Source organism: Quercus suber, unplaced genomic scaffold (assembly GCF_002906115.3).
Source record: "Quercus suber isolate HL8 unplaced genomic scaffold, Cork oak 2.0 scaffold_334, whole genome shotgun sequence".
In the NCBI taxonomy this organism is placed as follows: Eukaryota; Viridiplantae; Streptophyta; class Magnoliopsida; order Fagales; family Fagaceae; genus Quercus; species Quercus suber.
This window is the reverse complement of record NW_027069787.1, coordinates 347576-418517: the sequence shown is the minus strand read 5'-3', so window position 1 is coordinate 418517 and position 70942 is coordinate 347576. Positions and strand designations below refer to the sequence as shown.

Genomic DNA, 70942 nt, shown 5'->3' with positions numbered 1-70942 from the left:
GGCGGCTAAATCAAAAGCAAGTTGGGAGAAAGCATCTACGTTATGGCAGTTTGAGAAACAGGTAAAGGAATTTGAGGATACCCTACCGACGAGGACGTCGGCTTCTTCTGGTGGGGGTGGTTTGTTAGGAACTTTACACGTTGCTGATGATGGCATGAGGAATTGGAGTGCTTGGACAACATCAAGCCAGTCACATGGCTCAATGTTTTCTCAACACACCAATGGCTCCTCATGCCTATCTAGTGAAGCTCCTAACTGCTCATTGAGGGGGACAAACCCAGTCTCCCTGCTGGATTCATAATGAAGAGCATGATGAGGGGCAGCATGTGGAGGCACCTTGCTCCATATGATGCCCCAAGGTCATGGTGGAGAAGGACCATGGTGGGCAGTGACAGATTTTGATGTTGGGCAGCAGCAGGTGGTGCTAACCCTACGTGATGATGCATGGCATTAGTAGCTTGGTTGATGGTTGCTTTGTGTGTGGGCTTGGTGGTTTGAATGCAAGGCAGTGCTGGGCTGTTGTGATTATGATATGCTATGCAAGGCATTGGGCTGGTTGGTGCTGGCAGAATGCATGGACTTGAGTGAGTGGGCTGATGGCAGTAACTTGGTGTGCTGCATATGGACATGTGATGTGGGTTGTGATGCTGATGAAAAGGGCTTGGGCAGGGGGCCAAGCCTTCTAAAACGTGATGGAACAATTGGTTTGGGTTGCTGAAGCATGGGCAGAGGCCCTATGATGATGTGCTGATACATGGGCTGGCATGTGCAGAGTGTGCAGCAGCAGTTATTAGCAGTTATCAAACAGTTCCTAGCTTTCTAGATTATCAGACCTGCTGTGTAGGGGCTGGAAACGTGGAAAGCAAACCAAGACAGCATTAGGCAGAGGTGTCCTAAGTCAGACCACATGTGGCAGCAAGTCCTGGACAGGGGCAGTTACTTTGCAGTAACTGCTGTGACAGTTTATTCTGTATATTTATTTTAGGCTATTGGGGCTGTCAATAGCAAAGAGTGTATATTTTGCTTAGAGAATTTCGTGTGTATTCTCCAGACTTCCTTTGTACTTGATATTGAGTAATAAAGGTTAGGGTTGGTGCCCTGTAAATACTATGTATGCTGTGTATGTGAATTTCCTTAATAATTCTGTTCTAAGTGATTGCTGCAGTGTGTGTGTGTGTGGAGTGTTGGCTGAGACTAAGTCAGGGGCTTAGTGCCATCACAGGCAGAAAATTTAAAAGAAAAATTTGACCCTTGTGACACACAGTAACCTTCTAATAAGGCCCTAGTGGGACAAGTATCTGAGGAAAAAGCCTTGGCCGTCCAAGTGGAAGGCTATGATGCAATCTGGATTACTATATAAGAGAAAGGGATCCCTACAAGAAGGGGGGTCAAGAAAAATGAGAGAAAAGAGAGTGATAATATTGTAGTCCAAAAACAAGTATTAACCTACACCTCGGCCTAAAATCGAGGAGCATTGTCGAATTTATCATAGGCCTAAATTATCGTATTGTGCCTGACTTATGTATCAAATATTCATTCCAAGATCACTTTGTAGACTTGTTAGAAGGGTAAACAAGGTTGATTGGCATCCTATCTCTATAAATTAATTGTGCGAAGTTGAAATTTTCCTTATTCTATTTTGGCCCCACATGTTTCAATTTAGTCTGTAAAATTTTGAATGGTTCAATGTTATAATTGTCCCATTTTGCCAATTTTTGATGAACCATGTTAACGGATGCTTTTAGGACAATTATTAATGAATCATAATAGGAAAGTTTTGATACTACTTTCATGGGAAATAAAAAAGTTGTCAACAATATTTATTATTTTATCATTTTTCCAATAAAATGTTTTTAAAAATAGGTCATAAACCAATACCCTAAGAGCATTGGTTAATGTGAGGACAAGAAAATCGAGCACATTTATTGAATTGTGGGCCGTGCTCAATGACAAACAAACACTCGAGGATGGTTAAAGGGATTGTATAAGCCTAAATCAATGGGCTGGGGAGAGTATAGGAGAATGACGAAGCAATTGAGGTTGCCGAGGAGCTGAGCCAACTCAAGAGAGTTTTAGGGAGTTAACCATTTTGAAAAGATAAGTTTTAAGGAAGGTAATAGAGCTAAGCCAACAATAAAAGAAGAAATATCTGAGAAGAAGGCTATCACCACCACATTAAATGCACTGCACCAAATGGACTGGTCACATTTTTAGAGAAATGACATTTGAACAGTGCCATCCCAGCTCATAGCTCCTCACAAAGTTTCCAGGAGGTCCTGATGGGACAAGCATCCAAGGGATTTCCTAAAAACTCAACAAGTGGAGGGCTGCGATGTAGAAGTAATGGACTATATAAGGAAATGACCACCATAAAAATAGGGCATATAATCTGAGAAGGAATAAAAAAAGAAGAACACATTGTACATAGATAAGCTTGATTTAATATAAAAACATCTCATCCTTGGACTTGATTGAGGAGCGTTATTTCCATCAATTCATATTTTCAGTCTTATTGGCATAGATCCTATTAGCTATGACCCATACTTAATTTGCTAGGAAGTTTTCTTATAAGACCCATTCTCTAACAAATATATTGTTTTGGGCTTGTTGGACTATCTTTCACTATTCTTGATGGGCTGAAGTTCAAATAAAAGTCTTATTATTATTATTATTATTATTTTTATACAATATAGAAATTATACTAAACCCTAATTTAAGTGTATATGTGTATGAAGCTCATTCCTAGAGACTTGAACTCCAGCTCTTACCCCCCACGCCTCACAAACACTTATACTTGTGGAGTGACCATCGCATTAAGGGTGTGCAGTGGTTCAAATTAAAGTCCTTATAGTTAACATTTCCCATTTTTTAATAAATTGAGTGATTCGTCTTGTTGTCGCTTTAATTCTTATAAATACGAGATTAAATAATTTAAAATAAATTCAATTTTTATATTTTTGGTGGTTAAATTACTTTCTTAGCAAGTAGGAGTGAGGATAAAATTAAATTGTTTAATTTTTTTTTTAATAATCTAAATTAGTAAAATTGATAATTTAGGAATGAGATTAAACTTTAGAAAAATTTATCATTAATGGACGAAAGTCCAAAATTGTTATTACCTAAACGAATTAAAATTTATTGTTATTTATATTAAAAATAAGCTAGATACAGTTCTAAATTTGGTAATTCCTAAAAGTATATGGTTGAAAAGTGACACTATAGGTAAGATTTAATGTGCAAAAAGTGAAAAAAAAAAATGTTATCATCCAACACCAAACACTTAAGTGTATCCAAGGTGTGGATTCCAGTTAGCTTAACTAATAGTTAAATAAGATATTTGAGATTCAATCCCCGCTTATACTAAAAACCGATTGGTGTCTTGATCTGATGAGTTATCATTAGGAACAGACGTCGTAGGTTAAGTCTCTCTTAAAGAAAGAAAAAAGAAGTGTACCCAAGGTAAGATTTAATTATAGTGGGTTCAAATCACACCATATACGTATTAATATAGTGATATAGTCATTTACAAATAAAATGAACATAATAATCGAAAGCCACCATAGGTCAAAGTACTGTTCACATGCCTGTTCATGCCATTTTAGAATTCAAAAGCTCCAACCAATACTCGCATTTGTTCACTTCAAAGTTCAAACTCACAAAAGTAAGAGTGTCTCTCTGTCTCTGTCTCTGTCTCTGTGTGTGTCAGTGTGTGAGAGAAAAAGATTAGAGATGTGCACGTTAGAGAAAAGAGATAGGATTTTCATCCTAACGATAACAAGTTCCGATGAACACAAGCTAAACCCAACGCTCATCAACGCAATCCAATCGGCTCTACACCTATTCCATGCCGAGTCAGCCTCCTCTTCAGCTCTCATCACCACTGCCCAAGGCAAGTTCTTCTCCAACGGCTACGATCTCGCCTGGGCTAGCACCTCAAAAGCTCAAAGGGAACTCATGAACTCCAAGCTACAATCCCTCATAACCAACCTCATTTCTCTCCCAATTCATACCGTCACCGTCGTCTCCGGCCATGCCTCTGCTGCCAGCTTCATCCTCACCCTCAGCCTTGACTACATCCTCATGCAAAGTGATCGAGGCTTCCTCTACATGAGCGAGCTCGATATCAAGCTCGTGATCACTCCTTGGTTTATAGCTCTCGTTGAGTGCAAGATTGGCTCGCTTGTGGCTAGCCGTCATATTGATGGTAGCTAAGATCACAGCTAAGCAAGCCACCGAATTGGGGATCATTGACTCGGTTCACGATAGCATTGATGAGACCATTGACTCTACTGTGAGATTAGGCTAAGAATTAGTGAGAAAGGGATGGGATGGACACGTGTACGGTCAGAATCACATGCGATTGTTTGCTAAAGTCTTGGATGAGATTGCTCTTGACATCATTGAGAGTACTCGCACTCAAAGCATTCGTAGCCGGCCTTGTATATCCTATATGTTGATATATTTTACCATCAAACCCTTAAAATGATGCTTCAATCGAACTGCCAAATTGTGTCAATTGTAAAAATTTTTACAATGTTGCTACGATACATCCTATTTATAGGATGGTACTGTAGTACGATTGTAAAAATTATAATAATATTTTAATTGAAAATATCAACTCACTCTCTGCACAATCTCTCATCCCCTCTGTTTGTCTGTCTCTTGCCATGGCACATCTCACCAAGCGGTCCAAGCCTCTCTTTTTCTCTCCTATACCTCTGCCAAGCACTCTTTCTCACCCCCTGGGTTAGTTGGGTCAATTTTCTCAGTTTCATCATGGTGGTCCCTCCCTCTGAACCCAAACCCAACTCTCCACTTTCTCTTTTGATCTCACCCAACTCATTGAGTCGAAGCTCCATGGCCAGAGCTTCGAGCTCCATGGCTAGAGTTTAGAGATTCACAAAATGTTTGGGTTTGTTTTGGCCATGCAAAGGCCATGGTAGCTGAATTTGTGGTGGTTAGGTTTTTTTATCATTGAATTTTTATGGTTGCTATATATATATATATATATATATATATTTTTTTTTTGGGGTTTATTGTTAAGATTTTTTTGCTAGCTTTTTGTTTAGGATTTATTGATGAGATTTTATTGCGATGGTGGCAAAATTTTTCTGGCGTGATTTGTGGGTTTGGCATGTGGGTAGTGGTTGGGTTGATGGTATGGATGGTGGCTGAATTTGATCTCTGTTCTTTCTTTCTTTGTGAGTATGGTTGAATTGGCATTGGAGAGAAAAATAAAAAATCAAGGCTTTTTTCAAGTTTCAGCAAGACATGTATTGTTGGGTGGTTGTTCTAGGTTTGTGTTAGTGGTGGGTGGACGAGAAAGAGAGAAAAACAGAAAGATGAAGAGTAGAGATAAAGAGAGAAGAGAGAAGAGAGAGATTTTTTTATATTATTTTTATATATGGTAGGTAAAAATAAAAGTTGAGATGCTGGGTGTATTGTAAAATAGTATTGTATAATTGATAAAGTAGTTTTTTGAAATGGTAAAATAGGATAAGATGACATTTCTGGATAGAAATGCTCGTGGACACGATCGCGGATGTAACTCATGTAAGCAAAACCCGTGTCGTTTTGTTTGTTAGTTATAAAACAGGAGTAAGTTAGTAAGTATGCTGTCGTTCTGTGGTGCATGTATAATTTAACGACAAGTACTTGATTTAAAAAAAAAAAAAAAAAAAAAAAAAAAAAGGGCATTGATGATGACGTATCAAAAGGTTGTGTAATAAATTCCAGATTTTTAGTTCAATTAAGATTAAAATTCAATGGCTTTTGGATTTTTTTGACAAATGTATGTATGTTGTTTGAAAACGAAATTACTTGCCTTTTTTCCAATAATGCGACTGATCATGTTTGTTAATGGAAATTTGATGGTCTTCTTGGATTCCTAGTGGTACTGTTTTTGTTTTTGTTTTTTTTAATATTTTAAAACATTGCATGTTTTTAAACACTCTTAAGTCAAAAGTGACTGTTCATGCTTTTTCCCAATTAAATTCCGTGGTTACGGCTTCAAGAAGTGTTAGTCAAAAAGAGATGAAAATGAAGACAAAAGGGTCACACATTTAATGTAACTAGCGGACACATTTACACACACAACAACTCAAATAAATGGATAAGAACGAGGAAGCAAGATTTTTTTTTTTTTTTTTTTTGAGGAAAAACGAGGAACCAAGATGAGAAGAAACAAGTTGCTAAATGCCTTTGAAATAAAGGCATAGATGGTTATATGCAATTTTGTTTCATGTTTTTGGTTTAGTAATTCGTGTAATTTTTTATAGTTTATATGCTAAATGTTAGAATACATTTTTTTTTAAAAAGCTCTTTACTGGGTTATATTTAGGCCCAACACTAATATCATTTTTTTACAGACCAATAACCATTTACTGTATCAGTAGTTTGTAAAATATCTTGTAAAATAGTTTGTATCTATAGCATTTTCCTTCATTGAGAATATGTCTACCAATTTTGAATTATAACTATTTATATTTGCTCTATTCTAGAAATAACATATCTATTAAATCATTTATGATACTTGTCTTATGGAAAATGACAATGAGTATTACAAAGTAGGTTCATGAATTATATGCAAGAGATTAAGTTTATTTATAATGTTATTAGTTGTTTCAATTTAGTTCGTAAATTTTTGAATGGTTAAGTGCTATAATTGCCCTATTTTGCCATTTTTTTAATAAATTGAGTGATTCATCTTGCCCTTGCTTTAATCCTTATAAATATGAGATTAAATAATTCCAAAGAAATGCAATTTATACATTTTTGGTAGTTAAATTACTTTCTTAGCAAGTGGGAGTGAGGATATAATTAAATTGCTAAATTTTTTTATAATTTGAATTAGTAAAATTGATAATTTAGGGATGAGATTAAACTTTAGAAAAATTTATCAGTAACGGAAAAAAGTACAAAATTGTTATTGCCTAAAAGAATTAAAATATATTGTTTTCTATATAAAAAATAAGCCAAATACAGTTCTAAATTTGGTAATTCCCAAAAGTCCATAGTTGAAAAGTGACACTACAAGTTATAGAATAGCTTTAATGTGCAAAAAGTAAAGAAAGAAAGAAAAAAAAAAAAAAAAAAAAAACGTTATCATCCAACATCAAACACTTCGTGTATCCTCACTACAAGTTATAGAATAGCTTTAATGTGCAAAAAGTAAAGAAAGAAAGAAAAAAAAAAAAAAAAAAAAAACGTTATCATCCAACATCAAACACTTCGTGTATCCAAGGTAAGATTTAATTATAGTGGGTTCAAATCTCACCATATACACATAGTCATTTACAAATAAAGAGAACATATTGAATAATTTGTTATTTAAAATACACAACCTAAAACTCTAACATGCCTTCTAAAAAAAAACAACTCTAATATGCCGTAATAGTTTTATAGTTTAATTGGTACATTATGACATTTTCTAAAAAATTATAATGTACCTCATTAAGGAAGAAACAACCAATATTATTCTTTGTTAAAATCAACAATGAAAACTACTTGGCTAAGTTATTAAGAATTGAGAATTATTCTTTCTTTTCTCATTGACTAAGTTATTAAGAATTTATAGCAGATGTCAAAATTTTGGGATTAAAATATAGTTATTGTCATGGTTTTAAAAACTAAACCGAATCGGTTGGTTCAGTCGAAAATCAAACCCTCAAATTGATTTGATAAAAATTGGTGATTCAATTGATAAAAATTAGAAATGAAACTCTTTTTGGTCTTTATTTTTAAAGCTATGGTTATTGTTATAATAGAAATTTATTATCCAATTCCTAATATATATATATATATATGAGAAATGATATATCTACAACATTTTTACAACAAATCTTAAGTGGTAGATTGTTACTGGTTGTTATTGTTGGAGCAAAAAAGTAATCTTAATGTTAAGTTCAAATTTGAACCAATAATAACTAACCACTTATAATTTATTGTAAAAATATTATAAATGTAGCACCTGTATATGTATTTGTTTGGGTTTGGATGTAAGAAGAACCACTAGGGTGAATCCCCTTTGTCTCCCCTCACAAGGCCACAATCAACGGGCCCTCCAACGTTACATGTTCAAACTGCAATATTGTGATTCCTTCCGAGCTAGTATTAAATTCAAACCCAATAAGTACCTTTAAAATCCCACATCAGTCACACTCTCCTCCTACTCAGCCCTAGATAGGAATAATTTTTCTTCTTCTTTTTCTTTATTATTTAGGTTCCCAAATTGACCTTTTAAATAATCTTCAATGCCTCAATCTAAAAAAGTGACAAATTCTAGCGCATGCCAGCTAATATCCCTCATAAAACTACGGCTATACGTACAGCTAATACTCTCCCGAAATTTAAGAACTCTCTCTCTCTCTCTCTCTCTCTCTCTCTTTTGAGACTTTCTTTCTTTCAGTTTCACTTTCACACCAACGAACAGTTTGTTTATTCAATTTTCTCTTATAGTTTCAAATGTAGAGAGAAAAAAAAAATAAACAAAGGAACAAAGAAATAACACTGTAAAGAGGGAAACTAGAACCGGCTTTTTTTTTTTTTTTTTGGGTTTGTTTTTGGTTTGAAGGGGGAGCGATTTTATTAAGCTCACCGCGAGATTCACTGAGATTTCCGTGCCTCTCCTCGAAATCCATGTCGTCGACCTACAGCCCCTCGCGGAGCCCCGCCGGAAGCTCGCGACTCCAGCTCGGCGGTCCCGGTGGAGTCTCGCGGCTGAGATCCTCGTCGCTCAAGAAGCCGCCCGAGCCGCTGCGCCGCGCCGTCGCCGATTGCCTCTCTTCTTCTTCGTCGTCTTCTCTGTCCTCGTCGTCTTCGCTGTCTTTGGCTTCGTCGTCGTCTTTCTCTTTCTCTTTCGCTTCCTCTGCCGCCACGTCGCACCATGCGGGTCCCTCCGCTGTCGTCGTCTCCGAAGCTTCCAGAACTCTCAAGGTTCGTTAAATCTTTTGGATTCCGAGTATCGATTTGTGAATTATTTATTTATTTTTTAATTCGAGATTTGTTCCCTGCTTGGTTGCTGAGCAATAAAAGAAATGGAAATAAAGAAGTTTAGGTCTCGTCTATTTGTTGGTTTTGTTTGTTTTCTAAATGTGGACTCCCCAGACCTCATGGATCTCCTTCTTTTGTAAAATTGTATTAATTTGATGTGGACTTGTTATAAAACAAAGTAATGTTCACTGATTGAAAGCATTGGTTATATGTTTGGGACTTGGAGATTAAACTGAATTCAGTAAATTTTTCATAGCATAAATTTATATAATTGGTATTGGCCTGAAAATGTTGCCAAATGTGGGTCTTGAGTACTGTGAAGAGTTGAATTTAATGCTTAGTTTTGTCCGAACATAACTCTTTTGTAGATGTTATTAGTTTGACGCAGAATGGTTATAAAACACAGATATATTCTTAATATGGTTGGGGGGTTAAACTGAACTCAATAGACTTTTCACAGAATAAAATTATATCATTTGTCTTGGCCCGAAGCAGGATTGATAAGCTGAGAACTATGGGTGTAGCTCATTGACCTAAAACCCATTTGATTGAGAATTCAATGTTGAATTTATCAATGGCAGGACTATCTGGCAAATCCTGCAACAACTGACCTGGCTTACAGTGTGATTCTAGACCATACAATTGCAGAGAGGGAGCGCAGGTATGTTGTAGCGATTTCGTTATTGTTGTGTATTTCATTATACTCATTCCAGTTACACAGTTTGCTTAGTATTCTACATGTCTTTAAGGGCTTCCTTAATGTGAATGTTAGTCAATACAAAAAGTTATTAACTTATTGGTCATGATGATGTGTTACAGCTGTACAGGGGTCAGTGGTGCCATCTTTATATGGATTCAGTTGTTTCTTTGCTGTAGACAACAACATGCAACTGAATATACCTGGAATTGAACTTGAGAATCATGTGATGATAAATGGCTTGATATAAGAAAAATGAGTCTGATCATCGTGTTTCTTGCTATATAGCTTGTTGATATAGTAACAGATTTTTACCAAATGGTTCAGGGTATTCAACATGAATGGCATGGTATCCTGGTCTGGTGCCATATTTACATGATTGAGATGTTTCTAACACATAGTACCTTAGTTAACTTAGTGTAATTGGAATTGAATTAGAAAACAATGTGATGTCTTCTCATAGAAAGATTCTCAGAAGTACTGGCTTACACATGTTTCTATAAGATTTTGTAATATTAAAGTAGATATGAGCTGAATATGTTACATGTTTTTATGGAAATGGACAAAAATATACATACGTTAATGGCAGCCTTGAACTTACGTTAAGGAGCTGTCCTGCATCAAAACTTAGTGTTTTACTTTTAGTATTTCAGGCATAACATTTGAGTGTGACAGGATTGTACATGCTGGAAGGCTCACTAGCATGATAACAAATGGGCGAGTAAAAAATGGCATCAAACCTTAGGGCTTTCTTGCAAGAAAAAAATAGTAAGAACATACGCCCACAAAAAAAAAGGGTGGGAGATTGCTAGGGTTGATAGGGTGGCGTTAGAGCTCCATTTTTTTATATATGTGTTCTTTTTGTTTTTTTTTTTTGGNGGTTTTGTTTGTTTTCTAAATGTGGACAGCTCAGCTATAAAATGAACCAAATTAGTGAGCATTAAAAGCTTATTACTGAATTTATCTTCTTACATTTTGTTAGTTAACCAGAGGAATTTAATTTTATTGCTGGAACTGTCATTCTTCATTACGTGTAATAAAGTTGCTCTTTGGATTTTTTTTTGTTTTTGTTTTTATTTTTTTAAATTTTCGTGAAATTATTTTTGGAAATTGAGGTTAGAATCTTGCTGGCGTTTATTAAAAATGTTGCCATTTTTGGCGCTTGACTACCGTGGAGAGTTGAATTTAATGCTTAGGTTTGTTTGGATATATTTTTTTTGTATTTTGTATTTTTTATTTTTGATAAGTAAAATGAGGAAGTGCAGAAGTATTACTTTATTATTTATTTATTAGTATTATTTTTGCTAATGAGAGTTTCTAGGAGTAATTATAAGACCACACACTTTGGTGCGTCCTTTTCCACAACTATCCAATGTGACAGACTGTGATTGACTGCCTGTTACTTTCATATGAACCCACTATTTTTTTTTTCTTCACTACTCACAGACGGCCATATTAGAGTTGTGGTGCAAAAGGGTGTGGTCCTATATGTCTCTTCAAGCACGACTTTTGCCCTTCTAAGACCACAAACTTTAGTGCGCCCTTTTCCACAACTATCCAATGTATCAGATTGTGATTGACTGCCTATTACTTTCACATGAACCCACTACTTTTTTTCTCTACTACTCACAGACTGCCACGTTAGAGTTGTGGCACAAAAGGGTGTGTTCCTATATGTCTCTTCAAGCATGACTTTTGCCCTAGGTGTGGAAATTACAAGGAAAAATTCCTTGGGGGTGCCTCAAGGTACTAGTTAGAGGTTTTGAACCCCAGACCTCATGGATCTCCTTCTTTTGTAAAATTGTATTAATTTGATGTGGACTTGTTATAAAACAAAGTAATGTTCACTGATTGAAAGCATTGGTTATATGTTTGGGACTTGGAGATTAAACTGAATTCAGTAAATTTTTCATAGCATAAATTTATATAATTGGTATTGGCCTGAAAATGTTGCCAAATGTGGGTCTTGAGTACTGTGAAGAGTTGAATTTAATGCTTAGTTTTGTCCGAACATAACTCTTTTGTAGATGTTATTAGTTTGACGCAGAATGGTTATAAAACACAGATATTTCTTAATATGGTTGGGGGGTTAAACTGAACTCAATAGACTTTTCACAGAATAAAATTATATCATTTGTCTTGGCCCGAAGCAGGATTGATAAGCTGAGAACTATGGGTGTAGCTCATTGACCTAAAACCCATTTGATTGAGAATTCAATGTTGAATTTATCAATGGCAGGACTATCTGGCAAATCCTGCAACAACTGACCTGGCTTACAGTGTGATTCTAGACCATACAATTGCAGAGAGGGAGCGCAGGTATGTTGTAGCGATTTCGTTATTGTTGTGTATTTCATTATACTCATTCCAGTTACACAGTTTGCTTAGTATTCTACATGTCTTTAAGGGCTTCCTTAATGTGAATGTTAGTCAATACAAAAAGTTATTAACTTATTGGTCATGATGATGTGTTACAGCTGTACAGGGGTCAGTGGTGCCATCTTTATATGGATTCAGTTGTTTCTTTGCTGTAGACAACAACATGCAACTGAATATACCTGGAATTGAACTTGAGAATCATGTGATGATAAATGGCTTGATATAAGAAAAATGAGTCTGATCATCGTGTTTCTTGCTATATAGCTTGTTGATATAGTAACAGATTTTTACCAAATGGTTCAGGGTATTCAACATGAATGGCATGGTATCCTGGTCTGGTGCCATATTTACATGATTGAGATGTTTCTAACACATAGTACCTTAGTTAACTTAGTGTAATTGGAATTGAATTAGAAAACAATGTGATGTCTTCTCATAGAAAGATTCTCAGAAGTACTGGCTTACACATGTTTCTATAAGATTTTGTAATATTAAAGTAGATATGAGCTGAATATGTTACATGTTTTTATGGAAATGGACAAAAATATACATACGTTAATGGCAGCCTTGAACTTACGTTAAGGAGCTGTCCTGCATCAAAACTTAGTGTTTTACTTTTAGTATTTCAGGCATAACATTTGAGTGTGACAGGATTGTACATGCTGGAAGGCTCACTAGCATGATAACAAATGGGCGAGTAAGGGGGGGGGGGTGGGGTGTTGAGGGGCTTTACAACTTAGAAAACAGAGAAATCTCTAGCTCAAATGGCACTTGCACACCCCAGAAGAGTGGGGTGGATGGTGAGGTTGTGAATTCATGACCATGTATGTGCAATTTACCAATAAAAAATAGAGAAATATGGAACGGTTGTTGTTTGAGTTGAAAAATCAGTGGTGAAGCAGAGCACTTTTAGAGAAGCAGAAAATTAGAATAACAGCAGATGCAAAAGGGGAGGAAGATAACATGCCTAACAATCCCAAACGCTTAAAACTCTGTCAATAAAAGGTGGATAATTGTTGAAAAATGTTGAAAAATATACAGAATTTTATGGATTTCAACTCTTAAATTCTTCCTTATCTTAATAGAATTAGAACGTTAAATTTATAGACTATTTAATCACCACATACACAGTTGCTTAATACTAAGAAAAAAAAAATTAATACTTTTTATTGACTCTTAGATACTTGGTTATGAAGATACCTCTAAATGAATTACAAGTAGGACATTGTGCGTGATTTCCTGGAAATTGCATTCTGCCTCTGCCCACCAAAACTGACTTATAACTCTCAATTTTTTTTTCTCAAATAAGAAACTGCTTTGACTATAACCTCATAGTGTCATGATCTTCAAAACTTTAAAACTTGTCTACATCTAATGTCACTTGTGGACTGCACACATAAACTGTAAATTCCTAAATTGAAAGTTTGGCACAAAACCAAAGCAAAAAGCACCATTTCCTATTCTCTTTATGGTGCATATTTCACGTTATTGAGTCCCAGTATTACTGCACTTTAGTATATGTACTGGGTTTAACTAGGATTGAAGCTTCAGATGCCCCCCATCTATCCCAAACTGAGGGTAGGAGCATTGCTTGCCTTTATTAGGGCTATATTGTAAAATGAAAAATATAGTATATTGGCTTTACGAAAGTGAACACTCATTCTACAACAGACAAAAGGGCTGAGACATCCACTCTTAGCTGGATGAGTATGAATTATCTTGTGCATGTGCATGCTCACCCTAGAAAATTTATGTCTATGCAGCGTTTTTGGTATATATATTATAGTTATGTTTTGTTCCATGTGAAAAACTTGCTATTTGTATCTTTTTTCTATTTCTCGCTTTTGCTTTGAGCAAAGTATATTGGGTAATGTTTGTTACTACATTGACTCTTCTGAACTATATGAATTTTTTTGTTTTTCTGCACAGCCCAGCTGTAGTCGCAAGGTGTGTGGCACTTTTGAAACGGTACCTTTTGAGGTATGTTCTTTATTTAGTCTGGTTTTCAATTATAGCCAATACTTGGTGCAACAGTGCGTGGACCATCCTTGATGTTCTGGCAATGCTATTTTGTTAAAGTCACCTTTTCTTTTTTGGTGAATTGTTAAGTTGCCTTTCAAATATGCTTCTCTGCACAAAAAAAAAAAGAAAAGAAAAAAATCTTTGATGGACTTGGTTGATTCATTGATGTGGATTTTAGAAAACTCTCTTTGCCCTGCCTGAAATCTTTAAGTTGGTGGGTGCTTACTGCTATGGCAGCAACCCCTATGTTTATGGAATAAGCAAGTGGTTTCTGTCTTTCTGCTGGAATACATGTTGATTGAGAAGCCATCTCTGTTAGCCTGTACCTTTTGATTTTAGGAGTTTACAGGTCCTTCATCTCTCTACAGATACAAACCAAGTGTGGACACATTACAGCAGATAGATCGATTTTGTGTGAACACAATTGCTGAGTGTGATACTAGTCCAAACCAAAAGGTGTCACCATTGTCACGGCCATTAGATCAACAAGCGGGTGCATCAGCAGCATCTACAAATATCTCTCCTTTGCCTGTATCTAGTTTTGCTTCTGGGGCACTTGTTAAGTCATTAAATTATGTACGTTCCCTTGTGGCTCAACATATGCCAAAACGGTCTTTCCAACCAGCTGCCTTTGCTGGAGCTACATCAAGACAATCACTTCCAACATTGTCATCTTTGTTGAGTAGATCCTTCAATTCACAATTAAGCCCTGCAAATGCTGGAGAAACTTCAGAGAAGAAAGATGCTTCTACTGTATCTGTTTCAAACTTACCAATCATTGAAAAAGTTGATGAATTAGTAGATCATGAATTTATTGCACATGATGTTCTGGAATGGCGCTGGCTTGGGGAATATCAGTCATCATCTTTGCCATTTGAAAGGTAATTGATGTTTTCATGTGTGTTTAGTTTAATTTGTCTATTTTAAGTTCCTTCTTTTTGCTCAAATAAGTGACTAGAGTAATTGACATGTTTTGTATACAGTGAACGAGCCATGAATCCCCAAGACATAAGAACACGTAATTTTCTAGAAGTTGGTGCTGCAGCATTACTTGTAGGAGACATGGAAGCTAAAATGAAGGGCCAGCCTTGGAAATATTTTGGAACTTCTGATATGCCTTTTCTTGATAAACTATTGCAGCCTTTACCAGTGACAACAATTACCAATTCTGCGAATGCTAGGCTGCACTTGCGAGCAATAACAGCATCTAAACGCACTAAACAAGGCCCTCATCAAATTTGGCATGTTCTCTCTCTCTCAAAAAATTGCTTTGACTTGTTTGGTACTCTGAATTATTGTTATTCTTTTAAGCCTATTGCTCATAAATCTGTTGTACATCATTAATTAGTGTCCATGGATTTAATTGTGTTCTATAATGTGTTCGATCAACTAGTTAGGCCCTTGTCAAATTTGGCATGTCCTCTCTCTCATGATTGCTTTGACATGTTTGGAGTAATTTGTTTTTCCAATCATTGTTATTCTTTCCCGTCCTTTGATTGTAATTCCAGTCCACTTTGTAGAATTAATGTATCTGAATTTTTTTGGGTCCTACTATATATTTTACAGGACCTGGTTACCCGTGTCTAAATAATGTTGATGGTGTGAGTGCATTAACATCATGAGACTTGAGAGTGGTTTTTGTGACATATTAGTAAGGTGAGGGGATGTTAAAAAAAGAAGTTCAATGAGGTTTGAACCTGATTCTGGCCGTATGATTTTTACTAACTTATCCTAAAATGGGTTGTAGTATTGAGCATAGAACATTGTTAAACAAGATAGAGTGAAGTTTTCAATTTTGATCTTGTCTTTTAAGATTAAATACGTGCTTATTGAAATTATACACACACTGAGACACAGATTTATATGTGTGTGTATGTGCGCGTGTGCGTGTGCCAAGAGCCTTGTAGCTTGGTGGCATTACCTGCTCTCCTTCATGCGGAGAACCACGGTTCAAATCCCCCCATCCCCCATTGTTGTAGTTATTGAATTATAAAAAATGAAAATTTGAAGGTGTTTTCTTTTATTATGCACGTTGTTGGAATTGAACCTGTGGTAGTTGTGGAAGCGAAGCTGTCTTGTGGAGGCTTATTGAACAAATTTACAGATGGTTTTGGACCTACATAAACCAAATCTTCACATAAATTAAAAACAGAACTGTAGTTTAGTAAAAGAATTAGATCATATGACTACAATTTTGAGTATTGCACTTCCTACTTTTTTTTTTTTTTTTTTTTTGATAAGTAATCAGAGAACTATTGTTAATGAGTAAATAAGGAAGAGTACAAGTTGTTCATGATGATGAACAACAAGAAAAAGATAAAACAAACCGCAAAACAAAAAAGAGGGCAATCATGAAACTAATCTAAGGGAAAACATAAACTTAGAGAGAGAAGAAAAATCAGTAAAACCCCAACAACGAGACCACTCAAAAAGACTACGCTGGCATAAAACCTTTAACTCATCCAACATCTTCTCATTGTCCTCAAAGGAGCGACGATTTCGTTCCAACCAAACAATCCACATTAAGCACCTTGGAATCAAATTCCAAATGTTTGAATTATGCTTCCCAAGCCACTAATACACTTCCTACTTTTTCAGGGAGGATTCTCCTGTGAGCACATTCCGTCCAAGGGCTAAACCGCTCTTCCAATATCGTCACTACAGGTACAGTGGTCTTGTTGGTGATGCACTCAGCAATTTCAATAATACCTAAAGTATTTTTTCTTTTTTATTTATTTTGATTTATTTTTTAAATTCTCAAAGTAGCACTATTTTTTCTCAATAAATTGTCAAAGTTGTTAATTTTATCCTTAGTGCTTTTGAACTGGTTGTTTTCCTTGTATCTGCACCAGGATGATCTAGTTGTAAAATGATGTGTTCTGTTATATATATAAAATGAAATTATATGTTTTTGAATGTGAAGCTCTGGCCAACACTATATGACTTCTTTTGTCCACTATCACTTTAAGCTTGGTTATGTTATTTTTCATATAAAAGTTAACATTACGGTTGATGGGTGAGTTAGCATATTTGTTGATGCTGTTTAGTTGTCTGAATTTGTCATGAGTCACTGCTTGCTGCTTATGTGTATCTGAACAGGAAATTTAGATTATTAGTTTTTATAAATTGTTATTTTTTGTTACTTATCAAAAAAAAAAAAAAATGTTACTTTTTTTTGTTTTGCTCCTCTCTTATCAAACGTTTTGTTGTTGACCAGTGAACAACAACCTTTGCGATTGAATCCTGCTGAGGTATGCGACGTTATTGCTGCAGTTTGCTCAGAGACATCTTCAACAAATCTAATGACACTATCTTCTAAATTAAGTAATAACAGTCGAAAGCCGTCCATGGATGTGGCTGTGAGCGTCCTTGTAAAACTTGTCATTGACATGTATGTTCCAATGCATTGGTTGGCTGGTATTGTTCAATATGTTCTTGATGTTTGACCTGTGCATGTACATGTGTGTGCTATGCCTGGATAATTGATGGATTGATCCTGTATCCTGCTGTGTACTTATGAAATTTGGTTGACCATCATCATTTTTTTGCATTTTTTGGAGAGTGACCCTTTGTGAAGCTTATTTCTTGATGATAATTTTGTTTTGCAGAGAATGTACAACTTCGAATATTTATAGACTGAATTTTGTCCATGAATGAATGTTGAATTATTTAATTGTGAATATTTGCATGTTTTCACCCTTGATTGAAAGCCTCTGACATTCTAGAAATTAGAGAGATCTGATAATTATGTAAAATGTTCTGTAGATATAAAAGGCAATACTATGCAAATATCTCAACTCAAATTTGTAGCCATGAACTTTTCTTATTGTGTGTTTTGTCTTGGTTGTATGATCTAGGTGGCCAAGTACTCAAACATAATTCTTATTGAGTCAAGAATTACTTCCAAAAAATAGGCTTTGTTTTTTGTTAATTATCTGTCCCAAATGACACTTCCTCTTTCCCTTAATAATGGGATGGAGGGTGAGGGCGTGGGTTCAAGATCCATTAAGCGCTTGTGAGTGTATGTGTGTGTGTGTGTATATGCCTGCATGTACATACAACAATGTGGGTTTCAGTATCTTTGAAGGTTTAGTCAACTTTTCCACTGCTGGCCTATTGACGTAGTCCATTGGTTCATGTAGTTTGTTTTGTTTTCTTTGTCGAATGGTATTACAGATTGATCATGGTAAAAGGTTATCGATTTTTTTTGCAGGTATGTTTTAGATTCTGGGACCGCTGCTCCTCTAACTCTATCTATGCTTGAGGTGACCCATCAACTATATTACTTTCAATGATGCCTTCTTGTTCATTTTGATTGTGTTTTTTTAGTAAAATATAATTTAAATTATGTTCCAGGAAATGCTTAGTTCTACAAAGCCGGCTTGCAGGGCTCGTGCTTTTGATTTAATTCTGAATCTTGGTGTCCATGCTCATTTATTAGAGCCAATTATAACTGACGATGCTTCCACAATAGAAGAAGAATATTCTCCAGAGTCTTATTTTGATAATGAAGCTCAACTGACAATCCATGGGAAAGGAAAGGAAGATTCTGTTAAGAAGATGGGCACTTTCTCAGCTATTGATAATTTTGAGTCCTGGATTTTAAACATTTTATATGAGATACTACTTCTTCTTGTTCAGGTATAATTGGTCTGTCATCATATAAGGTGCTCTGCAAGGTTGGACCTAAAGAAATTTTCCTTTTCACATAACATCATTAAAGCAACTTTTATTTGCACTAATTTATCTTGAGTTTTCTTACTTTAAGGAATTGAACATTCTTTGGATGTAACAATTTGAGGAGCAGATGACTTTAATTGTACTATGTGATCATCTCATTTTCTCTTCAGTAGTGCAACATGACATGCATCATGCAATTCAATGTAGAAGTTATTTTAGTTTAGCAAATTATTGGATTTGATTTTCAAGCTGTGAGGAGCTTTGTAATTGGGTAGTATTATGCTTTAGAAACTTGTAAGAGATTAGTAACTTGTTTCAAAACAGTTCTAACCTCCCATTTTGTGTAATTTTTGTTGTTGTTTGGCGAAGCTACACTTTTATTGGTTTTGTTCTTTTGGTTCATAAATTTGATTAAATATATTTCTAATCTATAGAATTGGGATGTTAAGAACTATTGGAGGTCATTGTGTCTTGAAATTTTGTTGCATTAGTTAATCACCAGTGGGATTACAAGTATACAAATGGTTAATTAATGATAATGTGCATTTACAAGTTTTGCATTTTAAGAAGACAGATTGTGAGGAGTTGTTGATTAAGATTTGGGTTGTACAACTAGAGTAGATAAGAAACTTTAAAGATAAATAAGCATGCCAAATAGGAATTGGTGGGAAAAATGAGAGCAATTTGGTTTGGGGAACAAAGAAAACGAAGATATTTTCTTCTAATTTAATATTAGAAGATGTTTGAACCATGATGTCGTCCTTATCTGCTCTTTGCTATATTTAATAAGAAGTGTTTCATGTTCTTTTGAGTTTTTTACTATCTCATACCCTTGATGTTACTTCACAGACAGAAGAGGATGAAGAATCTGTCTGGGCATCTGCTCTAAGCTGTTTTCTTTATTTCGTTTGTGATAGAGGCAAAATCCGGAGAAAACGACTAAATGGTCTTGACATAAGGGTGAGTTGGTTTTTACTTCCTAGTTTTGCTCATGCAATACTTTCAGGGAGATTATATTTTGCATCTTCACTGCTCTAACCATGAGATTCTCTTAATAGAGTGTTTGTTCTGGGTGGGATAACACAAGATATTTTGCTTTTGCTCTTGATGTATGTTGCAACTGGTGCTTCATTCTTTTGGTAGTAGATAATTTTACCTTCTTATTCCATATTGATTTGACAGATCTTTATTAAAGCCACTTGTCTCCCTGAGGAAGTGCATTGTTCTTTTTAAACAAAGAGCTATGTGTTAGTTGTAGGAATAAATCACATATTCAACTGTTTACTCCTTTTACAATGCCTTGAGGGTTCCATGTTCCATGCTCTTCCCATAGAACAGTATATGGTGCTGCCCCAAGGAGGGTCTTTCTTTGCATGGATGGCAACATAGAGGAAGATCCTCACTTTTGATAATCTCATTAAGAGAGGCGACGTGCTAGTAGGGTGGTGTTATATGAGCCTGTGTACTAGGGAGACGGTAGATCATCTTTTGTTACACTGCACTTTTGCATTTGATTTGCGGAGTTTCACTTTTAGATCTGTCGTGAGTCAGTGGGTACTACCAGAAAGGTTATTAAACTCTTGTTTTGATGAAGGAATTGGGTCAGTAAGCATTCCTCAGATATTTAGAACATAGTCCCGTTATATTTGATGTGGACATTGTGAAGGAAGAAAATCGTCATACGTTTGAGGATATGGAAAGTTCAGGGGCTCAAGTGGTGGTAGCATTGTTCACTAGATCTTTGTTTGAAGTTTTACTATTGTTGATTTTTTAGATTGCCTTTTTGTACATAATACTCTTTTTTCTGCTTTGGAGGTGTTGTTGGTTTAGCCTGAATTACCTTGAATCAGCAAAGAGTACTAGACAAAAATTGTACAAACACCACTTATTTGGCTTACTAAATTCTTGGATTGAAAATTGCACCTGTTACACTAGCTGCTCTTAGGAAAGAAAGTCAATTTGTTGAACAATGGTATTTTAAAAAGCTGCTCGGTTTGTGGAGTATGTGACTTGATTTTTATGCTTTTGTGCTGCAGTCTCCACCTAGCCATTCAACTTTTCTGTTCTGTTAACTATAAAAATTGGGCCTTATGTCAATAATTTTGAGTCTTAAGGTTTGATATAATTTTCTCTCTGTTGTCAGGTTGTCAAAGCATTTGTGGAAACTAGCAGGAAGAATTCGTGGGCAGAAGTAGTACATTGCAAGCTTATTTCCATGTTAACAAATATGTTTTATCAAGTTCCTGATGAACCCAATGAGACCGATTCAAGTACTCCAAATTTTCTCATAGACCAGGTTGATCTGATTGGGGGAATTGAGTTTATTTTTCTTGAGGTATGCACCTCATTTGTTATTATTTTGGATCAGTTAGTAAGATAAGAATGATAGGCATTCTGTTAGGCAGATAGAGAAAAAAATAACTTGGTCCTCTGGCATATGACACCATACCCTCAGTAATCAGCATATTGGGGACAATAACATGTATGTCCAACTTTATAACAGTGGAGCATTTTGCTATTTATCCTAGTAACTAGCATGTGTGTCACATTTGAAGGATATGTGCCAACTCTATAAACTTAGGGAGACTACTAAAATGTTGATGTTCTTTGTTTTTATTTATTTATTTTTTTGATAAGGTGATGTTCTGAATGTTTAAAGTTTAAACAATCCTTACAGAAGAGTAATGGCTTGAAGAAATTGTAGGGTCCTAAATGATAGCCCCAAGAATACTTGCATACTCTGAAGGTTTTGTACTTAAAGAAGATTGATGGCTGCAAGAAATTTTAAATTTTTATAATTCTTAGTTGATATTGTTTCTTATGTTGATTTAAGGAAATAATTTAATTAACATTCTGAATTTTTTATGGTGACAATTCAATGTGTCATTTATTATTGGATACTCTTTAATTTTTGTTTCCTCTTTCTTAAAGTATGAGTTGTAAAATGCAACAATCAGTCAAAGGTTCTCATCTTTTTTCCACAATCTAAGTAGGAGTTTATGTAATATTATTTTCTTTCCTTTTTCTACCAGAACTCAATTGAGCAAGTATTAATTTACTCAATATCTTTTGCAATGCAGTATTCTCTCGCAAACTCTAGGGAAGAAAGGAGAAATCTGTATTTGGTACTTTTTGACTATGTTTTGAATCAAATAAATGAAACGTGCATAGCTACAGGAGTCAATGAATATAGTGATGATGAGATTCAACCTCTTGCTGCCCTGCTCACCCTTACAGATGCACCTGAAGCATTTTATATTTCTGTTAAACTTGGGGTGGAAGGCATTGGGGAGATTTTGAGAAGATCAATTTCTTCAAAACTGTCCAGATATCCCAACAGTGAACGACTAAATATGGTAATGTCTCGGAAGTTTGTGAAGTAGGTTGGTCTTTATATGGGGGTGTTGTGGGGTTCTTTTTGGAATTCTTGAAAGATCTTTTTTTCCAAGAGTTCGAAGTAATTGTTTGACAAGTATTATTTCTACTAATCACACATGAATCAATACGCATTTATAAATTTGAATTTACTCCTTATAAACACACATACACAAAGTAATTGGCGTGTATGCACTAGATACGGCTAGAATCTGAGCTTCCAGTCAACTAGACCAAAGCCAAATGTGAGGAGGTTGCAATCTGTTCTCTCTAGTCCGCTCGGCCTCTAATGAGTTCAAAACTTGACTTGGTCAGGTTATCCAAGCTATTGAGGCTTTAAGAATTGCTCAGCTTTGATCAGTCCTATAATCTCATTTCAGTGTTGGGTTTGTCTTTTCTGTCTGTTTGTAATCTTTTGAGTAGTGATATTTGAACCTAAGGCCCTATACCCGTCAATTTCTCTTTTGGTTTTGTCTTTTGATGGACTTCTGCATTGGTAATCATTTTCTGTGCTTGCTGATATTCACTAGCTTTATATGGACATCATATGTTCAGAATTATTTTCTTTATGTGGGAATTTATATTTCATCACCATTTTTTTTCACTTAAAGTTGCTGCTGTCTGACATTCTTGCTGTTATTGCAGCTCTTGGATATTGTCATTGAGAAACTTGATACAATAGTAAGTTCATTCACTCATTTGGACAATGAGTTCTCCCATATGATACAGATAACGAAAACATATAAGTTTTTGGAAAGCATCGAAGAAGTGGTTCCAAGAAATGGTGTCAGCATGAAAGCTTCATGGGCCACATTACATTCCCTTCTTCATTCAGAAAGAGTTGCATACCGCCGGAATGGTTACGTATGGTTAGGTGATCTGCTTAGTGCAGAAATAAGTGAGAAAAGGGATGCAAGTATCTGGTCCAATATTAAAAACTTAAAGCAGAAAATTTCCCTTGCTGGTGATGCCAATTCTTCAGCTACTTCAGATATTCCTTTGTCCATTTGCCTTTTGTGCGGGCTTTTAAAGTCAAGGCACAACTACATAAGATGGGGCTTCTTATTTGTTCTGGAGAGGCTTCTCATGCGATGCAAATTTTTGTTAGATGAGAACGAAATGCAGCACTCAAGCAGCACTGATCCTGGGCATGTAGACAACAATGGTCGTCTTGACAAAGCCAATGCAGTGATAGATATAATGAGCAGTGCTTTGTTATTGGTGATAAATGAAACAGACCGCATCAATATTTTGAAGGTAATTACTTGAAAAACATGCACAACTTTTGACTATATATTATGTCTGATCCCGACATTATAGATACACTAGCTTGTAAGCTGTAACCCATCTGATACATAAGATTTTTATTTATATAAAATTTATAAATAAATAATAATGTGGTTTATATAAACGTAGTATTTGTTGTGCACTTTATTAATAACTAATATGTTTAGCGATCAAAGAGATAATTGGTTCATTGAAAGAGCCAAGTGAAACAATTGTTCATGAGGATATATCTCATAGAATATTAATGATTTGACATTAATTAATTAATAGTTAGTTGGTTAGATAGGAACATTAGTAAAGTTTTTTTTTTTTTTTTTTTTTAATAAATAAGATCTTTAAAGGAAAAACTACACTTGGCTGAAATCTATGCCTTAGCACAGCCATATTTTAGATGATTCTAGGGTTTTAAGATCTTAAATTTCTCTATGTTTCAGCTTTTGTATATTAATATAGGTAGAGTATAAAAGAAGGATGGATATGAACTACCTTTTTTTTTTTTTTTTTGAGAAGTTTTAACATATGTTGTCCGTTCCTGATGATAGCTTTTTGTCATCAGACCAAGACACCAATCAGTTTTTGGTATAGGAGGAAATTGAATTCCAGATCTTTTATTCCACTAGTTGAACTAACTGGAACCCACACATGGATATGAACTACCTAGGATATAAATTATTTTTGTTGGATGACCATACATTTGATACTCCCTAGTTCCTTTGTCCCAAAATTATAGTTTTTTTTCTATTTTTTTTAGAGTGCGCAATATTTAAGGAGATTGCATTAAATACATTATCAAGTTTCATTTTTCTGTTTTCTTGTCCTAAATTGTACATCTCATTTGAAAATCATTTGTTTTTGCTTTGGACTTTTTTAGTACAACAACAACAACAACAACAACAAGCCTTAATCCCAAATATTCTCTAGAATTTTTCAATAGTGGACAATAATTTTGGAACATCCCGAAATGGAAATGGGACTATTATTTTGGGATGGAGGGAGTATATATTTTGTATATGTTTGGATGTGTAAAGAATAAAATGGTGATACACAGCTTTTACAGTATATTGACATATAACTTTGTATGGACCAAGAATTATTTGTCTCTTTGCCCTTAGGTAATAAAAATTGTTCTAATACCATGATAATCTAATACCTGTTCCAAAAGTCTATATTTTGTATATGTTTGGATGTTTAAAGAATAAAATGGTGATACACAACTTTTATAGAAAATTGACAAATAACTTCGTAGGGGTCAAGAATTATTTGTCTCTTTGCTCTTAGGTGGAAAAAATTGTTCTAATACCATTATGATCTAATACCTGTTCCAAAAGTCTAAGTTGACAGGAAATTTTGAATTTAAATCACTTAACCATTATTACTAACTGTAGAAAAGAATTTGGTTACTTTGGATTTTGACTAATATATTTGTTTCTAATAAATCAAAATTTAGTAGATGAAACAAGCTGGCCTACATCTGATTTATTTGAACTACATAGGGGGATTTGCTTTCGGTTTATCTGGATTATATCAAGCTTTTTATATGTACTTTTATAGTTTAGTGAAATATTTTTGTTTCATGTTTTTTAATGGGCATCTCATTGTTTTTTGTCAGATGTGTGATATACTATTCTCTCAGTTGTGCCTGAAAGTCCCCCGCGCAACTGCAATGCCATATGTAGATGATGGGCACCAAAATGATAAAAGGAAAGAAACTGATAGCAGATTCAGCAATCCACTAGACAATGAGACAGCCTCAATGGCAGCACTTCTTCTTCGTGGAAATGCCATTGTGCCCATGCAGTTAGTGGCTACTGTTCCTGCTGCATTATTCTATTGGCCACTGATTCAGCTTGCCGGTGCGGCAACAGACAATATTGCATTAGGTGTTGCTGTAGGTAGCAAAGGAAGAGGAAACCTCCCTGGTGCTACATCGGATATTCGGGCTGCCCTTCTGTTACTTCTAATCGGTAAATGCACAGATCCTGTTGCATTCGAAGCAGTTGGTGGGGAAGATTTTTTCAGGTGATTACATTTCTTTGCAGCCTATAATGTGTTACTCACTTACCCTATTCTTGAAATGCATTCAAAATTCAATGCAGTTTTGTTTTTGACAGGGAACTTTTAGATGATACAGATTCAAGGGTAGCATATTATTCTTCAGCTTTTCTTTTGAAGGTAAGAGTGCTTTTATTTTAATCTTTTTTTTCCCCCACCAATGACCATGCACTGTTTATGCCCCTGGGTTCAATTTGTGGCCAACTCATTTTAAGTTTGGAATTTTGCAGCGAATGATGACAGAAAAGCCTGAAAAGTACCAACACATGCTTCAGAATCTTGTGGTTAGAGCTCAGCAGGTATGGCCTTATTCAGTGAACTTAAATGTGTAATTTTGAACCTTGGCTGCTTGAAAATACAATGGTACAGTATTCATTTTCATTAGTTATACATAAATATGTCAAACCTGCCTAGTTATGATTGGAGTCCATAATTTGAATTTGTAGGGGGGGTCTAGTTTAGGCATTTTTCAAAGAGAAGCGTCGAAGTTTAGTTCATAGTGTCTTGTTATCATATTTTCTTTCTACAAGAAAATGAGAACATTTATGGTTAGAAAAATTAATTATCTCGGCCATCATTGTAATTAACTGATTACTTCCTGGAATAATGTTTTCTGAATTAACTCATGTACTATGTACTAGCATCTTTACAGTTGTGGAATCACTTGTGAATATAGCTTTGCAAGTGTTTTGAATGGACCACAAACCTGCCAACCTGTCTTCTTGTGAACTTAACCAGGCATTCTTGCGAATTGCCTATCCTGGATATATGTATCATTTGCACACATTAGTAGATCATGTCATTTTAATTAGTTGTATCAGTAATAATCTGGTTGCTAGATTGCATGTATATTTTTACTCTTTAATATACATGCTAATCCATTCTCATATGATATTCTACAAGTGCATATTTCTGTAAGAAATGAATCCTAATTTTAGATGGGTAATTATAACTGGTAAGATATCATTGTAAGGAAATCCATGCTTAAAGAGTAGAAAAAGGTGCTAATTTCTCTTTCTCTTTGATGTGCTATCTCATTATCTGTTTCTCTATTTTTGTTATTAATTTTTTTATAAGTAACAAGATTTTATTGTAGAGAAAAGTGAGCAAAGCCTGAGTACATGGGGAGTATACAAGAGCAATGCTACAAATTAAGACCTAAAATTACAAAGATCCATGACTTTTTTTGTCATAATTTTGTTGAGCTATTTTTTGGATGAGTGTACTCTTTTTATGTAGAACTATTTATTAGATACTGGAGTGACATGTCATTTTTTTTGTTGCTCTCTACTCCTGTGCAGAGCAACAATGAAAAGCTGTTGGAAAATCCATATCTTCAGATGCGAGGCATACTTCAGCTGGCAAATGATCTTGGAACTGGGATGTAATCTGATGGTGTAGCTTTGTGGAAGTTTTATTTCTTGGCTTGGAGACATGGCTAGGTGACTTGATGTTGCCACCAATAATTCTTATGATCTTACAGCGCTTGGAATTATTTGTGTGACTGGGATATACTTGATTGCGTAAGCATGCAAAAGAAATTTGAAATCTGAACCACTAAAGTACTATCTGGCAAAGTACTGAATTCAAGATTGGAGTATAGGTTGTGAGGTGACTCAGGTGAGCACTGGTGATCCTTGGAATTTATTTCTAGAATCTATTTCATGCTCCAAGAATCAGCCATAAATGGCTACAGATTTTTGCACAGAGCTATTAGAAAATGGTGAGCCACATTGAGTTTTGCTTCCCATATCTCCATCTCCAATACATGTATGGCATGATGTGTTAAGAGATCGCACTTTGGTAAAATCTATTAGGTTTGATGCTGAAGTTTAGGACTGGAGTTGCTTCATTGAATGTTTGCCAAAGCAGTTGTCCAGGAAATTTTTTGAATTACTTGATTCATTGGCATATCTGCCTATCATTCTGCCAATAGATGCTACATCAAGAGCTCGGGTGTATCTTCAGGTACTGCCATCTATCCTCAACTGAATGAATTTTGTTTAGATTTACTCAACTTCTAGATTACCTCCGTATGTTACTGTAATGGTTGGTAAATTTGCACAGATATCCTATTTTCAAGCTTATTTTCTAGCTCTAACTTTTCTATGCATCATCTCAAAAACTTGTCTCTGTTTATCTTCCCAGGGTTTGAAGATTTCCCTAAATCCTTCTTTCATATAATGAAAAACGCATATAATCAGTTGATCATTTAATACTAGGGTTCTTTTATTGCAAATGCATTTAAATTCATTTCAAGGTATACAGCAAATGCTATCACATTGTCGTTTGTACTGAAATATTTCCTATATTTCTGTGGAACAGTTGGTGTTAGTCACATTTGCAGGAGACTTTCTGGAAAATTTTGGAAGAGTATTTGTACAGAATCAGATTTCGTTTGATCCTTCTTTTATTTTATTTTTTTTGTCATTCTTGAAGGTGACCTTTCAAACCATCTTTTTTGTTTGGTATCCTGGGGTAATGATCTCAAGTTTGTGAAGTTTTAGAGTTTCATCAACTTGACAACAATGAGAAGACTCCAAAGTCCAAATGTTGTATTTTTCAGTGGATAGGGCATAATGATGCAAGAGGGTAGAGTTGTTCACATGGCTATCCGGGTTCATTAGAAGGGGCATTACGGGGTGTCTGTTTTTAGGGGCATCTCCTAAGTGTACCTATTTTTGTTTTTGCCTGCTTTTTTCTCTTCTTTTTTATTTTTCGACTTTGTAAATATGCACCATATTTCTTTTTCTGTCTCTATCTCCCTGGCGATTGTTGTAAAATGGCTGTTGAGAAATTTGCTTCATGTATGTTTTAGAGTTTAAATGGCTCTTAAAAATTTTGCTACATGTGTATCTTTAGTATTTGATTTTAAATAGAAGTATAAAGTTTCTAAGCTCTTCGGTCTCTTTTTCTTCTTCTTTTGGACATTTGTGAAATGTGAGTAATCAGCTCTTGCCTGCGACACAATGAATAAAATGCATGAGCAGTGACCTGAAGTTATACTTTGGTTGTGGTTTGGGTAGCGTGGCTCCATCAGTCCATAATTTCAGGAACTTGACGTTCTCTCTTCAACAATTACAAGTCTGAAGTCATACTTAGGTTGTGGATCTAGACTTATTGACTTATTGTAGCACTAATAAGCAGGCTACATTGGTCAAAGAGCCTCTGTGACATTGTCTGATCTATCTTACTAGAGGAACTTCGGAAATATGGATTCGCTCTTCCAACTTTTTTGTAAATAAATAAAAAAGTCTACATTGGATTTGTGAGATCATATATCACTCCCACTCTCTCTCTCTCTCTCTCATTTGCTTATGTTGTGCACATAAAACCTATAACAATGTGCTATGATAGTATAGGGGGCATTGGACACAAACCTCTGTTCCTAAGTTTGAATTTTAGCTTACTGCTGCTCTGCCCTCGTTCAGTTACCTTGCCTGTTTGGAAATCCCATGAAAATAAAACGTAAACTTGTCACCAAGAAGACAACTATTTCTTGAGTGCGGAGCGACGTTAAGCCTTGGGGAGTACCCTTAGTTGGTATACAAAAAGCGGCTCAATACTCCCCAAAAAAGTAGTTTTCATATGTATGTATGGACATCTAGTAGTCCGAGGACAGGTAAACGTTGTCATTGAGGGCCACATTAGTGAATGAAGGGATGGGGTTTGGTCTTGAGGGTCCAGGAAGGTGGTCCGAGGAGGAATTCCTCCTTGGCTAAGCAAAGTAGAGGTCAGAAGGTGTGGTCTGCTATCTAGAGCAACATTTCGGGAGATTCTCTTGATAAGGATACACCATGAAAGTACAGGACAAATGGAAGTTACAAAATATCTAAAAGAAAGCTGTTACTACCGCATTGAATGCTCTGCAGCTAACTCTCTGACCGCATTAATGTGGAAGTGATATCTGAAAAGTAGTTTTCAACCTTACAGCTACTTCCTAAAACTTAAGAAATGTGCTGATGGGATAAGGATTAAAGCCCATAATTTGACTTGCACGTGGATGGTGGAGATGAAGAATAGAGGAGTATATAATAAAGAAAGAATCCCCTTACATGAGGGGATCGAAAACTAAAAGAAAAACAATGTTGCAACAAGGATTATATTTGTAATTAAATTTAAAAAAAAATACATACAAGAACTAACTTTTTTAGATTGTGCCGATGACGATTTTCTTAAGATAACTTGTTCATCTTTATTTTCTTATGATCTTAACCCACTATAATTGTTGTTCAACTCATTAAAATTTAGTTTTCTAATATACTCTCAACAAATTCATTGTATTGAAATTTTTGGGCCTAATTTCATTCTCCCTTTGGGCTTGGAAACCAAATTACGTCCCTATAAGATTGTAGAAGTATTTTTTTTTCTTTGCTTAAACTTTCAATTGTTTGTCAATGCTATATATATATTAGAAATTTTATTCATAAACTTTAAAAAATAAATGTACATTAATTTTATAAGTCTCCAAGAAGGAGTTTCACACATATACACTTATATTATATTAGAGTAGAATTTATATCTTGTATAAAAAAAATTAAAAAATTAAAAAAAAAGAAAACGACAAAACAAAATGATATGTCCTCTCAACAATCATTAACATTACATAATTACCCAGGAAGCTATCAGCCTAACCATCTTAACCTGGAATCAATTTCTTCTCACACAGCAAAATCAATCAATTTTAAATAATACTTTGGGAGCTAGGCCCTAAGGACTAGACCATTTCATGCACCAGCCCCCAAAATTATCTTTGGGTTCATCATAAAGCACCGATCTACCAAAAGTGATACTAGAAGAGCTGGGTTATGGACCCGTTGGCCCTAGCTCAGAGATGAATAACTTTATTTTTTAGGGTAAATTTCATTAACCACCCCTGAGGTTTGGGCTAATACCAGTTAGGTTCAAGACATTTTAAAACTAACCAAATTGGTCCATAAGCCCAACTTAGTTCCTAACACTGTTAGCCCACTCGTTAGTGATTTTCTTCCTCTCTCAGATTTGTCTCTTTTCTCTTTTTCTATGTGACTTTCTTCCCTCTTGACCCTTCTCTCTTAGACCTTAAATCTGCTACAAGCAAAACACGGCCATACTCAGTACCAAAACCTAAAATTAAGAAACTCAAAAACCCACAACAATACCACCACCATATTGGAACCCACTACATGAATCAAACAATCACCACGGATCAATACGGTGGGAGATTGATCTCAGCCTTGACAAGGTTGAGGGAGAACAATTTGAAGATGCAATCAATAGCGGGCTTGACGACTTTGGCGTAGCCGGATTCGAGAGCGAGAATGACAAGTTGGAGGACGCAATCGTTTCCAGGTTTGAAAATGCAATCGTTTTTTGTCTCTCATCTATCATCTCTATTTTCACTCTCTTCTCCTCTCTATCTTCGTCTTTGTGGTGGAGCCGTAGTGGTGGGTTCATTGATTTCTCCTCTCTTTTCGTCTTTGCTGTGGCGATTTGTGGTGATTTATGGGTTTTTGTTAGGTCGGTGAGGATTTTGGTTTTTTGTGAGCTTGTTTTGGTTTGGATTGGCATTAGAAATTTGGGTTTTCTATGAGTGTGGAGGAGTTTTGTGGATTTTAGTTTGACATGTTTGTTTGTGAATTTGCTGATGCCGGTGATCTATGGTCACTGGTTCTGGGTTTGTGAGTAGGTTTTATTGATGCCGATGTTGATGTTTTGCTACTGGGTTTGTGGGTTTTGTTGATGGTTAGTGGTTGATAGTTATCGGTTTGTGGGTTTGTGCCTTGTGAGTTTAGCTTATGAATGTGTGGGTGGTTGGTGGTCGCTACATTCATTCAAGCCTTTTTTTTTTTTCTTTTTTTTGTTGTTTATTGAAAAAGAGGTTCTTTAATTCATTTATTTTTTCCCCTTCTAATCTATTCGAATAGAGAAAGGGAAGAGAAAGAGACAAGTCTAAGAGGAAGAAAATCACTAACGGGTGGGCTAATGGTGTTAGGAACTAAGCTGGGCTTATGGACCAATTTGATTAGTTTTAAAATGTCTTGGATTTGACTGGTATTAACCCAAATCTCAAGAGTGGTTAATGGAATTTACCCTGTTTTTTAATTTTTTTGAGAGCAAGGTATGAAAGAGAAGAATGATGATCTTTGATAGAAAACCAGCGTCAAAAGGAGTCAAAGAAAGCGGAGAAGAAAAAGCTAACTGCTTATAATTCAAACGGCCAAACAAGTATCAATGAAGTATATAAGTAATTTCAAAGGAATGGTACTAGTGACCAATCCAAAAGGATGTAATATTTCCAGATCAGGTAAAGTGACTTTCAAGTTTCAACTACTATATTACTGAACAGGTCATGCACATAAGCAGCCTGGGCATTGCAAGACAAAAACCGACCCATGAAGTCAGCATCCATCACAATTACAAACTAAACTACGTTGTTAAATTCGAGGAAGCAAACAAGAACTAAAGCCGTACCGGATATATGTATATTACTGGTATCCTCTAATTGGCATTTCAACTGTCTGAAAATACAGTACTTCAGGCGAAACAGCCAACATACTTGAAAGATTCATTAGCCAAGCAAGGTACCAAGGAAGATCAACTATGAAGAGACCTCAGTTTATTTGCATAGCTTCAAGGCGGTATTTCTCCAAGTCAGCATCAAGATCTTCTGCAGACAACTTCTCAACAGGACCTTTTGCTCGTGCACGGCCCCTTGCAGGTCCGCCGCCAATGCCACCAGCACCACCACGAACCCAACCTCCAGGAGCAGGCCTTCCTCTGTCCAAATAAATAATCAGAATTATGTTGATCAGGAGAGAGAGAGAGAGAGAGAGAGAGAGAGAGATTGCATGTGAGTTTTACCAAATGCAAAGTTAAAGATTAAACACTGATGACTTGAGAACAAAGCTCATTTATATAATTACCCAAAATTAATAAAGACCTGTTTACATTTTTCTCATTTCCATCAGTCAATTACAGATGCACACTTCACTAAAGAGAGTTGCCATAGCTCAAACATTACGCCCTGCTGTTAAGTAGTAACTGCTTTGAACTGATAGGGGAAGGAGAAAATTAACAAAATTACACTGACCTCAAATTACAGAATGCTTATTTTAGTGTTTCACTCAATTACAGTGATGCAATACATCAATCCGTCTTCCTTTCCTTCCCTCATTTAAAGGAAATAAAATTAAGCACCAAAAATAAAATGCCTTGTTTGATAACTATCAAAAGTGCAAAAATTATAGGCCAAAATACATTGTTGGTCTCTAAAATTTAGCTCATTAGCAATTTTAGTCCTTGAAGTTTCAAGTGATTGTTTTTAGTCCCTTAAAAAACTTAAGTAATTGATTTTAGACCATAACAAACTTAAGGTGATTGCTTTCAATCCCAATGGAATAATGATGTGTCAATTTTTAGTTTGACCATGTCATTTAAGGGACAAAACATGATAACTTTAAACATCAAGGCCTAAAATTGTTCATGGACTAATATTTAATGACCAACAGTATACTTAAGCCAAAATTAAATGACCTCTAATAATCTGCCCACCAGATGGAATTCATGGATAAGCATATAAAATCAGAGAAAAATGGAATTGATTACATTACTCCCTTGTCCATACCTTCTGAAGGCAAAATTTGGTTTTCCTAATATGCTGTTTGGAAAAGGTGGCACAACAGGAGGAGTAACCAGATTCACTCCTACAAGCTCAATTTTCATTGGCTTCCCATCAAGCTGAACATTGTTGTATCTCTTGATAGCTGCTAGAGCATCTGCCTGGCGTAAAAAGACAACTTCTGCCGTTCCCTAAACAAAAACAATCTTATTAAGTCACTGGAACACAACAAAAAAAATTCAAATCAAATCTACAGAAGAACCTAACTGAGTAAATGCTATAAAGATACCTTTGATCTTCCACTCCTATCATAATGGATTGAATATCTTTTCAGGTCACCAATCTCACAGAAAAGTACCTGCAAAGATTCACTCTCACTTAGATGCCAATGGTATACAATTTGAAGACATGATGCAAGATATAATAGGATTGGTCCATAACACAACAAGCTAGCTAAAAGGGTAGCCATTAAAATTTCACATAATCAAGAAGTCTCATGAAATGATGAATTTTTGTTGGGCAGGATCATCAATTGTCAACACAAAATGGTCAAAATTCAACAGTAGCCCATAGAGACCATGCATGTGTTTGCACATGTCCATATGAATGACCTGCTTGCACTGAAACACACACCCTTGAAGATGGTTCCAGATTAAATTAGTTGTCAAACTGTCTAAAAAATGACCCATTTCAAGCAGAAACTCCAGACAAACCAGAGACATCATCAACCTCACCAGTCACCACCCAAATAAAGATTTCAAAAGGATATTTACCAACATCCACGTACGACCATGCTCAAACCCCTTGATGAAAATATCCAACCCCATCTACTTGCTTAACGCTATAAAATGCCCATAGCCTAAGATTCTCTAACTTCAGGCAAGCTCTGATAAACCACCATACGAAATCCCCAAAACCATGTCGGAACTTCATTCCTCCTCCAATCAAAAACACACTTAAGTTTCCCCTTATAGCAACTCTGCCAGACCTAAGAATAAATAAATAAAACCGCATATCTGTGTTGCTAAAACCAGACTCATTAAAAAAAAAAAAAAAAAAAAAACTGAACAATATGATTAATTACAAATTTACAACCATTTCCATAAACTATAAAAGTCATTTTCAATATCTGCTCTAAGCTAAAATTCTTGCAACCAACACCCTCCCATCTAGTGAGTCAACTGAGTGATGGGTACATACATTAATATGTCAAATTTCACCCGAATCAGCCCACTGACTCATTAATTCTAACATGGTGAGGTGGAGATTGCAAAATAATCTTGAATTAGGTCCTTAATTGCAACATTTGGTAGTCTAGGGAACACCCAATAGTTTAAGACACAGATAGCTACAATTAACTCTAAATATTTAAACTAAGCAGCAAAAGCTTAAAACAACAACAACAATAACAATAACACAAATACAATATAATAAATCAAACACATAATAAAAAATGAAATAAAAATATAGATACCTTAATGTCGTCATTAGTAACACCGTACTCTAAGTTTGATATATATAGCTTGGTACCGTCCTCTGAGTTGTTAATGTTAGATCCACCAACACCAACACCACCACCCACACCCAACACCACTTGTTGTGTCAACATCGGATTCATCATTTGCATTCCCTGCCCATTTTTTTTTCAAATTCACTATTTCAATATCAACTCAGTCACATACAAAACCCTAGCCCCCCCAATATTATTTGATAGTAACATTTATATAAACCCTAGCGAGTAGCGACTTTTGCTAGGTTATTTTATTTTGAACTTCCTTACTCTCCAAGAAATGAAAAGCGAGAGAGAGAGAGAGTGAGTGACAGGCCTGTGGAGCGTAGTATGGTGCGGTTCTTTGAAAGTTGCGGTTGGGGAAGCGGCGGTCTGGGCCTGGGCCTGGGCCGGGACCGGAGGAGCGGCCTCGGCCACGGGAATTAGAATTACCATTGTACCCTCCGGATCTTCGGCTATTCTTGATCATGTCGTCGAGGGACATGTCCAGCTTATTGGCCATTTTCAGCAACGAGTGTGTGTGTGTGTGTTTGAGCTTGGTGATTGGGGTTTTAGGGTTTTGGCAACACTGTGAGAGAGATAGAGAGAGAGAGAGAGGTTTTGGTTGTTTTTGGCTTTTTGCAGAGAGAAGTGGTGAGGTTTTGGTTACATTTCCGTGAGAGACAGCTGGATAAATGTTGTGGGCCTGGGCCGGACTGCTGGCTACTGAGTCTTCATCTCTTCATTCTCTTATGTCCTCTTTGTTTTGATAGGGTATGAAAAAAGAAAGAGAGAATTTATTTTTATAGGTCACATTTTTTTTCAATTAATACATAGAATCTCAATTTTGGTCCATGTTAATTACCCATTGCATAGTACAAATGTACATTTATGCTTAAAAATAAAGTAGTGTTATAAATAAGTAAACAAGGTGTTTTTTTTGTGGCATATCAAATCTCTCAATTCGGGGTTAAGTAACATAAGAATTCGTATGCATTAGATAAGACGTATAAGAAATTTCTCTCTCTACTCTCTTTGTTGGGTGACTAGACGATAGAATACTAGAATCTCTATTATCTTCCTTGGAATGATATTCTTCTACCTTTAATAACACTATTATTAGTAGGTTTTGTTGGTCTATTTTTTGGGGGTGGGAAAACACTTCTTTCTTTTTCTTTCCATTCCTGTCTTCTACCTTCATTCTTTTTCTCTTTATCAAAAATGGATGTCGTTCTTGACAATTGGAAGAAACTCTCCCTAACTGATGTTTGTCGGGGACGTTTTTGCGACAAGGGTTGAAAATGCGAGAATTGCCCAAATCTTCCCTTCGGTTCTTTAGAGGTGTTTATTGTGGAGAATCAAGCCCAAAATTCCAAATGTATAATGAACAAAAGGATAATGGTACTTTGACAAGAGAAAATCAAAATGCTTATAACAAAAGTGCAGAAAACTATGAAAATATAATAGGTCTGAAACTTTGACCCGCATTCACACAAAAGAGGGAATCGAGAGAGGTTGTGAGGAAGAGAGGGAAGGTTCCCCTGTACCCATATTTCCACCCTCAAACTTCGAAATTGTGAGATTGTTGACTGACTGAATGGGGTTTTGCTTTGAAGTTTCAGGTCTGTGAATAGAACATGGCTCGACAGGTCTGAAACTTCGACCTCCAGTCACACAGAGGAGGAAATTGAGGGAGGTCGTGAGGAAGAGGGGGAAGGTTCCCCTATACCTATAATTCCACCCCCAAACTTCGAAACTGTGAGATTATTGACTAGCTGAATGAGTTTTTGCTTTGAAGTTTCAGGTCTCTAGGTAGAATGTGGTTACCCCCTTTTGAATCTGATTGGGGCCTTTTGTATTGAACTTGGGGTGCTCTAAGTGATTGGTTTTTGAGTAGTGGAAGAGGCTTTTTATCCCCTATGATACTATTTTGGTGTTTTGGCATGGGTTGCTTTTGTTTAGGGAAGAGTTTGGTATGTTTTTAACATGATTTTAGAAATAAAGTGTGTTTTCTTTAATTGGTTGCCTTTGGTCAGAAATTTCAGACCATTGAGAGGGTCACCTAAGTGACGGCTAGCAAATGGAGTTAGCCAATGGGAGCCAACTATGTTTAAAGGAAAAAAATGGTTTGGCTAGAAACTTTGGGCCATAGTCACACAGAGTATAAAAGTTGTTTTGGGGTGAAAATTTAGAACTCCTCCATGAGCCTGAGGTGCTATCAGTGTTCTTTGCCCATTTGGTAGCACGCATGGGCTGGGCTCATACAAAAGGTCTGAAAGGAATCGACTTATACCCTCCAAACCACACTTCCTCAATTTTTCCAATAAGTCGCATAGGCTTGGGCCATGCTTAAAAGAATAAAATATAATATAATACATGAATTGAGCCCACAAGAAAGTCGGGCTTATTTGAATCAGGCTTGTACGAAATGTGTCGCGAAAATGGGTATCAACAATGTTAAGGGAGCAAAAGTTAGTCTCAAGAAATCAAAAAATCGGAATGCCAAAGAATATGTCTTAGCAGCAAAATTTTTGACCAAGAGAGCTCTCAATGCGGAAGTTATTGGCAAAACGTTTAAACCCCTTTGGAGGTCACGAAATGACTTTAAGATTCGAGAAGCTGATGATCACATACTCTTATTTGTATTTGATTTTGAGAATGATGCTGAAAGGGTTTTAGAGACAGAGCCATGGGTCTTTGACAAACACTTAGTTCTTTTCCAGCAATATGATTTCACTATCCCAACGAGAAATCTGAGGTTTACTACAGCGAAATTCTGGGTCCAATTGCATGGACTACCTCTGAGCATGCTCAACTCAAAATAGCTGTTGAAATTGGTGAAACAATAGGTTCTGTATCCCAAGCAGAACACGATAAGGAAATGGTGGAGGGAACTTTCTTGTGAGTTAAAGTAGAAGTGGATGTCTCAAAACCGCTTTGCAAAGGTTCGAAAGTAGCTCTCAATGATGATACTGAAATCTGGGTCTCCTTCAAGTATGAAAAACTCTCGAATTTCTGCTACTGGTGTGGTATGGTCTTTCATGCTAATAGAGAATTTGATGTCTGGCTCAGTAGTAAAGGAAGTCTCAGTCTAGACCACAGGGTTATGGAAATTGGCTTCGAGCACCCCCTTTTAATCCAAAGAAAACTATTGTCACCACTGTCTCAAGAGTGGGCGATGACTTTGGTCCCAAAGCTGGTAAATACCATCAACCAAGTTTCGATGATAGTCCGGCTACCACTCATGGTGGAGGGGCGAGCATTGTTATTGAACAGGTGACTAATCTAGGTTGTCCTAATTTGGGGGAGGAGTTACCAAGCCCCACACTACCTGAAATAAATGCATTAAATGAGGAGATCAATTCCATGCCAAAATTGCTAACTGCCCATAATTATCCTGCTGATCATGACATGCAATTAAATGGTATTAATTCGGATATCACCAACATTGAAATTTGAGGTAATGTATCTGATGCAATCACTCCAAAATTTGACGACATCTACTCATGCGGAATTGAATGGAGAGATAATTAGAGGCATTATGCAATCCGTTCCACCAAGTCGCATAGAATTAAAGGGAGAATATTTAGGACCCGTTAATGCTAATCAAAACTCATCAACTAGTGATCCTTGCGTGACAAGAAAGTGGAAAAGACTCGAGCGTAGGCCACACGCACAGGATGTTTGCCCTAATACGCAAGATAGCACAAACAACAAACGAAACAGAGATGAAGGAGACATAGACCAGCCTGAGTGACCTAGCAAAAAAATGCAAATTTCAATGGCAGAAAGTCAACAAATCACAATGGTGGAGGCTGTGAGACAGCCCCACCAAGGCCAATGAGTATTATTGTGTGGAACTATCGTGGGCTTAAGAACTGACATACAGGGAAGGAGCTCGAAGTTTTGACTCGGGCAAAAGATCCCTTCGTCGTGTTTTTAGTCGAAACTTGGACGGACGAAGCAAGGCTAAAAGAAATCAAACGCAATTTAAATTTTGAAAATCTCTTTTTTGTTGACAGGAATAATAGAGGCGGAGGCTTGGCCATGTACTGGAGAAATTCAATCAACGTTAATGTTGAATCATTCTCAAAAAATCACATTGATGCTATCGTGAACAAGGGCACAGAGGATGCATGGAGATTCATAGGATTCTATAGAGAGCCAGTGACACATAAATGCTTTGAATCATGGGATATGCTTCGACAACTGAACAACATGTTTCATTTACCTTGGCTCTGTGCTGGGGATTTTAATGAAATAGTTGGCAGCTCTGAAAAATTAGGGGGGAGTAGCAGAAGTCACAGCCAAATGCAATTATTCAGAGATGTTATTGATGAGTGCGAGTTTATTGACTTGGGCTATGTTGGCTCACAATTCACTTGGCAGAAGCACTTTGCAGATGGTCACTTAATTTGGAAAAGACTTGATCGCGGCTTGGCTAATAATACATGGTTCTTGAAGTTTGCTGGCACAAAAATTCATCACCTCTCTTCACATAATTTGGACCACTACCCTCTGTGGATCATTCTTGATGGTCTAGAATTACCGCAAGTCACAAAACCTTTCAGATTTGAAGAAATGTGGCTATCTAACCGAGGCTGCATAGATGTTGTTGAAGTTGTTTGGGCATCCCCTGAAGTGGCCGAACTTGCTGTCAAAGTGGTTAGGAAAATAAATAAATAAAATATTTGTGGGAAGGAATTACATGCATGTAACCAAACCCATTTTGGGAATGTACAAAGGGAACTAGAGAAGAAAAGAAAAATGTTAGTTGAAGCCGAAAAAGAAGCCATGAGGTTAGGATTAAACTTCAAGGTACGGGAACTCAAAAATGAGATAATTGATCTAGTGGATAAGGAGAATAGAATGATCTTATCACATCATCAATATTTAAATAAATGTTGATTGTTGTCATTTTTGTATGTATTTATATTATTGATGATGTGATACGATTATACCCACTCATTTTTATATATATAGACACTTAGATAGAATCTTAACAAACTCTTGCTAAATCAAACCACTTTAAGCAGAAGGACAATATTTTGATCCAAATTGATTTAAAGGAGAGTATATCAAATTCACTAGTTGGAAACTCAAATTGATATATAAGTACATATTTAGTGATGAGTAATGACTTATTAATAGTTATGTAACTTATTTAGATATGATCCATGCAAGTTCATCAAAATCTGACCCACTCATTTTAAATTAGATGAATAAAATTTTAAAAACTTATAGGTAAATTAGAGTATCTTAAACAAAAGAATATTTGTTTCCCAAACTAGTTTAGAGAATAGTTCATCAAACTCACTATATGACAATTCAAGTGGATATCCATGTGTTCTTAAAAAGGAAAAAAGAAAGAAAAATAATATCCATGTGTATTTTTATTCATATAACTTATTCAACAGTCTTTATAAAAAGAAAAAAAAAAGTAATGTTACTTTTTTTTTTTTGAAGAATAGTTATGTTACTTATTTATGGTTTAATATATCATTTTTTAATAGCGTCTGCTCATGATAATAGTTTTTTATTATCAAACTAATACATCAGTTGATTTTTGGTGTAAAAGGTGACTGAATCCCAGATCTCTTATTCAATCATAAAAAACTTTAATATATCAATTTTTTTTTTTTGAGAATCAAAGTTTAATATATAATGTAGTTTAAAAAACATATGAATCATTTTATGAGTTGTTTTGAAGAGGAAGCTTTGTCATAATTGGAAAACTTTGTTTTATAAATAAATACATATGATTTTTGTAAGAACAATTTATATTTTATGATCAAAAGTGGATAGATGTTACCATCACAACTCACAACTTTGACATGAAAAACTGTGAGTGGTTGCCTATGACTTATGCATCGACTTACTATTTTTTTCACTATTCACACTCTGCTATATTACCACAATTATAACAAAGAAATTGTGAAATAATTTGTGACACTAAATTTTTCTAAAAGAAAAAGGAAAGGAACAGATGCGACTAATGGGAGAGAAAGAAAGAAAATTTTTCTTCAGGCAAAAAGTCTTTTGACAATCTTCTACAAAGAACTACTGAGAGTGACGGGCATTGACGAATAATAAACGACCTGGGACAGTAATTTTAGTACAAACCAAGGGTATTTTAGTCATTTTATACAAGCAGCTACGACACCGCCCCAAGCTTTCGCTCTCTTCAATTATGTGCGTTATCACACTGCCCACCCCCCCTTCTCTTTCCTCTTCAATTCGTCACTACTCCCTTTTTTCCGTGCCTTATGTAACCGCTTTCTAGAGAGAGAAAGCTGCTTTTTTTCTTCTAGAGAGAGAAATGGAGGAGATCGATGAAGCGAGGGCAAAAGCCACTGCGTCAGAGCCTATGAATTCGAATCCCAACACGGAGCTCTCCGAAAAGCCTTCCAAAGCCAAAGAAGAAGGCGAGCTATCTTCCGACGAAGCCGGCGGCGACGATGACGACAACAGCGACGTATTGTTCTCCAAAACCCTAGCTCATATTCAAACTTTCAGCTAGTTTTATTGTTTTTTTGGTTTCATCGAGTTCAATGCTTGATTTTTGTGTTTACATGCCGTTTCTCATTACTTGGCCTCTGTCTGGTTGCTGAGAAAACAGAGGAAAATAGAGGAAACCACACTTTTTTTTTTTGGTTCTTCTTCAGTTTTGTCCACTGATAAGGAGCTTTCAGTTAGAACAAGATACATAGTTGTATTAGGTCGAGTGGTCACAAATGATAATGAATCTGAGATTTAGATGCTCCAATTTATTTTTCTTTTCGTACAATTTTAGCTACCACAAGGCCTTACCGAAAATTTTATTTGAATTTACTTAGTTATTTTTTAGTTTATATAAGCTTTAATGGTTCGCAATTTGTTGATTTTTATATTTAGCGTGAATAATTTTTAGGGTTCTTAACATTTTTAAATTGTGATGTTACATTTTTTTTTTTTTTTTCATTTCGTTGTAGTGAAATTGAGGTTCTTATAAGGAGCTTACTTGATTTTCGTTTTTACTCTAAATTTTGTTTGAAAATGTTGTGGAAGATGATTTTGAAATCTAAATGGGTTATTTGAAATTTCTGGCCCACAGGAAAATCCTGTTGGCTCTGCTGCACAGTCTGTTGGTACTGTTGCACCGCCTTCAGGGCCTGTGCCAGTTTTTTCAGCAAACAAAGGCGCCCAAGGCATTCTGCCAGGTAAATCTTACAAGCCAAACACAAGGAAAGTAAGTGTGATTGTTCATTTATTTTTGGGCAAGCTTAGGTTTGGTTTTATAGTCAAGTTCATTAGTTTCCATTGAAAGAGCATGACATTAATGAAAAAAGATCAAGATCTATCATCCTATATGTCTCATTCAATGTTTAAAGTTTGACAAATTCGATCATGTTGCTGATGTTAATATTAATCTATTTTCTTAGTTTTGATCAATAGTTTGATAACTTCTGGACCATTCATAAATTCTAATAAAGTTTAGTTAATTGAGACTGAAAACGACCTTTTTAATTGAGATTGGGAGCCTTGGTGTCAACTTTTCACTATTTCCAAAACTACCACTGCTGTTTAGTTCAAATTGATTTTCCCAAAAACAAAAATTAAGGAGAAAAAAGTAGTTGACAAATGATTAAAAGACACATTGGAATAAAATAAAAAGGTAAAATATATATAGTCAAAATGAAAAAATCCCATATTTATTTGACTCCCGTACCCACATTTAGTCTATAATTGTAACTATCAGTAATTTAAAATTTTGATAAAACTATAATTACTGAAATTTTCAAAATTCTGATCTAAACAGTTACTTTTTTGTTTTTGTTTTTTTTTGAACATGAATGAATTTACAAAAATCTGAGTATGTGCGTAGCACATGCATGAGGCTAGTAAGTTCTTATTCAATTGTCGCACATTTGATCTACTTAGTGAGGACTATAAAGTTTTGAACCCAGTATTTGATTTCCTAATTGATGTAAGAGAACCTAATGAAGCCTGTTGTATTAATTTCATAACCCTATGTGTCAGGATGTTTCGTATAGAGTACAGCCAGGAGCCCTGTGGCTTAGTGACAATGCTTGGTCTCCTTTTGGTGGATAACCATAGTTCAAATTGTTAAAATTTAATTTTATATGGAAAAAAAAGTTTCATATAGAGTACCCAACCTCGGATTTGCGCCCAAAATTGCAAACTGACTTTGTTTGGACCTTATTTTTGTCACTGCGATGTTCTTATTAATGTGAGAGTAGATGTTATCTTGCATTGTATATGAAATAATTAATTCACAGATGTATGTAGAGTAAATTGATAAGTGAATATGTCTAGAATTTTTTTTATAATGTAATTTTATTGAAGCAAAAGAACCACCTTGTAATGCAAGCTAGCCTAAAGAAATACAAAAGAATGAGAATTACAAGCGAAAAGGTAGAGAAGCAATGAAATCTACATCTGTGTATCTTTTATGTAGAATCTACTTATAAAAAAAAAAGGGTATCTTTTATGTAGAATCATATCCTCTTGCCATCATACTCCTGTTTGTTCTCTTGCACCTGCCACAAGATCAGGACTATTGTCATACATTCTTTTTCCTTTAAATTTGTAATAATCTGATCCTCTCAGCGTATCTTTTATTTACATTGTGATGGTGGGGTTGGATTTGAGGCTATACATCCGATCTCTTTCTAAATTTGAATCTTTCATGGTGCTTTCTTATGATTTGGAAAGTGTTCATTTTTTCTTTCCTTTAATTTATTAAGTTACCTTTTGGGATTGAATTTTGTTTTGGTATAAATATTCTTCTTTTATAAGTATCTTTCTTAGGATTATATCTAATTCTCAGGGAAAGGTATTTCTGGTAATTTATCAGCAAGCTCCATTGATGTCCAGTCCCGAACATCTTTACCACCAATTCCTCAAAAGAGTTTTGATAAAAACCGAGTCCCACTTAAATCTGCTATGCCTGGGTGGCGTGCTCCTTTGGGGCCCAACAATAATAATCTTGTTATAAGATTCTCAGATGATGACAGTGGCAGTGACTCTGAAGAGTATGGACAGGAGAAAGCTTCAGGTAAAGGCAACATGACTGTGGTGAACGGCAACCGAAGGGTACCTGTTCCTTCACTACCAAAATCAAACATGTTAAGGCAGACAGCCAGAAATATAAACAAAGTAATGCCCAAAAAGTTGTCTTCAAGTCGCACATTTACGCCATTGATGAACTCTATCCAGGGAGCCAATTCCAAAGGTTCCGGGCCTTCAACTGTTGATCAAGGATCACGAGGCAGAAATTTGAATGCCCTCAACAAAAATTTTGCAAGCCGAGAGCGTGGGTTTGACCAAAGTGTGGGCTTGAACAATAATAAACTTCAGGATTTGCGGCAACAGATTGCACTTCGTGAAATTGAATTGAAGTACAAGTCTGCACTGCAAACTAAGGAATCTGCTTTAGTTCCATATAGGGATTATAATGCAACGAACCTAAACAACAATACAGCTAGGAGATTCAATGCAACCGGTGCTAATTCTTTACCGTCAGAACCAAAAGAGCCGGACAAGAAACGCTTAAAATTTAGTGGATCTTTTAATACCCAGCCAAGTCCAGGTGGCCAGCGAGACATACCTTCTGCAAATTCTACTCTACCATCAAAAGGGCCAGCATTGGAAAACACTAGTATGCAGGTCAGGAATATGGCTGACTGTAGAGGGATTTCCTCAGGTAGAGCAGAGTCAAGTATTGACAAGCGGGTTGCTGTTATGCCAGAAAGTATACCCAGCAGAGCTAAAGATGGTAATAATTTGCATACTCACTCTGTACCTTAGCTGAGGAATGCTTTTGAGATGCCCCACCTAATGCAGTGGTTATGCTCTGCAGGTGTTGACATTGATGGTGGTTGCAATCAATCTGACAATAGTAGGCAGGTGGATTCTTGTGTTGCATTAACCCAGACTACACCTCTACCAAATGTAACCTCCAATATTTTGCCAGAGAATTCAGTAAGTTAATATTATAATCAAACAATATTTGCTGCTTCTTAATTAATGCTCCTTCATTGTATGTTTAATTATTTTGGGTCTGTTTGGATACCGCCTGTTGCTGAAAACTAAAAACTGAAGATACTATAACAAAATAATTTTTAAATGTGTGAATAGTGCCGTAGGACCCATTTTTGTTGAAAATTTTGTTGAATTCAACAACTTGTGGGTCTCATGAACAGTGCACGGGACCCACTGACAGAGATGCAAATGCACTGAAATGACCAAACCCACTCTTTATTTCTTGTCCAAGCTGCCCAAGTAATATATTCATCATTTTTGCTGTACTTTTCATGTTTCAATTTTGTATAATCAGCTTTGATTGATATTGCTTGACATTATTGTACGTTTACATATAGATCTGCTTGGACATAAACATTGTAGAAATTTCATCAAAAGAACTGTGCAGTATTTCTTAAAGCTACTCACAAACCTGCAGGAAACAATTATTATTAAAAAAATTTCTCTTGTCAACTAGTTATGTTAATGAACCCTATAATGTTCTTTTGTTGTCAGACCTAAGTATTTTCTAACATTTATGATGAAGTTCTGATAATCTCACATGTATCTGTATTTGAATCTTCATGGTTCAGGCTTTCCTTTATGTTGTTTTTATTTATTGATATTATTCAACATTACAGAGCATTGTTGAGTTGAGTCATCCAAGTAAGATCAGTGGTCATCAACCATCTGGTTCCTTAAACAAAGCAACAACTCAAAACAATTCAATAAGAAGCAGTGACCATCATGAAGTCGAAGCCAGCGATAAGACACATGAATCCTTTTTCAACAACATATGCCAGGTTTGTTTCTGAGCTCCAGATTTGCAGACCTCTGATGTGCATCTGCTTGCAGCGTGTTTCTCTTTTTTGGTGATTGTTTTCTTTCAAGTTGTTGTTGCTGTTGTTATCATTCATGTATTATACTTATAAATTTTTTTAAAATAAATGTACTGTATTTTAGGGATCACTGAACAATGCAAGCTTTTGGAATTATTTGGGCAATGCTAATGTCTCAGGACATAGCAACATAAGTCTGCAATCTTTAGTTGAAAAGGAGGAATCACTGGACAAGGATCTGGAGGAAGCACAAGAACTCAGGCGCAAGTGTGAAATTGAAGAAAGAAATGCTCTTAAAGCTTATCGTAAAGCTCAAAAGGCTTTGGTTGTGGCTAATGCTAGATGTACTGATCTTTATCGCAGAAGGGAAATCTATTCAGCAAACTTGCGATCTTATCTTATGCAGAATTCCAGCTTACTGTCGTCCTCAATGCAGCATGAAGATGCTGCAATGGGTTTGGATCCCCCAAATATCGTGCCTGAAAATGTGAATCTAATACCCACGGCTAGTCATCAGATGCAGCCCGTCTTTGATGGTTTTGATCAACCAGGGTGTGATTCAAATATCCAATGTGTCAATAGTGCTCCCACCAATAGAACTCATTGGCATGTCAATGGACATAATTTGGAGTCAGAACCTTGCAGTGAACCAGATGGTAGTACATCAGAGCCATTGACTCGTAGTGGCAAGAATACTGTAGATGGAGTTTGTTCTCCATTCACTGATCCAAATAATTCAGTAGATGAAGATGAAGAGACATTTCCATTTGACCCTGAGTCTATACAGCCCAACATTGAATGCCATATAAAAGAGAAAAATATTGAAGATGGGCAAAATGACATTAGTGATGAGTTGCACAAAAAATTTTTAATTGATAGCTCCCAGGATACTTTGCTTCTTGAAGCAACACTAAGATCTGAACTATTTGCTCGGCTAGGGACAAGAACTATATCAAAAGATAGTGGTTCATGTGACAACACAGAGTCTGTAGTGGAACAAGGGGCTGAAAATGATGTTGGAAAGGATAAAACACAAATTGGCAATGGCCCATTCCCGGGGGTAGAGAAAGATGGAAAATTTGATCTGGGAGGTAATGTCTACTGGATGAACATATCTGAGGTGGCCTTTTCTGCATATAATAACTTTAACTGTCTGTTTGTGTCATGCTGAAAGTAGAGACTATTTTTTCATGCCAGTTATTTAATTAATTTTAGTTCCACCATATCCTCATTTTCCCCAAGTGGTGGTGTATAAATTTCCTTTTTGCTTCTAAATAAAATTCTCATCTACCATCCGTATTACTGTTGACAATGATCAGATTAATGGATATAAATGACATTATGGAGGTACCTTCAGGGAGAATAAAAAGCTATATACTCAGTAGACTTGTGGTTTTGGTTCTCATTGTCTTTCAAATACATTAAGATATTTACTAGTCCTTTACATACTTTTTATTGGACAAATTTATTAGTACTGTTTCTTTTCCAGACCAACATCTGCCAAATTTATTGTGTATTACAGTTTAAAAGAGACTTTTAATTTAAGGAAGTTGATGAAGGATATGATATATTTTGTTTCCTTTTTGGTGGTGTTGTTCTTTCTTTTGGGGGGAAAGGGGGGGGGAATGGTCGATGGTGGCAAAGTGTTTCAGTCTCTCATTAGCAATATCAAATCTGCATCAAAAGCCGTTTCCTGTAGATGGCCCATTTTTGCATGGCAATGATGGTCGTATAGAAATTTATGGGAATTGGAACAGACAGTCATCATATTTCCAGAGTAGAAATCGCAAATTGGTATTTTCATTATTTCTAGATTATTCTCTTGATTCATATGCCTAAAGGTTTTTTTTTTTTTTTTTGGATAAGTAGATTCATATGCCTAAAGTTGCATAGTACTGCTGTATATTTTTGGTGATTGCAACTTCTAGTGGTCGATAGATGAATTTTCAACTAGCTCTATCTCAACCTATGTTTTAGTTATTCAAATATACATTTTGCTTTCACATATTTTGCAGGGTTCAGATTTCTCATAAGTCAAGATTCTTTTGGATATGTTAAGGAGTGTTCCTTACTATCCATAATGAATATATTTGATGCTGAAGACTTCCAAATTGTCTTGGATCTCTCTTTTCTTGCTTCTCTATGTAAAATTGTAATTAGAATTTCCTTTTTTTGGAATATTTTTTCTTGTAATTTTGTGAGAAGATAACAATATAATCTTCACTATACTTGATAAAATAAGCAGTCTTATGATTTTCCCTGTGATTTCTCCTGTTGAGTTCTTTTCTTTCTTCCCTCGCTCTTTGATATGTCGATATTCATCTTAAGTCATTTGTTTATTCTTTGATCTCTAGAGTCTTTGAAGATTTCCCCCTATTATATATGAATAATTGTCTTATTGGTTTTGTTTGGTCCGTTGGCTCATTCATGCTGACCTTCTTCTTTTTCCTCACATTATGTATACTTAGAATCAACTTGAACAAGATGTGGCTGATTATGATCAATCCCTCGAAATGGCTCTTAATACTCTCAATCAGGAGGATAACAAGCAAGAGGGTGTGGAGAAGGTAACTTCTGTGTCACGTGTTGGAATTTCAACCTTCGGTGTCTCATAATTATGTTAAAAAACTTCAGTTCCTGTCAAGTGTTGTCTCATATTTTTGAGCTTCGCAGGTTCTCCTTTTGCTGTCACGAGCTCTTGAGACCGATCCAACTTCTGTAACACTCTGGATTACATATCTGCTTATTTACTATAGCAATAGGAATTCTCGTCGGAAGGATGACATGTTCTCTTATGCGGTATGTTATTTTTTATTTCCTTCTCTTACATCGAGTATGCTATGAAGACTGGGGAGTTTCTGCATGTGTGGAGACAGCCCTATTGGTGTTGCTATTCAAGTTGGTAACTCTAAGAAAACACTTGAGATTTCTATCTTATATTGGCTTTTGTTCATTACTCTTAATAGTATTTATTGATGATAGCCGTCTACACACCTGATGAGACTTCCTGATTCTCCATAGCATTGCTTCATAATGAAATTTATCATGATTGATCCATAATTGTGTTGTTGATATGTTGTTTCTGTTAGAATAATGATTGCATTGATTAAATTCATCATTTATGTTAGGTTAAGCTTTTGAAATAAGTGGTAGTTTATCATGGTATTAGAATAGTGGTCTGAGTTCAAAGCCTCTCTCTACTCCACCTCTCATTTAAAATTAAAATTTCGTGTGTTCCCCACGTATTGAGGGAGAGTTTGGGTTCACGCATGGGAGAGCACTAGAATAATGGTTAAGTGGTTATATTCACCATTTCCTATTTGATCAAGCTTTTAGGATAAGTGGTAGTTTATCAATTTCATCTGCTTAGTACTAGATTTTAAACTATAACGGATCTTAAAATGATCTTTGTACTTTCCCTGTATGATTGGATGGCTGCTTTAACTAGTCTCATTCTCTAATATGCTAGAGTTTCTTGATTGTTGTAAATTTTGTTGATTTTTTGGTGCCTCTCTAGTACACAACATCTGTACATGGTGCCTGGTGGTGATCCTTCCCCTCCCCACCCCCTCCCACTCCTGTTCTTTTAATAAAATTTTATTTATAAAAAATCTCTTGCTTCTCACCCTACATACTCTATTTTGGTGATTTTTGTTTCTTGCTTTTTATTTCCCCCCCCCCCCCCCCTTTCTTTCTGTTGATTGAGGGCACGGAGGAGATGAGCAGTGTTGATGATTTACATGAGAGTATCTANGGGGGGATGGGGAGGGGGAGGGGCGATGCAGACATAAATTTGAGAAAATGTGTGATTTAGTTGTTTAGCCTGTACATTTGTAAAAACTTACAATCATTCTTGCAATGAAAAACTCAATAATTGCAATGCAAGATTTGTGTGTGGCTAACTGTATTTGGAAATTCTAGCATAATAAGTTTTTAGGCAACTGATGTTTTGATTTCATGCTGAGGATTACTGGCAATTCTGAACTTAGTAACTAGTGCTTATTTTTCTGAATCTAATCAGATCAAGACTGTCTATAGCTTTTAGAAATTGTGGTCAAACTTGTAACCAAAGCTCAATATTATGTATATCATCAGTTATAAGTATCCTTTTAATATTAATCAGCAGAGTAAAATGATATATTCTGCTTGATTTTTTATTGGTTAATGTGTTACTTTATTGTTTGTTTTCTGTCTCTTATTGGTTTCCCTAATCCAGGCACTGATAGGCAAGAGGGAAGTATCTTTGAGGCTCCTCCTGAGATCTGGAAACAGAGCCAAACTGAAAAATTTTCTTTGAAATCTCACTCCACTGCTGATTCTCAGGATTGCAGATTATCTACTAGACAAGTTGGTTTGCCAGCTTCTATGTCTTCTTCTCCTCCTCTAATATTGAGGAGTGCATTTGGTCATCTGAAGGTTGCGTTGCCAAACAGTTTAGTAAAATTGCGGACCAGAAATCATCGAAGTCAGGATAAAAACATAAATAATGAAGAGGGTGCTTGTGTTAACTTTGACGAGATTCAGAGGAGCAATGCAACAGCAAACACAATTAAAGACTTAAGCGGAAGAGAACTTGGTTCTTATACCTGCAGTCCTATGGTTGATCCATTTTGGCCACTTTGCATGTATGAGCTTCGAGGAAAATGCAACAATGATGAATGTCCTTGGCAACATATTAAGGACTACACTAATGGAAAAATCCATCAGCAACAGCTTGGTGATTCTGATAATGCTGGTATGTAAATTCCTTTGGTGATTTTGGAAACATGCATTCTATTGCTTACATTCTTGAATTAATATTTGTGCAGATTTTGAGGTTGGTTAATAATATTTCTGCAGATTCTAAGGTTGGATTAATCTTACATCATAGAATGTGTACTGGTGCAACAAAAGATCCCAAGTATGATGATTTGACTTCGCCAACTTATCTAGTTGGGTTGGATATGCTTAAAGCTGATCCACAGTCATATGAGTCTTTTCTAGCAGGGAGGAATGGTCGATGGTGGCAAAAGTGTTTCAGTCTCTCATTAGCAATATCAAATCTGCATCAAAAGCCGTTTCCTGTAGATGGCCCATTTTTGCATGGCAATGATGGTCGTATAGAAATTTATGGGAATTGGAACAGACAGTCATCATATTTCCAGAGTAGAAATCGCAAATTGGTATTTTCATTATTTCTAGATTATTCTCTTGATTCATATGCCTAAAGGTTTTTTTTTTTTTTTTTGGATAAGTAGATTCATATGCCTAAAGTTGCATAGTACTGCTGTATATTTTTGGTGATTGCAACTTCTAGTGGTCGATAGATGAATTTTCAACTAGCTCTATCTCAACCTATGTTTTAGTTATTCAAATATACATTTTGCTTTCACATATTTTGCAGGGTTCAGATTTCTCATAAGTCAAGATTCTTTTGGATATGTTAAGGAGTGTTCCTTACTATCCATAATGAATATATTTGATGCTGAAGACTTCCAAATTGTCTTGGATCTCTCTTTTCTTGCTTCTCTATGTAAAATTGTAATTAGAATTTCCTTTTTTTGGAATATTTTTTCTTGTAATTTTGTGAGAAGATAACAATATAATCTTCACTATACTTGATAAAATAAGCAGTCTTATGATTTTCCCTGTGATTTCTCCTGTTGAGTTCTTTTCTTTCTTCCCTCGCTCTTTGATATGTCGATATTCATCTTAAGTCATTTGTTTATTCTTTGATCTCTAGAGTCTTTGAAGATTTCCCCCCTATTATATATGAATAATTGTCTTATTGGTTTTGTTTGGTCCGTTGGCTCATTCATGCTGACCTTCTTCTTTTTCCTCACATTATGTATACTTAGAATCAACTTGAACAAGATGTGGCTGATTATGATCAATCCCTCGAAATGGCTCTTAATACTCTCAATCAGGAGGATAACAAGCAAGAGGGTGTGGAGAAGGTAACTTCTGTGTCACGTGTTGGAATTTCAACCTTCGGTGTCTCATAATTATGTTAAAAAACTTCAGTTCCTGTCAAGTGTTGTCTCATATTTTTGAGCTTCGCAGGTTCTCCTTTTGCTGTCACGAGCTCTTGAGACCGATCCAACTTCTGTAACACTCTGGATTACATATCTGCTTATTTACTATAGCAATAGGAATTCTCGTCGGAAGGATGACATGTTCTCTTATGCGGTATGTTATTTTTTATTTCCTTCTCTTACATCGAGTATGCTATGAAGACTGGGGAGTTTCTGCATGTGTGGAGACAGCCCTATTGGTGTTGCTATTCAAGTTGGTAACTCTAAGAAAACACTTGAGATTTCTATCTTATATTGGCTTTTGTTCATTACTCTTAATAGTATTTATTGATGATAGCCGTCTACACACCTGATGAGACTTCCTGATTCTCCATAGCATTGCTTCATAATGAAATTTATCATGATTGATCCATAATTGTGTTGTTGATATGTTGTTTCTGTTAGAATAATGATTGCATTGATTAAATTCATCATTTATGTTAGGTTAAGCTTTTGAAATAAGTGGTAGTTTATCATGGTATTAGAATAGTGGTCTGAGTTCAAAGCCTCTCTCTACTCCACCTCTCATTTAAAATTAAAATTTCGTGTGTTCCCCACGTATTGAGGGAGAGTTTGGGTTCACGCATGGGAGAGCACTAGAATAATGGTTAAGTGGTTATATTCACCATTTCCTATTTGATCAAGCTTTGTTGATGATTTACATGAGAGTATCTATGTCCTGTTTTACAGCAATATGTCTTTTTTTGGTTGGTTTGATAAGTGTTTATGCTTAAGCTTCCAAGGCATATCTTCTGTTTCCAGATATCTGTAGTAATTAATTGTATTGCTGCGGCCTTTTGAGTTTTACCTGTTTGTCAACTAAACATATGAGAGGTTGCAACTTAATTGTTTGAGCAATAATGCGTTAAAAGGGAATTGGTAATCATCCCAAGCTCTATCCATTTAGTAGAATTTTGTTTCTTTTCCATTGGCTTTTCCCGTCTTGTGCAATTTTGATGCAAACAGAGGCTTCTGTAGAATCATCTTTGATATGTCAAGGAGTAGGGGATGGTAGAACTTGGAATGTTTGTTTTAATTGAGGTCCTAATGATTGGGAGGCAGCTGTGGTGGTTGATTTCTTTCAATTCTTGGCTGCCAATTTACCTTCAGGATTGATGGTGATCGGTTGAGATGGAAGTTGACTAAAAACGGGGACTTTACTATCCGCTCATATTATCGTAAGTTACATGGCTCTTCTTCCGTTGTTTTTCCATGGAAAGGTATTTGGAAGGTTAAGGCACCCCGGCGTGTTTCTTTATTTGTTGGACAACCGCATGGGATAGGATCCTCACGGGTGATAACTTGCGGGTTAGAGGCTTTGATTTTGTTGACTGGTGCATTATGTGTCGGTGCTGTGGTGAGACAGTGGATCATTTGTTGTTACATTGTGGAAAGGTTTATCGGCTGTGGTACTTTGTCTTTAGGATTTTTGGGATTTCATGGGTTCCCTCATGTACGGTGTTAGATTTTCTATTTAGTTGGTGGAATTGGTTGGGGAAGCATTCATCTTACATTTGGAACTTAGTCACGTTGTGTTTGATGTGGTGTATTTGGAAGGAATGCAATCAGCGGACATTTGAGGATTTGGATAGATCTGAGGACCAAATGCTTGCTATCTTTTCTAGTTCTTTGTTTGATTGGGCTAGGGCTTGGGGACTCAAATCTAGTGACTCTCTTCCTCTATTCCTTTCCTTGTAATTTAAGTTTTTTTGTTTTTGCTTTTCCATCTTTTTTGTACTTTGTTTTGCTGGTGCTAGTTTGCATCTAGCAGTTTTTGAATATATTTTTTCTTACCTATCAAACAAAAAAAAAAAAGAATTTTGTTTCTTTTCCTGCTGGTAAAGATCTAAGAAGAGTGTTTGCAAAACTTGGAAAAAATGGAGCTCTTAAAAAATATGCATTTTTTCGGTTTGGAAATCAATGCAGAATTTTTTTTTTTTTTTTTTGTATAGGAAAGCCTTCTTGCTATCGCTTTTCTTCTTTTTTGGTTGCTAGTCATTTTTTTTAATACTGTTTTTGTTTTATTTTTGTCTGCTTGTGTGTTTCAATTTCCAGGGTTTATCTAGTTTAAGCATTTTCTTCTGCTTCTCCATTAGAGTGCTGACATTAAACTTTCACATGGAAAAACTTTCCTCTCGTTTTTCAGGTCAAACAAAATGAGGGATCTTATGAACTGTGGCTTATGTACATCAACAGTCGGATGCAGCTTGATGATCGGATGGTTGCATATGATGCTGCTCTCAAAGCGCTTTGTCGCCATGTGTCTGCTTCTGACTGGGATGGAATGCATGCTAGTTCATGCATCTTAGACTTGTTTTTGCAGATGATGGATTGTTTGTGCATGTCTGGGAATGTTGAGAAGGCCATCCAGAGAAGCTATGGGCTCTTCCTTACTACCACAAATTCTGATGAGCCCTATTCTCTTTCGCTCTCAGATATCCTGGCATGCCTAACAGTTTCTGACAAATGTGTATACTGGGTTTGTTGTGTGTATTTGGTTATTTACAGGAAACTACCTGATGGTGTAGTACATAGGTTTGAATGTGAGAAAGAACTCCTTGAGATTGAATGGCCTGTTGTTCATCTTATAGATGATGAGAAGCAGAGGGCTCTTGAGCTTGTGGAAGCAGCAGTGGAGTCGGTTGATTCTTACATCTATACTGAATCACGTAAAAGTGAAATTAATCTGAGATCAGCACAACATTTTGCAGTCAATCATATTAGGAGCATGGTGGCGCTTGGCAGCTTAGAATGCTTGAGAAACTTGTTGGATAAATATGTTAAATTGTATCCATCCTGTTTAGAACTTGTTCAAATATCAGCACGGATACAGAACCATGATTTTGGAGATGTGAGTTTTGAGGGGTTTGAGAAAGCAATCAGTAACTGGCCAAAAGAAGTCCCTGGAATTCAGTGTATATGGAATCAATATGTTGAGCATGCCCTCCGGAATGGAAAATTTAATTTTGCAGAGGAACTTATGGCCCGTTGGTTTCACTCTGTTTGGAAAGATAATTGTATCCAAAATGGTTTGTTGGAGGCCGTGGATGGTGGTACTGGTAACCCATCTGGGTCGCAAGGATTGGTTTCAAATTCCAATCCTAAGCAGATAGATATAATGTTTGGTTATCTCAATCTTGCTCTTCATAAACTATTGCAGAATGATCGCAATGAAGCTTGCTTAGCCATTGACAGGGCAATGAAGTCTGCCATTCCTGAATATTTTAAGCATTGCTTGAGAGAGCATGCCATGTTTTTGCTCACTGATGGATCACTATCAAGGGAAGATTCTCCTGTCACTGAGATCAGGAAGATGTTGGAAGGTTATCTGGATGATGCTCATGCTTTCCCCATTTCTGAGCCGTTATCAAGAAAATTCATTGGTGAAATCAAGAAACAAAGAGTTCAGCGGCTATTAAGTAACATACTCAGTCCAGTTTCAATTGATTCTTCTCTGGTAAACTCAGTTCTTGAAGTGTGGTACGGCCCATCTCTATTACCCCAAAAGGTTGGTGAGCTAAAGGATCTGGTGGATTTTGTCGAAGCCATCTTGGAGATACTGCCATCCAATTATCCATTAGCAATTTCTGTCTGTAAGCTGTTAAGCAGAAATGACAACTCTAATGCTTCTGCCAGTGTTTTATTTTGGGCAAGCTTAAACTTGGTCAGTGCAATCTTTCATGCAATCCCAATTCCACCAGAGTGTGTATGGGTAGAAGCTGCAGGTATTTTGGGAAATATTGCAGGTAATGAGGCTATTTCTGAAAGGTTTTATGAGAGAGCTTTTTCAGTTTACCCATTCTCGGTCAAGTTGTGGAAATCCTATTATGACCTATCTAAGAAGACCACAGGAAATACGAGCAGTGTTATGGAAGCAGCAAAAGAAAAGGGTATTGAACTTGACTAAAATCTTCTTTTAAATATAGAATAGTTAGGATGTCAGTTCAGTAGGACAGCAGTTATTCGAGGGAAACTTGGGGGTCAATTTTGCTTTTAAGTAGTGAATAGAGGCCTTGAATTTATAGCTGGCTACCATTTTAGATTGACCATCTTTGGCAAGTTATAGTGTTCAAGATGTTAATCTCCAACTAGGAGTTCCAGAAGTAAATAGAGAATAGAATTTTTAATGGAAGTTTTAGATTTAATTAAGTTGGCACTTGGCAGTAGATGTTTTAGATGGTGAAGATAAGGTTAAGAAGAGGTGTCAGGGTTTGGATTAGTGTTTTTTTTTTTTTTTTTGTCACTCTCTCCCCTGTTCCCTTCTGTATTTTTTTTTCCTGTTTTACTTTTCGGTTGATCTTGTTGTCTCTCATCTGACATTAATGTCTTACCCTATTGCTTAATTGTAATTACCCAAATCTTTGTATTTAACACATACATAGAATGAAGATGAGATTGTTCTCGAGTAAGAGTGGTGATTTCTCCTTCGTATTTTATATATATATATATATATATATATCTTCCTCTTTTTCCCTGCTTAACAAATATTTTATAGATTGATATTGATCATGCTGTGCTAGAAAGCACTGTCCTGGTGATGAAATGTCACTATTATCGGAATTTGTCTAACTTTGATAGACTTACATGACTTTTTTTTTTTTTTTGAAAGGGATAGACTTACATGACTTAAGATGTAAAAACTTACGGTAAATAATCTCTTTAATCGAATCCTCCAATTTCCTCTCATTTTTAATTGGATGTGCGATATGTGGCATTTATTTCATTTTTAAATCTCACATATCTTTCATCTAAATAAAAATTGGAGAGTTTAATTTAAGTGAATCTTATCCCAAAGCTTATAGACACGGATGATAGAGAGTAGGCCAAACTGCCAGAGTGTTTTATTTTGAAGTTTTCATTTTTATTTTGAAGTTCTCATTTATTGTATGTCATTAGTTGCCATTGTTAGATGTTCATCTACTCTTTCAAGGCCAAGTGCTCATTTCAATATATAATAATTCAAAGGACTTAAATTCAAGACAAGACAACTAGGGTTTGCTTGATAATATTTTTTTCCTTTTCCATTAAACTTCTCTCTAGTTTGATCGAAAATTTATTCAAACTGCTTTAGGAATGAGTAATTTGATTGTTAAAGTCTGGCTCATGCTCAATTCAAACAAACCATGCCCAAGTTCAACTCAACCATTTCAATGAGCTCATGAGTCATGAGCATTAGCCTAAGCTTTGATATGGATAAATCATTAAATGATTAACGGTTTTTGGAAAAAAGAAAAGAAAAGAAGTTTGATCTCTCTTAGATATAAGACAATTAAAAAATAATAATAACAATAGTTGAGGCTGAGGGTTTGAATGCCCATTTGGGAAGGGGGGAGGGGGTGGGTAGTGAAATTTTCATTATTGTCTTCCAAACTTCTGTAGCATGAAGTTTGTTATTTGCCTGTCCAAATCATGTAGAAAATAGCCTTGGAACACTTGAAACTTTAGTCCAAAAATGTACATAAATAATCTCCAAATGTGGGGAAACTTGTCCAAGAATATCGTGGAAATATTAGAGAGTAGTCATTGTCGGAAGGGGCATGGCAAGACCAGAATATGACAAAATATATAACATGACCATGTCAGGGGAATATGGCATACATGGAATCTTCAAAGTAGGCGCATGGGCTTGTCAGACGCATGGGATTATACAGGGACTTCACAGCAGGCGCACTTGAATATTGTATCATTTAATCTTCAGTCAACCGCAAAATTAGGAGTATCTTGACTGAACAGCATGGGAGAATAACTTTATCAGACTGAAAAGAATCTTAGAACAGTAGTGTAATAATAGTAGTATCCCAAGGACACTAACTATTAATCAGTGGAAGGAGCATCGGATGGATAATCTTAGTTAAATTAGTTAAAACCAAATTAGTTAAATTACACAATTGTAGACTTTTAGCAATATTTTTTTTGTTAATGTGGGTGTCCATGATTCTTTAAGTAACTGACTTTTTTCTCAAATATGGTAAGTATAGTCCCTCCATCCTACACATACCACATACTTTCTTGAGAAAAAACCCTTAATGATAACAACAAATGCTAATTACGAGTTTATTTATTTATTTTACTTTTAGGTGAAAGTTTTTATTTATTTTATTTTATTTATTTTGGGTGAAAGCTAGTTACAAGTTTTGAATTAGACATTCTCCATGTCTAGAATCACATATTTTTCATTTATATTTCGCATGGACTGGCTGACCACGTTTTATGTTGGATAAGGAATGCATGAACACTAATACCTGGGCTTGTAGTTCCGAGCCTAGATACGCAGCCCATTTCTGTCATCAACATTTGGGCCTTGTTTTCCAAACTGGTAACCCTCCTTTTTCATTCTCAGCCCTAGTTATTGTTTGCCCAACCGAAATCCCCATGACAGAGCCAGCGCCTCCTAAATTCCCAAGTTAAACCCTTGTTAAAAAACCAAAAAAAGAAAAAAAAAAAAAAGCGGTTTTCCCAGTTCTCACAATACAAAATCTCTTCCTCTCCGATTGAACCGGAAATTCCGAAATGAAAAACCTGAAGCTGTACTCGGAGCTCTGTTCGAAACTCCAGCTTCAATCCAATGAAGAAGTCGTTCTCTTCTTTGCACACGATATCGAGCGGAGCCGCTTCTTCTTCGCTTCTTCCGCCAATCTCATCTACACCATCCACCTCTCTTCATTCCAAGTATGCCCTCTCTTCCTTCAAATCATCTCTTTTTTTTCGAAATGGTTAATGGTTTTGTTTTTTTTTTTTTTACAAATTGAGCGATTTAATTTGTAGAAAGTTAAACTTTGATTACTGTTAATGCTATATCACAAATTACATCTTTTATTTTGTTTTCAATTTAGCATTTTGTTTTTGTTCAGTTCCGTTCCGTTCAATCTCGCTGGCTGTTATAGTAATTTTCATGTTCGAAAACGACGTCGTGCTGATTGGATTGAAGGACTAAATTGAAAACGAATGGAAGTTATAAAAAAGAAAAAAGAAAAAAGAAACTTAAACGATTGAATTGAAAATATGTTATTTGATAGTGTAATTTGCCATTTAGCGTATTATCAAGGCTAAATGATAATCTACGTCCCTAAACTTTGCATGAATTTCGTTTTTCATCCCTGAACTTTTTAAAGAGATTTTTTCAATAGTGTGAAAATTGGATTAAGTGTAACATTTTAAGTAGTTTAGGATCGAAAAATGAACTAATTAAAGTTAAGGGGCGAAAAGCAAAATTCCTGCAAAGTTTAGGGATGAAAACTATATTTTAACCTATTATCAATATAGGACTAAAGAGCAAAGAGTTTGAAGAAAGTACATTTTCAATATTTCTGTACATAATTAACACACTACAGTTCATTGCTTGAATTGTATATATTTTTATTTATTTTTTCCCATGATTTATAGAATGAGAGGACCTGGGGAAAAGCTTCATTGCCAGCGGAGGTTAATTCTATTGATTTGGAGCCTAATGATTACATAACGGCCTTTGAGTATCACATGGAGAAAGAAGCGCTGATAGTGGGGACTTGTAGTGGGCTTTTGTTGCAGCATAGTGTGGATGACAATGGAACCGAAGTGGTTGGTAGAGTGGAGGGTGGGGTCAGGTGCATCTCACCCAGTCCTGATGGAGATTTGCTCGCCGTAATGACGAGTCCTGGGCAGGCACTGATTATGACAAATGATTGGGATTTGCTGTACGAGACCACAGTAGAGGAATTACATGAAGGTGTTGACGTAAGTAAGGACCTCTTTCCATTATTATTCCTTGCTTTTGTGTCATTCCAATTTTTCAAGCGTAGTGTATGCTAGTATATGTTACATTGATTGACTGGAAATAAATCTCTTTTATATTTTTGTGATTTGTAAGACACGCTTCTTGATAATTTGGGACCGGATTTGTGCCCTTATAGTTGCTCAACGGGAATCATCTTCTTAATTGGAGACATAGTGTGTTGCAGTTTGTATGTTCTCTATTGGTTATATTACCTACCTCTGGATGATATCATCATGATTTGCTTGTTCCTGAAATCATTTGATTCCCTAGTTTTATAGAATTGAAAATTATAATTTTGCTTCAATTCTTGGAATAGAAATATTATGATTATAGCAGAGAGGTGTCTTTTTTTTTTCCCTTTAGTTGGAAATCTAATGAATGGACTTTGGTTTTCAGCTGAACCTACTCTTTCTTCTACGAATGAGAGTCCCATATCTTGGCGAGGTGATGGGAAGTACTTTGCTACGCTAAGTGAGTTGTGTGATTCTACTAGCTTGATTAAGAGGATTAAGATATGGGAACGGGATTCTGGGGCATTGCATGCTACTTCAGAATCAAAGGCATTTATGGGATCAATTATAGAATGGATGCCAAGTGGAGCGAAAATTGCAGCTGTTTATGATAGGAAAGCAGATAATGAGTGTCCCTCAATAGCTTTCTTTGAGAGGAATGGATTAGAAAGAAGCTCTTTTGGCATCAATGAGAAAATCGATGCAACAATAGAAATGCTAAGGTGGAATTGCACTTCAGATCTTCTTGCAGCCATTGTCAGATGTGAAAAACATGACTCTGTGAAGATCTGGTTTTTCAGCAATAATCATTGGTACTTAAAGTTTGAAATTAGGTACTTAAGGCAGGATGGAGTGAGGTTCATGTGGGACCCAGCAAAACCGTTGCAGTTGATTTGTTGGACTCTTGGTGGCCAAATCACAATTTACAACTTCATCTGGAATACAGCTGTCATGGAGAACTCATTGGCATTAGTTATTGATGACTCTGAGATACATGTGACTCCCCTTTCTGTGTCGCTTATGCCACCTCCTATGTATCTATTCAATCTGAAATTTCCAAGTGCTGTCCGAGACATATCTTTATATTCTAAGAATTCCAAGAACCGTTTAGCTGCTTTTTTATCAGATGGTTCTTTGTGTGTTGTAGAGCTTCCTGCACCTGATACTTGGGAAGAACTAGAAGGCAAACAATTTGTCATTGAAGCTTCCATTTCTGAATCAGTTTTTGGATCTTTTGTTCATCTCTTATGGTTGGATTCACATATACTTCTTGCTGTTTCACATTATGGGTTTAATCATTACTTGTCCAGTACCTCATCAAATGAGGGTGAGCTTCTTGGCTGTTATTTGCAGGAAATTGAGCTTGTATGTTCTGAGGATCATGTTCCAGGCTTACTGACATGCTCAGGCTGGCATGCAAAAATTTCCTATCAAAACTCTCTAGAAGGACTGATTATTGGCACTGCTTCCAACCCAACCAAACTATGTTCAGCGTTTATTCAGTTTGACGGTGGAAAAATATTTGAGTATACAACCAGGATGGGAGCTTTGAAACATGATGATATGAGTTTCTCATCATCTTGCCCTTGGATGAATGTGGTTTCAGCTGGTGACAATGGATCGTTGAAGCTTTTGCCTTTTGGACTTGATGACATCGGCAGGTTGCATCTTGGTGGGAGGATATTATGCAACAATTGCAACAGTTTCTCGTCTTACTCTAATTTGGCTGATCAAGTGATCACACATTTAATTCTTTCAACTAAACAGGACTTGCTCTATATTGTTGAAATTAGTGATATATTGCATGGAGAATTAGACCCGAAATATGAGAACTTCATCCACACTCCTAATAGGAGAAGAGAAGAAAATAAAAACTTCATAAATATATGGGAAAGAGGTGCCAAAATTGTTGGTGTCCTGCATGGAGATGAAGCTGCTGTCATATTACAAACAACTCGGGGAAACCTTGAATGCATTTATCCCAGAAAATTGGTCTTGGCCTCAATCACCAATGCATTGGTCCAAGGGCGCTTCAGAGATGCATTACTCATGGTGAGACGGCATAGGATAGATTTCAACATCATTGTTGACCATTGTGGTTGGCAAGCATTTCTCCAATCAGCTGCAGAGTTTGTCACGCAGGTTAGCAATTTGAACTACATAACTGAGTTTGTTTGTGCCATAAAGAATGAGAATATCACAGAGCGACTGTACAAAGATTTGGTATCTTTACCCTGCTCAAAGGATGCTAGAGATGCGCAAGCTAGAGATTCAATGGGTCTTGGTGATAATAACAAGGTTTCTTCTGTCCTTCTGGCTATAAGGAAGGCTCTTGAGGAAAAACTACCAGAAAGCCCTGCAAGGGAGCTTTGCATCTTGACCACTCTTGCTCGTAATGATCCCCCAGCACTTGAAGAAGCTTTGGAGAGAATAAAAGTTACCCGTGAAATGGAATTATCAGGTTCTAATGACCCTAGGAGAATGTCTTACCCTTCTGCTGAGGAGGCTCTGAAGCATCTCTTGTGGTTATCTGATTCTGAGGCGGTATTTGAGGCTGCTTTAGGCCTTTATGATTTGAACCTTGCAGCTATTGTGGCATTGAACTCTCAGCGGGATCCTAAAGAATTTCTTCCTTTCCTTCAAGAGTTGGAACAAATGCCAGCTGTCTTAATGCGCTACAATATTGACCTTAGGCTGCTCAGGTTTAGGAATGCTCTTAAACACATTGTTTCTGCAGGTGATGCTCATTATGAAGATTGTATGAACCTCATGAAGAAAAATCCTCAGCTTTTCCCACTGGGACTTCAGCTTATCACTGATCCTCCGAAGAGGAAGCAAATCCTTGAGGCCTGGGGAGATCATCTTAATGATGAAAAATGTTTTGAGGATGCAGCTACAACTTATTTGTGTTGTTCAAGTTTGGAAAAGGCATTGAAGTCATATCGTGCTTGTGGTAATTGGAGTGGAGTGTTTACAGTTGCTGGGCTCCTTAAGATGGGAAAAGATGAGATAATGCAACTGGCTCATGAGCTTTGTGAAGAATTTCAAGCTCTTGGTAAACCAGGGGAGGCTGCCAGAATTGCTCTGGAGTACTGTGAAGATGTTAATGGGGGGCTGAATTTGTTGATTAGTGCAAGGGAGTGGGAGGAGGCCTTGAGGGTTGCATTTATGCGGAGGAGAGAGGATTTAATCTCAGAAGTGAAGAATGCATCTTTGGAATGTGCAAGTATGTTGATAGGTGAATACAAGGAAGGCTTGGAGAAAGTAGGGAAGTATCTGACCCGCTACTTAGCTGTTCGACAGAGAAGATTACTTCTTGCTGCAAAGATCCAGTCAGAGGAACGGTCAATGAGTGATCTCGATGATGATGCAACTTCAGAGGCTAGCAGTAATTTCAGTGGAATGAGTGCTTACACTACAGGGTTTGTCTTTATACTTCCATTGCATATAACTTTTGACTCCATAGCATATTATTCTTTACCAGAGTTATTGGTTCTGTGCAATTTCTCACTCAATATTCTTCATTAGTGGGTAGTTCTATGTACAAATCCATTGCTTGTGGGTTGTTACCTTTGGTCTTTGATTTTTTAGTTGTTAGAACAATGATTAAGTGATTAAATTCACCATTTCCTATCTACTTTTGCTTTTGGGACAAATGGTAATTTATAATGATATCAAAGCAAGTGGTCCTTAGTTTGAACCAAGTGTCTACTCTATCTTTTATTAAAAAAATTAAAAATTCCATGTGCTAAGCCCTACTTATTGAAGGAGATTCTAGGAACACGAGGAGTGTTAGAATCATGGTTTAGTGATTAAATTCATATTTTATCAGCTTAAGCTGCTGGGACAAGTGGTGATCCTGCATCATTAAGTTTATTCATGAATACCTTATTTTATCAGCCATAAACACTGTTGTTTGACTTGACTCCAAAGGGTAACACAATTGGCTGGGGACCATGCCTTATGAAGTCGAGGTTGCCGGATCAAATCTCCCCCTCCCCCTCTTGGGAAATCCTTCGGTTATTTCTCCCTTTATCAGGGAGGGCTCAGTTTCAGTTATTTCTCCTAGGTTTGTTGAACCATGTTACAGCTTTATCCTGCCCCTGCAACTCCAAGTGTAATTTCTGCCAAGCTTGTTCTACTAATATGGTGAAAAGATGAGGAAGAGTTGCTTGAGATGGTTTGGTCATATTCAGATGAGAGCGACTAATGTACCAGTGAGAAAGAGTGAGTTGATCCAAGTTGAAGAACAAAAAAAGTAAGACAGACCAAAAATAGCATTAGTAGAAGTAATAAAAAAAGACATGTCAGTTAGGGAAGCAACAGAGAGTATGACTTCAAATAGAATAGAATGGAGGAAAAGAGTACATGTGGCCTACCCTAACTAATTCGTTGAAGATCCATAGCCAACCCCAAAAATTTGGGACTAAGACTTTGTTGTTGTACTGATATGGATACTCATAAATGTTAAATGACTAACAAGAAGACAGTATTAGAATGGTTGTTGAATATTTTGTTTGTTGGCTGTTAATAGATGGGCTAATCATGGGCATATTATTTCAATCATTTTTGGTTATAATCAGTCTTCACAACTTCTACACCGTTTGCATATCAATTTTAATTTTTTTTTTTTTTTATGTGCTGCTTTGTTATGTAATCCAGTGACAAAGCTACATTCTTCACTTCCCCCCTCCACCCCACAAAAAAAGAAAGAGTCAAATTCATCTGAATGCTTCTGATATTAACCTGCATTACTAAAGGGTTTACCTCACTTCATGAGCAGGACCAGGAAGAGCACTGCATCTTCCATCATCTCAAGCGCAGCTAGCAAGGCCAGAGACACCAGACGCCAGAGAAAAAGAGGAAAAATTCGTCCTGGAAGGTATATTTTTAGGATCTCTTTTCTCTTTTGATACAGTTTAACTTCATTCACAATCTCATGAAAGAAAATTAACACTTGACATTCCAGCGCTGATGAGGAGTTTGCTCTGGTAGAGCATTTAAAGGGCATGTGTCTAACAGCTGGGGCAAAGATTGAGCTTAAATCTTTACTGGTTTCCCTTGTGATGCTGGGTGAGGAAGAAACTGCGAGGAAGCTGCAATGTGCAGGAGAGAACTTTCAACTGTCCCAAATGGCAGCGGTTAAACTAGCTGAAGAGACAATGTCCACTGATATCATAAACGAGCATGCACATACAATGGAGCGCTACCTAAAAAAGTTGACAAATGAAGTGAAAGATTCAGAGGCTTTCAATTGGCGGTCTAAAATATTTCTTTCTCCTTAATAGGTCTGTTTAGTAGGTTTTACCTGATAATTCTTCTGAATTTAACTTAGACGAGCGTTTTGCATTACACTGTATTCGTCAAAATTTTGAGTCTGGCCCTAATCTAATTATCACAAGATCCAATTTTTCTCTTCCAAAATTCTCCGTCACAGGAAATTCTGATAAGTCAATAGCAAGATGATTTGGTTTAACACAATCAATCAACAGCAACCGTTGAAATTTTTTTTTATCTGTTGAACGAACAGGGAAGTCCTCATTTATGGCAGTTCGAATAGGCTGTTGCAGCTTAATAAAACATATAACTAATCGTAATTCTTATTGTTTGATCTGCTTCTCTTTCTATGCAGCGCTGGTTAGAACTTCAATTCCTTTTTGTATTTTTGGGCTGAACTAGGTAGGGATTGCCTAAGAAGTGCATGGGTGAATGAAGAAAATTTTGTAAAAAAAGACGAAGAAGGAAAGCAGTATGAAAATATTGTGAAAAGTGCTTCATTGTGGGCTTTACATCCATTTTTTTAAAATAAAAAATTCGATAATTAGAAAAGATATTAGCCTTGGTATTGTTCAAGCAAATGATTCAAGAAGATAATAAACAAACAAACAAAAAGGCTTTTCTCGAAGATTAATATAAATAATTACAAAGCGTCCTAGCAAATATTGATTGAACCACTAGTCTCATCCGAGTTTCTTCACGTGTCCATTTTTTGGTTTTCTGTTTGGATTGGAAAGATTTTGGAGTAATGAAGTGAATGTGTGAGGAGTTAAAGATGGAACGGCTTGAAGTTTGGCGAATAGAAAATTTAAACAAAATAGAAAAAAAAATCATCAGCGAAAGGGCCCAACCGGGTTCGAACCGGTGACCTCTTGATCTGCAGTCAAATGCTCTACCACTGAGCTATGGACCCTGGGACGTGAGTGTAGCTTAAAGTTTAATATTCATAATAAAATAGCTGCTAGACCCGTATGGCATTCGCTGCATACCTCACACACACATTCCAGAATTCGTAATTCACCTTACCATTAGAAAAACATTGTTAAAGTGTTTTTTTTTTTCTTTACAGCTGCCTTCAAGAAGCAAAATTAGGGAAATTATTTTCCCGGACAGAAAATTGTTTCTGTTAAAATAAATAGCTCCACATTCTACAATTTCTACTTTTACAGTTTCACATTTTAAAGTGAATTATAATTCCCACACAGTTTCTTTTTTCTCTTTGATGAATAAGCATCTTCATTTGAAGGATCTGAAACACGGGTCAAAATAGTTCATTAACAACACAAAACAGCTACACCAACGATAGAACTCAACTTACAAACTCTGGCCTCCTTACCAAGACACCAGTTACAGATGTACTCCTAATAACAAAAACACAAATAATCCAAAGGTATTGATTAGCCAAAAAAAAAAAAAAAAAAAAAAAAAAAAAAAAAATATCACAAATGCCACAATAATCCAAAGGTATTGATTAGCCAAAAAAAAAAAAAAAAAAAAAAAAGAGAAAAGAAATATCACAAATGCCACAAAGAGTGCTATATATTATTCTACAGATTACAAAATTTTCCACCACATTCTATTCTATTTTTGGTCTCCCATTTAATTTTCCTCACAATGCCTTTTTCAGAGTTAATTGCATTCCTCTATGTGGTAAACTGTAGACCACAATGAGAGTCTGCATAGAAGAAGGGACTTCATACTTTTACCTTTCAACTGAGATTCACTCGAGCACACAAACACAACATCCTCCCAATGATATTTAGGATTTTTGATTAGACACAATGTAATCAATGTTCCCTGAATCCTTTTCAGAAAAGAACACTGGAAAAACAAGTGAGCGTCCATAGCAATGTCCTAGCTTATCAATCAATCCTTAGTTGTGAGCCAAATATGAATAGTTAACAAGCCAATCAAAGCAAGTCTGGGAATTGTTTTAAAGAATTATAGTAGCTTCCAGCAGTCCATCTCCCAATTTCCACCAATCTCAACTTGCTTTGAATACCCACCACCACCACCAGGTCCTCTGATCTAGCAAGGTGCCAAAACCAGTTAACATCCTTAAGACACTAGATACTTTTGCTTCATAGGAACTTGCTGCCCTACCATGAACTTAATGAATGGCCTTGTAATTTATCTTAGATTCAAAATCTTCCACCAAGACCAGCTGCAGTCTTGATGAATTTTAACCATCCTAAGACTTCTTCATTTGAGAAGATTCAAGTGAACCCATACAAGCCGGATGGAGCCTGCCTTAGTCCACTCCTAGCCTCTATTCTCCTCAATCCCATACCGCCCTCATTTCTTGGCTTGCATACCAAATCTCAGCTTCTTTTTGCGCCAGAAGACGAGTGGCCAGATCTATTCTGAAGAAACCAACTAAGCTTCTGGTCCACAATCTTAAAAAAATTCTTTGGGTCACTGACTCTGAATGCATGCATGGAACCTGTTTTCAACCTCAACCCAACTAAATCCTGGAGTTTTCTTCAGCCCAGATTCAGGCATCCTTGATCTTATGCTGCCCTCATCACCCCAATTACCAGATTCAGCAAACAAACTCGATAAAACTACATAATTTGTTGCATTTTCAGGTTCAAGTTTAACAAGATGTTGCAGCGCAATTTCTCCTAACTTGATATTAGAGTACATTTTACAAGCACCCAATAATGCTCCCCAAACTCCAGCATCAGGTTTCATTGGCATTGTTTTTATCAAAATCAAAGTTTCATCAAATAGACCAGCACGACCCAGAAGGTCTACCATGCAAGCATAGTGTTCCAACTCTGGTTCGAAATGGTGTTTTTCACACATGGACTCAAAAATTTTCCTTCCTTCTTCTATTAAACCTGCATGTCTACAAGCAGACAAAACATTGATGAAGGACACAGAGTCAACCTGGACATGACTCTCTTGCATGAGTGAGAAAAGTGCAATGGCATTGTTGCCTTGCCCATGAACTGCATACCCTGTGAGCATTGCATTCCATGAAACTGTGTTTTTGTTTTCCATCTCATTAAAGAAATTCTCTGAATAATTGAGCTGCCCACATTTAGCATACATATCAATAAGACTATTCCCAACAAATGTATTAGACAGAAATCCCATCCGGATAATGTAAGCATGAAAAGCCATGCCTTCTCGTAAGGCTGCCAAAGATGCCACTGCTGGAAGGACATTCACAAATGTGACCAAATTGGGCTGAAAGTTTTCCATTATCATGTGGTAAAAGGTGGATATGGCTTTCTTTGCATGTGCATTCTGCATGTATCCTGCAATTATCACATTCCAAGATACTTCATCCTTTGAAAACTCTGTTTTGTAGAATAAGAATTCAGCTGAGGAAAGGCTTCCACATTTTGCATACATGTCAATGAGAGCATTCCTTACAGGACAGTCAGGTTCAAATCCACTTCTCATAATTTGACCATGAATGCTGGTGCCTTGGTGTAGGCCGTTTAACAGGGAACAAGCATGAAGCAAACCCACCATTGTTCCTGCGTCTGGATGTATTTTAGATAGCTGTAATTCATGGAAGAATTCCATTGCATGGTATGGGTCACCAAACTGTACATAGCCATTTATTAAAACATTCCATGTCACAACATCTTTACATGGAAGTCTATTGAAAACATTCACTGCCCAAGTAAATAATCCCCATTTAGAATACATGAATACTAGAGCTGTTCCTGTTGAAATATCAAAATCAAAGTCAGACTTAATAGCATAGCAGTGCACGCTTTTACCCAATCTTATAGCCAATAAATCTGCACAAGCTGGAAGGATACTCATCAGAGTTGTTTTATCTGGTTTCAGATTGTGATTCTGCATATCTCGAAATATAGACAATGCTTCTTCAGGATATCCAGATTGGACAAGAGCAGATATAAAAGCAGCCCAAGCAATCAGATCTCTTTCCACAAGTCCCTTAAACAATTTCTTGGCCTTTTCTAATTCTCCACATTTTATGTACAAGGTCATGATAGGAGTAGCAACCAAAACATCTGAATCAAGCCCTTCTTGTATTGCACACTCATGGATCTCCTTTCCTGTCTCTAAATCTCTCATTTCTGCTGCTGCCAATAGAGCACTTACAGCAGAAGTCTTATTTATCTTAGAATTCTCCACTTTTATTCTATCAAATAACTTCAAAACCTCAAAGAAACATCTATTAAACACATATCCTGCCACCATCGTCTTCCATGACACATCATCTCGTCCCCACATGTGATCAAAGACCCGTCGAGCGGCATTCACATCGCCACACTTAGAGTACATATCAATCAACCCATTTGAAATCGCAGCCTGAAAATCCCTCCTAACCACATATCCATGAATAGACTTACAAGAATCAACATCAGCTAATCTCGAAATAGCTGGAACCAAGTTCAACAAGCTCACTGAATCCGGCTTCACTCCTCCCAACTGCATACTCCAAAATAACCCCAACGCTTCATGAGGATCCTCACTTTGTGACAACCCCGCAATCATTGTATTCCAAGCCACAACATCCTTCTTTGGCAAACAATCAAACACCTCACGTGCACTTCTTAAATCACCCATTTTACAATACATATCAACAAGACCAGTCCCTATAAACACATCACATTCCAGTCTCCTACGGGCTATTTCACGGTGAACAAGAACACCCTTTTGCAAGTCAAGAGAACCAGTACAAGCTTTTAAAACAAACGTGAATGTATACTTGTCAGGCTCACACCCTTTCTCTAGCATAAAATGATACATATTTAGAGCTTCTTTGTATTGTTTTGATCTCGTATAAGCTCTAATCATTGAATTCCACAAAGCAACACGTGGGTTAGACGTGAATTCAAAAACAGAGCGAGCCAAATCACATTTGTGAAACAAAGAGTAAGAATTAATGAGATGGGTGAGTGTGGAATGGTCTTCATTAAGGCCTGAAACTATCAAATGGCTATGGACTTGAAGCAGTGACTTAAGGTCTTTGCATGATGAGAGGAGGCCAAGGTAATGGGTGTAATTTTTTGAACTGTTGGAGGGTATAGTTTGGATTTCAGAAGCTACTGTTGCGAGTGCATGGTAGTGTCTACGTAGTAGTAGTAGCACATTATTTACTGTCATAGCTCTCTCGGCCACAGAGCGGAGAACCTCTATTATGGTCCCTGTGTTTTTCAAAACTAAAAAAATCAAAATCTAACAGTAAAATACATATTAGAGCATTAATTGGAGCCTGTATTTTACAATGTTCTCAATGGGCCTCAACCCAAAACAAGGTTCTAAGGCTCAATAGTTTTTTATGGGTCTTGACCATCATGGCCCAACGAACAAATCTCTTTCTCAGTTTCTCTTGTAAAAATAATTAGGTTTCTCTTGTAAAAATAATTAGGGTAAACTACAAATTACACTCTTGAAGTTTGGGGTTGACGAAATTTTACATCCCAAAATTTCAGAAACTTGATTTTACACCTTGAAATTTGGTTCTGTTAGCAATTCACCCTACTACAGCTAATTTCTGTTGTTAAGTAACACATCATCATACTGATGTATTTTATTTTTGCTAAATCAACTACAAAACTACGTCGTTTTAGTCATGACCAATGAAGAGGTGGCATACATCAAAACTACGTCGTTTAAGGCATAAACTTAAAACAAAAACCTCTGGCCTAAACAACACACTTTCAGGCTAAATTCTAAAATCGAAAAACAAAGAACACAAAAAACTCACACCTCCCTAGCCCAAACCCTTTGGCTCAGACTGAACCTAGATAGGCCATTAGCTCACCTTGTGAACCCAGGCGGCGGTAGTGACGACGGTGGCCACATAGATAGTGAGCTTGAAACTGTGTTGTTTAGGCCAGAGGTTTTTGTTTTAAGTTTATGCCTTAAACGACGTAGTTTTGATGTATGCCACCTCTTTACTTGGTCATCACTAAAACGACGCAGTTTTGTGGTTGATTTGGCAACAATAAAATATACCAGCATGATGATGTGTCACTTAATAGCAGAAACTAACTGTGAGGGGTGAATTGCTAATGGAACCAAACTTCAAGTTGTAAAATTAAGTTTCTAAAATTTTAGGATGTAAAATCCACTCAACCCCAAACTTTAGGGGTGTAATTTGCAATTTATCCAAAAAATTAATAATAATAAAAAATAAATAGAATCTCTCTCTCTCTCTCTCTCTCTCTCTCTCTCTCTCACACACACACACACTCGAGAAATTATACAGTTCTTATGGTGCACTATTCCATTATAAGATTCCCACTTAAATAAAATTGATGAGTCAGGTTATGATTAAAAAAAAAAATTAAACATAAACTAATTTTCACTTAGCAATTTTAAACATATAGAGTCTTCTAATAAAATGGTGGATAAGTGACATGATTTACCATAAGGACTGTATAATTTCTCCTCTCATAGACACACACTCGGCTCTAT

General features: G+C 36.2%; 5 protein-coding genes, 1 long non-coding RNA gene, 1 other non-coding gene and 1 pseudogene across 8 annotated transcripts; 5 read left to right on the top strand and 3 right to left on the bottom strand.

Annotated features, from left to right (window-relative positions):
• The first annotated feature begins 3729 nt into the window (after positions 1-3729).
• LOC111996485 (enoyl-CoA delta isomerase 1, peroxisomal-like) lies at positions 3730-4486 on the top strand (annotated as a pseudogene).
• A 3817-nt stretch (positions 4487-8303) lies between these two features.
• On the top strand, positions 8304-28760 carry LOC111996462 (uncharacterized). Its single transcript, XM_024028448.2, has 18 exons — positions 8304-8934; positions 9573-9652; positions 13997-14047; positions 14458-14970; positions 15073-15330; positions 16688-16753; positions 17307-17480; positions 18303-18354; positions 18446-18730; positions 19619-19729; positions 20913-21104; positions 21850-22125; positions 22790-23401; positions 25041-25450; positions 25543-25603; positions 25714-25782; positions 26785-27451; positions 27809-28760. The coding sequence occupies exons 1-17, from the start codon at positions 8638-8640 to the stop codon at positions 26869-26871; spliced, it is 3594 nt and encodes a 1197-aa protein (XP_023884216.1). The 5' UTR covers positions 8304-8637; the 3' UTR covers positions 26872-27451; positions 27809-28760.
• A 2950-nt stretch (positions 28761-31710) lies between these two features.
• LOC111996458 (THO complex subunit 4A) lies at positions 31711-35293 on the bottom strand. The gene is made up of 5 exons (XM_024028440.2): positions 34910-35293; positions 34558-34713; positions 33373-33441; positions 33090-33274; positions 31711-32242 (listed from the first exon to the last, which is right to left on the bottom strand). Exons 1-5 carry the CDS (start codon positions 35093-35095, stop codon positions 32077-32079), a joined length of 762 nt encoding a protein of 253 aa, XP_023884208.1. The 5' UTR covers positions 35096-35293; the 3' UTR covers positions 31711-32076.
• Positions 35294-40751: 5458 nt separating this feature from the next.
• On the top strand, positions 40752-55896 carry LOC111996459 (uncharacterized). Of its 2 annotated transcripts, XM_065759613.1 has the most exons (11): positions 40752-41047; positions 41666-41771; positions 43403-44350; positions 44435-44556; positions 45237-45398; positions 45559-46525; positions 49651-50169; positions 50274-50596; positions 51272-51370; positions 51477-51602; positions 53634-55896. In XM_065759613.1, exons 1-11 carry the CDS (start codon positions 40892-40894, stop codon positions 55392-55394), a joined length of 5289 nt encoding a protein of 1762 aa, XP_065615685.1. In that variant the 5' UTR covers positions 40752-40891; the 3' UTR covers positions 55395-55896. The 2 variants fall into 2 exon arrangements, with proteins under 2 accessions (XP_065615685.1, XP_065615686.1); XM_065759614.1 differs by lacking the exon at positions 41666-41771 and having other exon boundaries at positions 40959-41047.
• LOC136061617 (uncharacterized) lies at positions 47074-49158 on the top strand. The gene is made up of 3 exons (XR_010623453.1): positions 47074-47228; positions 47903-48001; positions 48108-49158. It is a non-coding gene; the product is annotated as an uncharacterized LOC136061617 (long non-coding RNA).
• Positions 55897-57841: 1945 nt separating the features above from the next.
• On the top strand, positions 57842-64675 carry LOC111996460 (elongator complex protein 1). The gene is made up of 5 exons (XM_024028442.2): positions 57842-58156; positions 58871-59204; positions 59637-62673; positions 64035-64133; positions 64221-64675. Exons 1-5 carry the CDS (start codon positions 57998-58000, stop codon positions 64534-64536), a joined length of 3945 nt encoding a protein of 1314 aa, XP_023884210.1. The 5' UTR covers positions 57842-57997; the 3' UTR covers positions 64537-64675.
• Positions 64676-65369: 694 nt separating this feature from the next.
• TRNAC-GCA (transfer RNA cysteine (anticodon GCA)) lies at positions 65370-65441 on the bottom strand. The gene has a single exon. It is a non-coding gene; the product is annotated as a tRNA-Cys (tRNA).
• Positions 65442-66011: 570 nt separating this feature from the next.
• LOC111996461 (pentatricopeptide repeat-containing protein At2g39620) lies at positions 66012-69686 on the bottom strand. Its single transcript, XM_024028444.2, has one exon. The coding sequence runs from the start codon at positions 69623-69625 to the stop codon at positions 66944-66946; it is 2682 nt and encodes an 893-aa protein (XP_023884212.2). The 5' UTR covers positions 69626-69686; the 3' UTR covers positions 66012-66943.
• Between the last annotated feature and the right edge of the window lie 1256 nt (positions 69687-70942).

Coding starts and splice junctions, on each gene's coding strand:
- LOC111996458 (XM_024028440.2), bottom strand. CDS start 35,095: ATGGCCAATAAGCTGGACATGTCCCTCGACGACATGATCAAGAATAGC. Junction 34,714..34,909: donor CACCATACTACGCTCCACAG/GCCTGTCACTCA, acceptor AAAAATGGGCAG/GGAATGCAAATGATGAATCC. Junction 33,275..33,372: donor ATAGGAGTGGAAGATCAAAG/GTATCTTTATAG, acceptor GTTTTTGTTTAG/GGAACGGCAGAAGTTGTCTT.
- LOC111996461 (XM_024028444.2), bottom strand. CDS start 69,625: ATGACAGTAAATAATGTGCTACTACTACTACGTAGACACTACCATGCA.
- LOC111996462 (XM_024028448.2), top strand. CDS start 8,638: ATGTCGTCGACCTACAGCCCCTCGCGGAGCCCCGCCGGAAGCTCGCGA. Junction 14,971..15,072: donor TCATCTTTGCCATTTGAAAG/GTAATTGATGTT, acceptor TTTTGTATACAG/TGAACGAGCCATGAATCCCC. Junction 16,754..17,306: donor TTCCAATATCGTCACTACAG/GTACAGTGGTCT, acceptor GTTGTTGACCAG/TGAACAACAACCTTTGCGAT.
- LOC111996460 (XM_024028442.2), top strand. CDS start 57,998: ATGAAAAACCTGAAGCTGTACTCGGAGCTCTGTTCGAAACTCCAGCTT. Junction 58,157..58,870: donor TCCACCTCTCTTCATTCCAA/GTATGCCCTCTC, acceptor CATGATTTATAG/AATGAGAGGACCTGGGGAAA. Junction 62,674..64,034: donor ATGAGTGCTTACACTACAGG/GTTTGTCTTTAT, acceptor CTTCATGAGCAG/GACCAGGAAGAGCACTGCAT.
- LOC111996459 (XM_065759613.1), top strand. CDS start 40,892: ATGGAGGAGATCGATGAAGCGAGGGCAAAAGCCACTGCGTCAGAGCCT. Junction 44,557..45,236: donor ATATTTTGCCAGAGAATTCA/GTAAGTTAATAT, acceptor TCAACATTACAG/AGCATTGTTGAGTTGAGTCA. Junction 45,399..45,558: donor TTTTCAACAACATATGCCAG/GTTTGTTTCTGA, acceptor ACTGTATTTTAG/GGATCACTGAACAATGCAAG.